At 40.5% G+C, this 72,089-nt stretch overlaps 3 protein-coding genes across 4 annotated transcripts; 2 read left to right on the top strand and 1 right to left on the bottom strand.

The window, feature by feature from the left end:
• Positions 1–31,207: 31,207 nt before the first annotated feature.
• LOC128482999 (uncharacterized) lies at positions 31,208–45,162 on the top strand. Of its 2 annotated transcripts, XM_053459019.1 has the most exons (12): positions 31,208–31,407; positions 32,982–33,090; positions 35,128–35,255; positions 36,119–36,243; positions 37,570–37,645; positions 39,875–39,924; positions 42,082–42,154; positions 42,278–42,411; positions 42,634–42,768; positions 43,288–43,339; positions 43,924–43,987; positions 44,324–45,162. In XM_053459019.1, exons 1-12 carry the CDS (start codon positions 31,315–31,317, stop codon positions 44,575–44,577), a joined length of 1,293 nt encoding a protein of 430 aa, XP_053314994.1. In that variant the 5' UTR covers positions 31,208–31,314; the 3' UTR covers positions 44,578–45,162. The 2 variants fall into 2 exon arrangements, with proteins under 2 accessions (XP_053314994.1, XP_053314995.1); XM_053459020.1 differs by lacking the exon at positions 35,128–35,255 and having other exon boundaries at positions 31,269–31,407.
• A 4,408-nt stretch (positions 45,163–49,570) lies between these two features.
• On the top strand, positions 49,571–62,157 carry HSF2 (heat shock transcription factor 2). Its single transcript, XM_053459016.1, has 12 exons — positions 49,571–49,716; positions 52,741–52,849; positions 52,942–53,069; positions 53,247–53,371; positions 54,354–54,429; positions 54,994–55,055; positions 55,926–56,007; positions 56,947–57,101; positions 57,956–58,210; positions 58,359–58,464; positions 60,432–60,516; positions 61,356–62,157. Exons 1-12 carry the CDS (start codon positions 49,624–49,626, stop codon positions 61,619–61,621), a joined length of 1,542 nt encoding a protein of 513 aa, XP_053314991.1. The 5' UTR covers positions 49,571–49,623; the 3' UTR covers positions 61,622–62,157.
• A 372-nt stretch (positions 62,158–62,529) lies between these two features.
• SERINC1 (serine incorporator 1) lies at positions 62,530–69,275 on the bottom strand. The gene is made up of 10 exons (XM_053459017.1): positions 69,153–69,275; positions 67,959–68,120; positions 67,269–67,462; positions 66,593–66,672; positions 66,174–66,311; positions 65,787–65,956; positions 65,330–65,420; positions 64,213–64,354; positions 63,808–64,038; positions 62,530–63,377 (listed from the first exon to the last, which is right to left on the bottom strand). The coding sequence occupies exons 1-10, from the start codon at positions 69,189–69,191 to the stop codon at positions 63,239–63,241; spliced, it is 1,386 nt and encodes a 461-aa protein (XP_053314992.1). The 5' UTR covers positions 69,192–69,275; the 3' UTR covers positions 62,530–63,238.
• Positions 69,276–72,089: the final 2,814 nt, after the last annotated feature.

Genomic DNA, 72,089 nt, shown 5'->3' with positions numbered 1-72,089 from the left:
AGCAAAATATTAAATTTTTATAGAAACATTTTAAAAAATTTAATTTTTATATATATTATTCCTTAAAGTGCTAAATGTGTGTAAAAAAGTAGACATTTTAACGCATGTACTTGAATGTTTGTATGTGAGCATGAATGTGCATGCATAGGTATATGTGAGCATGAGTGTCTAACTCTATGTGAGCTTGAATATCTAAGTGTGTGAGCATGGATGTCTAAGTGTGTGTGAGCATGGATGTCTAAGTGTGTGTGAGCATGGATGTGAAAGTGCTGTGAGATGGAGTGTGTTTTAGAATTAGTGGTGTGAGAGGGAGTGTGTGTTAGAATGAATGTGTATGTGTGGGGGAAAATGATGGCACAGACAAGCTGTTTGAGGGCAGTGATGGCACAGATAAACTGTTTGGGGGCACTCACAATCATGTTGCATGGCGAAGTTGGGGGACCCCGGGCAATTTTTCACACCAGGGCCCTGTGGTTTGTAGTTATGCCCCTGGCTTATTGAATGATGACGGTATGGGTTATGCCATTCATAGAAGATCATCTTGGCTAACTAAAATATTTCTGAGCCCCTCTCATTGAATATCATTGGATAGTACACTCACCCACTTCAAGTCGCCCTGTCCAAGGTGTTGTATATTCCCTACAGTACATAACCAAATCTATGCAATATGGTAAACCACCTGCTATAAGAACATTTGTGATATCTATAATGGAAACTCAACATTCCTCAGCCATAGTTTCTCTTACCATCTCCGCTAATGATAGATTTAATACTACTAAATATTCAGTTTACGCCTAGGACTAATGATTCTTATGTTCTTTAGATATTCCAGTCCGTCTGAGGTATATTTATATTTTCTAATCACAGTTTTCAAATATCAAACAATGCAGGTTTTCCTTCACATAAGAACCAACTCTCATTACTAACAAACTATAGCATTGGGAGCAGTGGAGGATGAACATTGGGAGCCAAAGCTTTATATTACATACTATCCACATTTTATCTTGTTTAACCACACTGTGAACTACTATTATTATACTACTATCTGCCAAGATTTAAAATCAAATGGGTTTGGGTAAACCATAGTATTCTTAACTGTCCTGCTGGCTAAGGCACAAAAATATGAATATTTTTCATTATTAAACACCACATAGAAATGTTAGGAAATTAAAGTTTAGCCACAGGAAATATGATCTCTTCAAAGTAGCTACATTTCTAGATTAAATAGGATTTTCACATAGCTCAGCTCGGATATATATGTATACATACAGTGTATAAAGTTTATATATATATATATATATATATATATATATATATATATATATATATATATATATTAAATATGTCATTGTAATTTCATGTAATATATTAACTAATAAAAAATATTATATTAATAAGTTATACTCTAAACTTTAACAACTTCAAAACATTAAACTGAACAATATGAAATCAAGTTATATAAACTTTAAATATTTTATTTTTAGCCTAATTTGTTCTGTAAAAATGTCTGGTTCATTCTGGTAAATACAGCAGAATCTATAAACATTTTCTAGTTTCTGCTTGTCAAAGAATCTTAGTTTAAAACACTTTTCTTCAGGGAACATACAAGCAACAAATCAATTTAAAATTTTATAATTCTTTATATTTGAATGTGCTTTTCTGACTGGATATGTGCAGTCTGCGCTAGAAGCCAGTGGAGAATAGAAAAATAAAAGAGCTTAAATCCAACAACAAGGATATAGATCTACAAGTGCACAGATTTAGGACAACTATCTGCTTATTTTCCATCCAAATGGTGATGAAAAACGAGGTGAAAAAAGTCTGTCTCTGACATTAAGTTACTTACAGAGAAGAACTATTAAATACCTTTCAGAGTGAAATTTAGGTATATAAACTACATAGTAGTATAAAATCTGATTAAGCTACTGTATGTCAATAGTTTGTTTAAATATTTCAACAATATTCAGATATTTTTAATACAGACATTTTACCTGCCTTCTCGGAAGTGCTTTAAGCTGCAGTGTTAATAATTTTAGTATCCTAATATACATTTCTATTCATCTAATTAATACATGCGTTATGAAATAGGAGCTGTTGAAAAAGAGGAATTTGTCATTTGTCTTACTCGTGTGCTAACTTCCAAGAGAAACAAAATGAACATACAAATATCTTGCAAACAGAACCTTCTTGTATTAGTGTAAACGTGGTTTTACCTAGCAGAAACCATTATAACAATCTATTTAGACAGTTTTTATTGGTAGGGATGTCTACATTTTAAACATTTTGTATTCACAAATTATTGAAAAACGTCAACTAAATGCCAACATAAGAATGTAAGTGGTTGATATTAGAAAATGTTCCCATAGCAGTTTTTTTTATATGCACAAATACAAAGACCTGATCTCTTATTTTGTGGCCAAAAAACCCATCTAGGCGTTGCCATTTATTAGAAATGATCTGTCAAACAGAAGAATAACTCATTACGATGCGGTCAGATTTCAAATTAAAACTGGGTGGACTTTGCTGGAATATATGAGTACAGTTTTACATTTTCAGACTGACTGTTCTTTCTCGACTACGTCCAAGTTTAATTCCCATTCTCAATTGGAATGTTGATTATGTGCCATTGGCATAACCTAGAATAGGAGAAGCTTTTCTGTATACTGAAGAATATGAACCAGCAATGAGCAAATTGTGGACATTACATGGAAAAATACTGTAGATTCCACAGTAAATTTGTACATTTGTACAATAAAGGTTAGTTTGCAAGTTAGATAATCCCCATATGACAAGAATAGATGACTTTACGTACAAACCTTCACTCTACCTACTAAATGTACATTAATATCAGAATACCAAATAAATACCAAAAAAGTAACACTGGATATTTGTCAGGGTTTCGGCCTACCTGCACTGGCTTTCCTCCTAATGGCTCTCTGTTTGTTAGGCCGCGCCCCCTTCCTCTTCCAACTTTATATCCAGTTAACCCCTCCTCTTCCTGCAGGCTGTGACTATATTAACCAGCTAGTTCAGTTGCTGGTTGCCCTTTCATGGTTCCGGACCTGTGAGTGCGTGCTTCCTTCCAGTGTTTGATTCTTGTGTATGACCCGGCCTGTCTGACTCCCATTCTGGTGCTGACTCCTGCCTGCTTTTGGACTACGTGGATTTCTGGACTCCTGACCTTGGCTCGTATGACTACCCGTTCTGGCTCCTGACCTTGGCTTGTTCTACGACCACCCGCTGTCTTATGTTTTGGATTCTTGTTATTATTTTATTTTAATAAACATTTTGACCAGTACCTTTTTGCCTCCGTCCTGATTCACTGGTACCCTGACAAAATTACAGACAGGTGGCCATTTATAGCGAAGCATACAAGCTAGAACCACACTCGCATCAAGAAAAATTGAGCCAGTAGCTTTGATGCTATCACACCATAGTACTAAAATAGTTGTAGCTAGGGTTTGTTAGGCTTTGTCAGGCTACGCCACATACTAAAATTAATCAAAATTGCTTTAGACTTGCTGAGATATTAACATGAAAACATAAAACAACACACGTTTAACATGAACCATAGCTGTTAATACTTCAATATTTTCATATAACTGTATATGCCTGAACTGTAGAGTTGAATGAGATATCTTTTATTAGACCGAGAAGTCATAGAAAGTCATATTGGCATCAGAGGTCCTTTCTCCACATGGAATCAGATCCCAACTGAAGAAGAGATTACAGGACGCCGGCTTCTCTGGGACTAATACAACAATTTCAATTACTCTCATAAAAATGACTAAAAGCACATCAGTTATTTATGTTTTTTTTAATTGTCCTCTGTTCTATTGAGCAAGTTTCATTGGAACAATCTGATAACAGCAAATGGTTAAAACTTTTAAAGGGGTGCTTGGAGCACATTATGTCAAGATATGGAATTTTTTTTTTGGTTTACATAGTTAAAGAGAATTGATTAACATATATAAAAGCCATTTATTTTAGCTAATATCAGTAATATTCAACATTCACTTCATGATCTAACAGAATTGAGATATAAATAACACTGTGGCATCTGCCTACCGTAGTCAGTTGCCGTCTTCTTTTAAGTCACATGCAAGTGTGTAAGCAGACAGTTACAGTTATAGTCATTAGCCACTGTGGGAACGATTGTTGCCAAGATGGCCCTTGGTGAGTCCCTTTTGCCTGTGTAACTAACCTCTAATCTAATCTTCATTTAAACTGTGAGTTTGTTTTTCAAGCCTTCCAGAATTAGACCACTTCTTATTGGACCCAAAGATGATCCATTCCTTTGACTGTTTTGTTAGTATATGTTTCTGTAAAAAGCATTAATCCTTATTTCTTTTTACTTGGCACTGAATAGAATTTTTTAAAAAAATAACACCGACGGGTGTGTGATCTTTCCGCATCTCAACGTACATTATACTTCGGAGCCTCACTAAATTAAAGTTGTGTAGATTGGCACGTCTATAGTCAAAATACGGGAATCCAATATAGCAAGGGTTACAGACATAGAGAAAATGTTACATGGCATGAATTATATTTCCCCTGCTTCAAACCTGCCAGTTACTTAGCAAGCAACTGATATTTCATGTAGAGTGCATGTAAAATGACCTGTCAAGATGAAAGTAAATGCCAGCTTGTATACAATTGGTTTTGCTGCTGGCATCCGCATAGGAGTCTGTTCAAAGGAAATTTCCATTGGCCTAAATAGAAGATGGATCGGCATAGTCTAATACAATAAGCTGAACTTAATTTCTTGTACATCTTGTACAGCATTTTATAGCTAACAAAATCACACCCGCAAACTAAAGGGAATCTGCCATCCATGAGATTATTAAATCTAAAACATCACAATGCAATTCATTATTATAGAAATCTCACTGCTTTAGTTTATTAAAGAAAACCTTCTCTTTGAAACATACTCTTTGAAACTCGTATATCTCTAATAGTTATTCCAGTTATTATTGACATTTTTGGAATTCTGTTTATAAGAATTCGAGGTTCACTGACATTGTGAATATGATTAAAGTCTAGTTAGAAAACATCTGGATACTTGCTTTTTATATTTTAAACTATTACACTGCAAACACGCTGAGTTTCCTTAAAACCTTGACGATGGTCTATGTGCATGTTGTTCTCAAAGATTTAAAATCTAACTTAACTCCAATAGTTATTTTGTGCATCTGCTAAGTTGTTTTTGTGTATGCCCGAACACAAAGAATACGGAATAGAATGAAATGCTTACATTTAAATGTATACAAAATGTTTACCTGCATACTTTGGCAAAAAAGCAGACCTTTAAGTTACTTAGAAACCATTTTATAAGAGCTTGTTGGAATTTATAGATTTTCCATGCTTAGTCAGTCTTTAAAAAGGTAATAAAGGCTCCTTCAAAGTGTTTAGTTCTAGGTATTTGAAGCTGAAACATGCAATACAGGGTTTGTGTTTATTGCACTTCCCGTCAGTAGGGAAATCAATTAAATGTTTGTTCATTGTGTGTTGATTTGTATTTTGCAATTACTTTGCTATTGTATGGGTTTTATAATTCAAGGGACTGTGTTTTGTTGGCCTTGTTAATAATAGTTACATTTTTAGACCCCTATCCATAACGGGTAGGATTTCCGCATCAGTGGGGATAACGGGTCCTATTAATCCTCAATGTCCAGCCGGGACTTGGAAGCCTGTAGCTCTTTACTGTCTCTTTAAACCACAGCTTTAAATATCCTCGGTTCTGGCTGACTAAGGGTGATAAGTGCTGCAATCTGCCAAATGAAGAGGAAATATTGTTGCTTTTCTTGATTCATCCATGAAACTGATATAAAATATTATTTAAACTAGAAGGATAATTTAAGGCTTGCCAGCTATCTAGGCTTTTGAAACACAGAAAAGATCAATTAGGTCCCCTGTCCTTTAACACTAAAATCATCGGCTGATTTGTGGAATAAAATAAATATTTACTATTGGTTTACTACTTTTATGTTGCAAAACAGTAATCTATACAATTACTAGGAGATGAGATTTCATCATCAGTATCTTTGTAAGGTATTGGTACCTGTAATGTTTAGGTATTACATACATGTACATATTTCTTATATATATAAAATAGCGGGATCATTAGGATGCCTGCACACTCTTTATTAACCCCTTAATGACAAAGCCCGTACATGTACGGGCTCAAAATGCATTGTTTTCAATGGGTTTAGGGACCGCCCATTGTCCTTAAGGGGTTAATAAAAGATGCTTGGAGCAAGTGAGTTATATTGATTAGATGAAGAGTTACAAAAAGTTTCAAGGCCTCAGAAGACCGTATGTCCAATATGGCACAAGCCAAGCAAGAGACGAACCACAACATAACCTGTCAAAGGCAAGTCTGCTCTGTTTCCGTATTCAGAAGCCTTGCCAAGACATACCAACCATTGCCAGGTGAGTTTCTATATTGTTACTTGATGTTTGACTGCCCTTAAGCATTATGATTCTCTTTCTGTCTCTTGATATATGCATAAATCCCTACATACAACATACATACACGTGGAAGGGAATAGCAATCACACAAATGTAATCTGTTTAAAGAGGTATTCATTCTATTTTTTTAAAAAAAAGTTGCTTTTCAATGTCTGAGTGACTTTGCTTTAGCAGAAACTTTAGATTTAAAGGTAGGTAATGCTTTGTTTCCCATCTTATGTGCGCGCTGCTATCTAGTGGTGGATTTATAACAGTGCAACTTCCCTAAAGTTCCATTCTTTGTATGGATTAATAATAGATCATTGGTGCAAACTGTGACAGAGAGGAAGGATGGCACCATATCTGCAGGTAGAATAGTCAGGTGTGGAGGTACTTTTGCAATTAAGAATTCACAAACGGTGGAGTAAAAGCAATATATTTAATGGCTAATTGTGAGGATACATTTAGTCCAAAATCCATAAAAAAATGATGTCCTTTAACATACCGTATGTTCCTATATCGATTAATTATTTCACGGCATTTATAATAAATATCATCCACTATATTTGTAATATTAGTTCACATAAATAAAATAAATAAGGACTCTGTGCTACTGATCAGTTTGTTTCTTGTTATTAATGACCTTGCAGATCAGATATAGAAATAAGTGCAACAGAAAAGAAAGCTTTATCACTACAAGGTAAACCATTGATATGCAGACCATTAATACAAATTAGAAGTTTTAAATGCAGACCATAGTCCAGTAACTATTTAATGACAAGTAGGCTGGTTTCATCGGACAGAATTAGTATTAGGGTGGCACCAATGCATTAAGTTGTGTTGAATTGTGCATCTTTCATACCACTTCCTGTTTTGTATTTCCATTAGTGTTTTCATTCTTTATCACACTATAGTTCATGAAAGGTCTGCAGTTGACATAGTTAGATATTTATATAGCCAGTTGTAAGTGTATTGTTCTGCAACCTTTCCTAACCGCCATAATCCAGAAGAAGGTAAGCAAAAAATCTTACTTACGAAACTGCCCTAATATTCTTCGTAACTTAGAGATTTATTTTTAAAAATATGCCCAATGTATATCATTCCATGCCAGAAATTAGTTTTAACCCATTCTTAAAATCCTGTTTAACGACCAGCCTTTCCAAATCTTGTTTCTTTTCTAAGAACTGGTTTTTGGTTTTATGGTTTTTTTTGTTTTGTTTTGTTTTTTTAGGTATTGCCCCTTATCCTAGGCCAAAGATGAGGACTAGAAGGCATTTATAAGAATTACTGGATTCAAGGTAAGATAAAACCTTTTCTTTCCCAGAGAGCTTTTTTCTTATTTTACAACTTTTTTAACTTTGGTGAAGTTGCAACTTGAAAACAATTCATGAGTTAATGAGTCCCAGAGTTACTTTATGCATGTTGAGTGTGAGTGCAAGTTGGCATTAATGAATATACAAGTTGCACTTTAGTGCAGCTCATGAAAACTTTCACCAATTTGCAAACACTCACTGTTTAGTGAATAGACCTCTCCTCTTTTTAGTAAACCCCCAGTCTCTGGAAAATAACCAACATTCAAGGTATGGCCTACTGTATTTTATTAAATATTTCAAAGACTCTAGTTGGTCACCAACCAATATTAGCATCAATATTTTACCTTCTGGGAGTGAGTTTCCTTCCATAGTTTCTTTAAACATCATATGCACTTGGATTTTCCTGAGAAGTTATTGAAAGTTTTCATATTTTACACATTAGGAAATAAAGATCCAAATTGAATAAGTCATCTATTATCTCAAGAGTTGGCAATTTGGAAAAGTCATATTTGGAAAAATCACATCCTGACATTTAAACTGGTTAACTGGACAGATAAATAAAGGACTTCTCGGAAGCTTCCGTTTCCTTACATCTGCTTTCATGCTTTTATGTGAAGTGGTATTGAAGCACATATGTCTTCTTCATAAAACCATACAACTACTGTCTAGCTTCCAGGAACAATCTTCTGCTTTCAGCATAAATATAAAAGTCCATCTAAATCCTTTTTTGAATGATATCTTCAAAATCGCAATGCTTGGGATACATAATCTTAACAGATGCAGGGGTAGCACTACATTTTATTTACGAGCTGATTAATAAAGGATTTTGAGATAAACTCCTGGTTCACAAAACTTGGAAATGTTTTTACAGAAATAAAAAATAAAAATTAGGTAATAGAGAAAATGTTCTTTTCTTCCAGGAATACAGGGCAAGACTAAAGTAGAATGGTCACATCTGGAAATAAGATAGAGACATTAAAAAACAGCTGTATTAAGGTGTGTGTGTGATGTGGTACGCTTTTTAGGCAAATTTCTGTGCAATGAAATAAGAATTTGTAATGATAATTTCTTATAGAACTATGGGGAGCAATAGGGAGAGCCTAAAGGGGGTTCTTACATAACAATGACTGAGCCGCATATTAATGTTGCCTGACAATTAGCAATACATGAGTATCTATTAGGTCACTGTAACAAAATGTTTTATATTCCACTATCCATCTGTTGCTCCTATGGATCTACATATCAGGACATGATAACAACCATCTGTTCCTTAGCAGGTTTAAAACTTAGGTAAATAAAACATCAGGTAAAAAAATAACACATCCCGTATTACACTGTGTCATGATTTATTCAACAAAAATAAAGCCAAAATGGAGAAGCCATTTGTGAAACGCTAAGTACACCTTATGATTCAATAGCTTGTAGAAGCACCTTTAAGCAGTAATAACTTGAAGTAATCATTTTTTGTATGACTTTATTAGTCACTCACATTGTTGTGGGGGAATTTTGGCCCACTTTACAACGTTGCTGCAGGTCATTAAGGTTTGCAGGAGTTTGTTTATGCACAGCTCTCTTAATGTCCCGACACAGCATTTCAATTGCCTTATACCCCTATATATGACTCTGGCATAAAGGGTGTTAAAAGGCATATGATGGGACAGAGTCGCATATAGAGGGTATAAGGCATTTCTGGAGGCAGAGTGGCATATAGGGGGTTAAAAGGCATTTCTGGAGACAGAGTGGCATAAAGGGGGTTAAAAGGCATATCATGGGGCACTCTTCCTCCAGAAAAGCCTTATGCCCCCCATATAACACTCCCCCCTTGATTTACCACGGCTTCTGACTCCCTGGTGTCTGGTGGGGGCAGCGGCCGGCGTGCACGCACCGTGCCGCCCAATGGCCGTGAATCAGCTCTTCGTCCCACCCCTTTTAAGACGTGGAACGAAGTGCTGAGGTACAGCCATTGGGCGGCACGGTACGGCCCTTGTTGTGTTAACACACACACACACTTGAATCCTCCAGACCACCAACTGCTAAAACTCCAGCTTGTATAGAGGTGGCCACACTTGCTGATGATCAATTAATCCAGGGCATTTGATTAGCAGCACCTGGCTGATACTTAACATCTTAATTCCTATGGAAGCATTTTGGCTTTAGTTTTTGTTGGGGAAAAAAATCATGACATGCTGTTATATGTCATGTGTTGTTGTTCAGCTGAGGTTTACTTACCTTGTTAGACCCACTAAGGAACAAATAATTGTCACTATGTCCTGATATGTGCAACAATAGAATTCAGGGTGTACTTTCTTTTTCAAATGACTGTACATATTCCTTTTTTTAAAAAAAAAATATTGCAGTCTATTTTGCATGGATTCCACTACATCATTTTGCATGCAAACTGGTGCATACATTTTTAAATTACTGGCTGCCTCTACTGGAAGCATGAAGCAGAAATAGGAAGCATACCTAAGTACCTGTGGAAATTAGAGTACTCTAATGAGTGATAGTTGAACATCAATACTACTTATTACTAATCACATTTATTACAAAGGGGGAGCTACAGAATATGTGCAGGAAGTGTACTTAACTCTACTGGGTATTAGCATCTGTTACTTAAACATTATGATGCTATGGATGTTCAGATCATATTTGTTCGTAGGAAGTCTATAAAGTAATTTTGCTCTAAATTATACATTGTATGTGTAATTCTGAACATTAGGTAATAAAGTCATGTTTTCACACTCATTAATATGAGAATTTTATGTTCTGGATTTTGTAGCACATGGAACACAATTTTTGTAATTGAGTGCTATGACTACATAGTACAACATTGTTAAAGATTCCAAAATTTCCCAGCTAATACAACGTGTGTGAAATGTTGGTACGTGATCTCTTGTTGCTGTTTCATAGAGTGAATTCCTTCTCATTATTGTTCATAGTTAACAATGTTTCATATTGCTTTATTTCCAGGATGAAATATTCACTCCTTTCGCTTTAATTTAACCCTAAAATACATCAGGATGCTACACCCTGGACCCAGTTGGAAATTGCATTCATCTCTACAGTGCATCTGTAACTGAGGGAGTCAAAATGCTTGCGTCAGTTTTTCACTTTTTGTGTGTTACCTTATTGATCTGTGCTAAACACAGGGCCGGCCAAAGGCAAAATGCCGCCCCCCCCCCTCCTATCTAGCCTTCCTCTCCCTCCGTCCCTGCCGCCCCCCCCCTGTACTTACTTTTCAGCAGTCCTGCGGCGAGTCTCCCTGTTCGGTCTCGGTGCCGGCTTGTAATGCTGAGCGCTGGAAATCTTTCGGCACTCAGCATTACAAGCCGGCACCGAGACCGAACAGGGAGACTCGCCGCAGAGGAGAGAGGGGCGCCGAGCGTGTACTGACCACTCGGTGCCCCTTTCTCTCTCTTTCGCTTTAAAAAATAAATAAATAAAAAGGGCTTGGGGCGGCGAAGTGCCGCCCCTTCAAAAGTGCCGCCTGGAGCGGTTGCCCCACTCGGCTCCATTGTCGGGCCGGCCCTGGCTCAACAAAACATTGGTGCTTTAGTTACTAATATTTCAGAATACTAGGGAGGCAGATATGGTATAAAGTGGAGAGCAAGACATTTTTCCAGATTACTCCTCTCTGTGTGTTTTATACAATAGATTAATAAGAACACAATGTTCTGTAGCAGCAATTTGCCATTTCGTATGAAGCATGAATCCTGTGGTAATAAGCCATTACAACAAGTCCGTCGGGAGGCTCTGCTTTACATCACATGGTGCCTTTATGCCTTGTAGAATTAATATGTAAGATTACTATTAATTTAAAGTACATTAAATGAAGCTTTAATCTTGTTCTAAATTGCCTTACCTTCTTGGTACACAAAGTGGTCAAAGTGACAAAACATTCTCATCAGTTACCTTCCCTGTGACCAGGGTAATCCCCACCTTATAGGATAACCAGTGTCACTTCCAGGTTTCCCATAAACTTAAAAGCAAATGCATTCAGGAAGGAGCATCATAGTTTTGCTAGGCCACATACAGTTAGCTCTGTTCCCTAAATGTCTTTTTGCTCTATGCAATGTTCGGAGACATGGACTATACAACTGGGCTTGCACATTAACAGTGAGCAGTACTTAAGTTGGGGTGAGAGGAACTTAACTTCTCCACATCGGCAATGCATTGTGCAGAACTACTCAGTCCCTCTTGCAGTAGAAATTTACTAGGTTTGGCCCTTCTTAAAAATGTTTCACCTCACGTCAAATCATCTACAAATCAGGGTTTAGTAAACAAACCGGTAACTATCAGTACTGTAGCCAATTTACCTCATCATTGCAAACTAATCTGGAGTAGATCTAGTGCCAGTGTTGGAGGAATAAACCAGAAATGAGTCAATTGTTTTCTGTAATAATTGCTCTAGTTTTAGATTACACATATGTGACCCTATATGTTTTATTGGGCGTATTCTTGTGCAAAGTTTGGAAATCTGTGTTCTCACTATACTAATTAGTGAGCTGACCCAGCAGGGGCCGCCACCAACATTGCTTATGGTGGACTTTTACTGGGGTCTGTGGTGGACAATTTAATGATGTTCTATGGACCTTCACAAACCTTGCCATGGGCACTGGCATCCTTGTACGGACACTTTGTCTATCTCTGTGACCCAGTCAGGAAAAGTGCTCCTCTTTTTAGGACCCCTTTTTAAAATCATGTTATGTCACGTAAGTCCACATCTACACCCTTGGATCATCTTCCTATTTATTTAAGCGATAAATTAAACCTATGTATTATGTACTATTATTTATGCATCGGCATATATTCTGATCACATTTAATTTACACTCCATAATGACTTACTACCTTTCCTAAGACATAAATATAGTCAGGTAATGCATAGGAGACAAGTATTTTCCCAGAACATTGTTATTTGCCAGATACCAAATGAATACTGTCTTTGTACATGCTGAGCACCAGCAGCCCATATATCAGTTTAATGGGTTTCTCCTGCTGTTAACATTAAATCATACACTTACATCAACACAGAGATCATGCATTTCTTAAAGCTATACAAGTGCATTTCTAACGAATATGTACACTTCTATTTTCTACTAAATTGGATTCGATTATTTGTCCTGTAAAGTTAAAACACCAGTGGAGTCCAGCCTGTGAATTTAACCCTGTTATCTTAAATTGTGTTTTCATTCTAAGCTCTCTTTACTTGGATTTTTAACCCATGGTAGATATAGATAGCTAGGCCTGGACTCTCCATCTGACACGCTGGGTAAATGACTGGTAGGGTACTAGCTGACAGTGCTCCATACACACCCCACTGACAGAAAAGGTGCTTCAGTGTGTAGCCCTCTGGCTGGATAGTCCCCAGTGCATGCTGCGTTGACATAAAAATATAATGTGTGGCCATGTGTATTCAGGGGGTGACTTGTCACGGACTGGGTCCAAGCTGGTGACCGGAAGGACCCAGCGCGCCCGATGGTTGTTTGCAGGAGTCACGATGCAGCAGTGGAGTATGGGGCAGGGCCTGGTTGCAGGGTGACCACACTCGCCCAGGCGTTGAGCACCTAGGTTAGTGCAGCCAAGCACCAGCGCCCTGATATGGCAGCAGATGTAGTCCAAAACAAAACGAATCCTGCAGGCACCCTGGAGCAGGCATGAAGCATATCACACGGATCACGAGCAGGATGCTGCAGGCTGGGAGAATGAAGGCTAAGCAAAGGGTTAATGTAGCAGACACATAAACACAGCAAAGGAAAGGGAGACCAGGTAAGAAACATGATATAGGATATACATGAGAAGTGGCTAGAAACATGACATGAATAGCGTAAAGTATAAACAGGCACAAGACAAGGAATAAACATAACCTGACAAGACATACATGGTACAGGGCACAACAAAGGACAGGGAAGAAGGCAAGGAACACAGGGGAAGGAGTGAGGAGCCGGAACCCTCGGACGCTTCTCCTATAAGCAAGGATAGGACATATTAACAGGGACATGGGGAAAGGAGAGAGGAACCGGAATCCTCAGATGATTCAAGGAAGAAGGGCAAAGGTACATAAAAGACACACAAACATGAATACAGAAACTAGCCTAGGACTACAAGATAACTATTGGAGATTTCGTCACATGATATGGCCATAGTATGCTTAGCCCACCACTACGCCAAAGTACTCCAATGACGGTGGGTCCTAACGCTAATCCCTGCAGACAAGATACAAAACAAACCACACATGTAAACCAAACACAGCACAGAGACATACCATAGACTGCAGACTGCAGACTGAGACAAACAGAACACACAGGTGGGGCACACCTAATAAAGGAAGCAGAGCTGAAGCAAAAGCCGGAGCAGAAGCAAGGAATGGAAAATAGAACAAAGCAAAAGGAAATCCAGGAATGGATCAAAGCAAAGCAGAGAAACTAAAGCAAGACAGAAATGCAGCTCCGCAGCCAGGGCAGAACGTGACATGACTGCATTCCATAATTTAGTGACCACTGGCCTTAAAGTGCCAGGGGTGCCAAGTCATCCTAAATCCAGCCCTGTAAAATGCCCTATTTTTAGCTAAAGACAGAATATAATCAATTTATTGGTTTTTTTACAACTACCTTCAGTGGGTACACTAAATGCAATGTGCACAGTCTTAGCAACAAAATCTTTACTGGGACATTATGAAAACCATATCATATGATACTATATGTAATTATTATACAAATCTGCCATGTTGCAGATGCCTCTACCTTTAAGAATATTGAAATATTATTCATACATTGGACACGGGATGCGGCCAGGACTGCCCACTGACGTCGGGGGGGGGGGCGGTCCCGTGACGTCGGTTGGACCCCCCGTAGACGTCAGTGGGAGGTCCTGCTGATGTTGGGGGCCTTCCTGTTGACAAGGACGCCCCCATTTAAAGTGAAAATGGGCGGGAAGCGAGGCGTGTCATAGGTGTATGATATAGGTATGACTTGCCACAGTAAAAAAAATGTTCTTATGACTTCACAATATCCAGAAATTGGCTCACTCTGCCATTGTAAAATATGGTTTATGTAAAGAAACATATACATTTTAGGATCCCAAAACCAAACTTTAAAGGACCACAGAATTTGCACCCAAAATCTAAGAAGTGCATGGAACATAAATGTTAAAAAACAATTATTTGAAGGCTAAAGTAGAAATAGATGAATAATATGCCATATTATAAATTATCAGTTTAGTACACCACCATTTCAGATCACTTTTCAATTAAAATGACTAAAGTTACGATGTCACACATAGATACTAAGTAAAGGAGATGTGGCTTGGCAATCAATAATCATGAAAAATGTTTTCAAATGAGAATTGCTACAATTTCTTTATCTTCACGTTTACATACATAAAAATAATGAACACAAAAAAGTAACAATTGGATAAAGTTGAAAGCAAGAACAGTAAGCTCTTGCTTGAGATTAATAATTTATTGATCCTTTAAAACATGCAATCAGGAGTTTTCAACAACAAGCTGGAGTGAGAGCATGCCTCAAGCGTTTTGTCACTTCTGGCATAGGCTGTCATGAAATTATTTGTTTTGGATAATTTGGCCCACATCGTCAAAAAAATGATCTATTGTTAGGACTAGGTTGCTTGCGTATACAGAACCATGCCTGTTATGCCACAAAAAGCATACAGACCCCTGTGCTGCTGTTGGCAAAACCCTAGAATTGTTGTTGAATCATTTTTGTAAGCAACTATATGAAAAAAAGTGATTGGCATGCCCTAAACTTCTTCCTGATATGATTTTCGAATGTGTTGTTCAAGAAAAAAGGAAATATAGTTATGTTTTATTGAAGAACCCTTACATTTTAATAAAATAACTATAATCATCTTTATTGATATGTTATTTTAATTATAAAGAAACATCATCTCAAAGTCAGGCAACGTTATTCTCTTCTGAATTTCATCAGGGAGGCAATTAAAGCTAAAAAAAAAACACAGTTTAAATTCTTTACTCAGTTCACACTCATTTAATTTGCTTAGCAATGATTTATCTCCGTCCATATGCTCAACATGCGTCATGGAAACACTATTATAAGGAAGATCTAAACATATCACTTTACTTATTAAACATATTTCAGATTTCCTGCAGATATTGTAGTAGATCCCTAAATATTTGACTTACAGGGAGGTTGTACCAGTCACTTACCAGTCTCTTTATAGAAGGGCTAATCTGGGCAACCTCTATCCTCATGGCACAATCTTATAATATACAAAACAATATATTGTAGCTGGTATGATAGAGAAAAATGTATGGACTTTGAAGCTGTTAATTTTTAATCACACATCCGTATCAGTTCAGTATTTAAAGGCTGGAAGATGATGTGTTAACAGAGGCTAAAACAGAGAGTAGATATTTTACCTAACTCGCAGAACATTGTAATCAGGCTTTCCCAACCAGTTATGAGTCCCAGACCACGTTGACGGCAAAGAAAAGGGCTTTTCAGTATTTTCTTGCGGTAGCTGAGAATAAGTATCTGTCCGTGAACCACCCGGCTCATCTCTTCTGCCCACTTTTCCTGATGTAAAGATTCAAACCTTAATCAGTTCTTGGGTTTGTCTTAGATTTAGGATAGCTTTATGCCTATCAAATGCATATTTGTAGTTCCTCATGGTGTTAACAACTACAACTAACACTGCTAGGTGGTTGTTCCACTTATCTACCACCCCCTCAGTAAAGTACAACTGCCTTACATTACACTAAAATGTTAAGGTGTGAAGTCCATTATGCTGTACCTTAAAATTTTCAGATGTACAGTGAGGTTTTCTTGAACCTTTTTTTAAAATTATTTTTTATACTTGATGTTGATGCTTTTCTGTTTTATGTGTTATTATTATTACGTTTCTGTGCATATCTAAAATAGATAAAATAACAGTGTGGTAATCCTACCACCTAATGGTAAAAATAGTGAACAGCAATATAGAACATTTGGAATAATAATAAAAATAGACAGAGCTTTATGTAGGCATTTAGTTCAGTAATTGAACATTAACTACAAAAAGATTGGCATGTCAAGTAAAAAAAAACCACTACAACTGATATCATATCAGCTACAATGCTTTAAACAATTTGTGTCAGTCAAGAGTTTATATTATCTTTATCATTTCCATTATTGTTAATTTTTTAATGTATCATTTTCTTGGTGTATATTTCATTGTAAAGTATAGCCATATCATAAGAATACATAAAATCAGACAAGGGACCTCCAGATTACATTGTACTAACAGAACAAATGGAAACCGTAAGTAAATCACTGTGTTACGTTGGATGAGCTTTTTAAACTTTTGTTCTATATTGATGCATAGAGTTAAACATATCAGATTACTCTATACTTGGAAACATGTGAAGATAAAGCAGAGTAGACTCACTCTTTTGTGGCTCAAACAGGCAACGTGGTCCCATGGCGGTCCACCTCAACCGAAGTTCACTGATGTGAAGGGAGATAGACAGTGTCCGACCATTTATCCCAAATCTTATGGAATGATGGAATGACCGGGACAGTGAAGTACTTGATATGTTTAATATACTTAATCTCATGTAATATACTGTACGTTATTCACTCAGAGGGCAGAAAGATAAATTCCAAAGTAGGTATTACATAGGGGCATTGTCACCAAATGTCAGAACCAGAGACGGAGCGTAGCGCAGGATCAGGTAACCAAAAGGCTTTAATGAATAAGGTAGATTCAAACACACAGTTCAAAAGACACAAAGCACAGTACCGTAGTCTAGCAAACAATTCCAGGTTCAACAGGTAAGCAGCACAGTTCTCAAAGCCGAAGGCGCAGTTCCAATTAAAGGGGCAAAGGCAGGTAGAGGAATCCAAGAAAGGGTAGCCAAAGTTCAATCACCAGAAAGTCAAGCAGGGAACATTAAAATCTTCAAGCAGAAGGTCGTAGGGTATCCACAAGGAACACGGCTCAACTAGCAAGCAACTAGTGTAGGATTTGCAGGGTCTTTATAGTGTTTCTGATTGGAGATCCCTCCCTTGCGCACCTGATCCCCTTCAGAGCAAACCTGGTCTCCTCCCCTGCACACCTGATCCCCTTCAGAGTAGACCTGGTCTCCTCCCCTGCACACCTGATCCCCTTCCGAGTAGACCTGGTCTCCTCCCCTGCACACCTGATCCCCTTCAGAGCATACCTGGTCTCCTCCCCTGCACACCTGATCCCCTTCAAAGCATACCTGGTCTCCTCCTCTGCACACCTGATTCCCTTCAGAGTATACCCGGTCTCCTCCCCTGCACACCTGATCATCTCTCATGGGCATGGTAATTGGTATGGGAGCGGGAGGCAAGCTCCTCCCCCTCCCTTCCTGATTAGCATCTTCCCTCTGTCCATCTCTCGCCTCCGGGGTGTAACCACGCCCCCCCGCCACGAGGAAAGCGCGCGCTTTGGCTAAGCGCGGTACGCGGCTGAATCGAGGCCGGGGATACGGCCTGCCCCGCGGACGGGCGATCGCGCCGCGAGGCATCTGACGCCCGGGATCCGCTCCCCGCGACGACGACTCCCGCCGCGAGGTAGGTAACGGACCCCGGTCCTGACATACCCCCCTCCTTACAGACGACCTCCGGACGTCTCTAGGACCAGGACGTCCTGGATGTGATTGGTGGAATTTCTTGAGTTTCGCAGGGGCGTGAATGTTGCAGTGAGGTTCCCAAGTACATTCATCTCGGCCATAACCTTTCCACAAGACAAGGTATTCCAAACGCCCCCTACAAATGCGGGAATCCAGAATCCTTTCAACCTCGAACTCCTCAGATCCCTCCACACTAACCGGAGGGGGTGGTTGGCCTTTTCTTGGAGTGGATTCCGGGACCCAGGGTTTAATCAAAGAAACGTGAAAAGTGGGATGGATGCGCCATGATGGAGGAAGTTGTAGACGAACTGCCGCAGGACCCACTAGGGCCGTGATGGGAAAGGGTCCATGAAACCGTGGACTCAATTTCTTTGAAGGACCTGTAGTCTTGATGTGTGCTGAGGAGAGCCACACCTTATCTCCCACTTGATAGGAAGGGGGTTTACTCCTGTGTTTGTCGTAAAACTTCTTATGATCCTGTTGTGCTTTACGAAGCGAAGTCTTTAATATGGGAAGGATCTGTTGCAACAACTGAAGACGGTCACCCACTGGTGGGGTATTACGGGCTGGGGGTAAGTCGATGAGAAAAGACGGATGGTACCCATAATTGGCCCAAAAAGGAGACATGCCTATAGATTTCTGAGTGTGGTTGTTATAGGCAAACTCCGCCATGGGCAACAGCTGTAACCAGTCATCTTGCTGATGTGTCACATAACATCGAAGATATTGTTCCAGTATCTGGTTGATTCTTTCTGTTTGGCCATTGGTGCTGGGATGGTAAGCAGAGGACAGGCGTCTCTTGATTTGTAATCCTTTACAGAAGGCGGACCAGAATTTGGAGGTAAATTGGACCCCTCTATCAGATAAGATCGAATGAGGGATACCATGCAGGCGAAAAATGAAGTTAATAAACAGATCGGCCGTTTCCGCTGAGGTAGGTAATTTGATGGTGGGTACGAAGTGGGCCATCTTGGTCAATCTATCCACCACGACCATGATGGTGTTGTGTCTTTGGGATGGAGGTAAGTCCACTATAAAATTTACGGTTATGTCCTGCCAGGGTCGCTCTGGAACGTGGAGAGGCTGTAAGAGACCGGCGGGTGGAGAGTTACTTCCCTTGGAACAGGCACAGGTTGAACAGGAGCGGACGTATTGTTGTATGTCTCTTCTCATGGTAGGCCACCAAAAGGATCGGGTAGCTAGTTCTAAAGTTTGTCTTTGGCCTCCATGTCCGGCTAAAGGATGATCATGGATGTACTGAAGAACGGTGTTACGTGTTAAAGGGGGAACGTAGATTTGACGCCCTCGGTAAAACAGTCCATTTTCGGCTTGTAAGGAGGAGGTTTCCGAGGTGTCGCCTAGAACTCGACTGTGTTCCCTAAGTTCTTCTACCATCGAAGAGTGAAGCGCCAGAAAGTGAGATGTGGGTAGTATGGTGTCCGCGGTGGGGAGTTTGGCGTCTGATTCGTACAACCGGGATAGGGCATCAGCTTTAGTGTTCTTCGTACCTGGACGATAAGTGATGTGCAATTGAAATCTCGTGAAGAAAAGGGCCCATCGGGCCTGTCGAGGGCATAGTCTCTTGGCTTTCCTGAGGTATTCGAGGTTGCGATGATCCGTGAACACCGTGATTGGATGGATGGCCCCTTCTAGGAGATGTCGCCACTCTTCCAGAGCCATCTTAATAGCTAGGAGTTCTCGGTCCCCCACACTATAATTGGTCTCTGCAGGGGTCAGTCGTTTAGAGAAAAATGAGATAGGATGTAAAGAGTCTTTCTCCCCATCACGCTGTGACAGGATGGCACCCACCGCACCCTCTGACGCATCTACTTCCAAGTAGTAAGCTTTCTGAGGGTCAGGGATCATCAGGATGGGAGCCGTTGTAAAGCGTTGTTTTAAGATTTCAAAGGCTTTTTGGGCTTGGGGGTTCCATGAAAACGAAGTCTTTTTCTTGGTTAAAGCGGTGATGGGTTGAACTATACGGGAGAAACTGTTGATGAATCTGCGGTAGAAGTTAGCAAAGCCTATGAAGCTTTGTTCGGCTTTCACGGAGGTAGGTACTGGCCATTGAAGGATGGTAGTGATCTTCTTAGGATCCATCTCGATCTTTCCGGGAGTGAGGACATACCCCAAGAATTCCACTCTATCAGCCTCAAAAATGCATTTAGACAGTTTAGCATATAGGTGGTGTTGCTGGAGACGTTGTAACACCGCCCGGACGTGTTCTCTGTGCTCTGTGAGAGTAGGAGAATAAATCAAAATGTCGTCTAAATATACTATGACGAAGGTATCCAACATGTCCCGGAAAACATCGTTCAAAAAATGCTGAAAGGTGGCAGGAGAATTGCATAAGCCGAATGGCATGACCCGATACTCATAATGGCCATATCGGGTGCGGAACGCCGTCTTCCATTCGTCCCCCTTGCGGATACGGACCAAATTGTATGCACCTAGAAGGTCGATCTTGGTGTATATCTTAGCGTCTCTGAGTCGATCCATCAGCTCCGGGATTAATGGCAGTGGGTATTTGTTTTTAATAGTTATGTGGTTGAGTTCTCGATAATCCACACAGGGACGTAAGCCTCCATCCTTCTTTTCAATAAAAAATATCCCCGCACCTGCTGGGGAGGTGGAGGGTTGAATGAAGCCCTTCTTCAGGTTTTCGTCTATGTATTCTTTGAGAGTCTTTAGTTCAGGTTCTGAGAGTGGAAATATCTTTCCAAACGGTATGGCGGCTCCTGGAAGAAGGTCGATTGGGCAGTCGTAAGGTCTGTGGGGTGGCAGTCGTTCTGCCTCTTTGGGATCGAACACTTGACTGAACTCTTTGTATGAACTGGGTATCTTAGGTGCTTCTATCCCTTCTTCTCCTTGAACTGTTGCAATAAGGAAAGACGAGAGACAATGTTGTTGACAAAACCTTGACGAGAAAGTGACTTCTCCAGATGACCAACGAATGAGGGGGTCATGTTGCCGAAGCCACGGGAGACCCAAGATCAGGGGAAACAGAGGAGAATGGACGAGGTTAAAGCTGATTACTTCGATATGTCCGGGACCACTGTATAATTTGATAGGAACAGTCTCTAGGGTAACAGGACCTGATGTAATGGCTCTTCCATCTACCAGCTGGACGGTTAGTGGACTGGATCTTGGACGGGTAGGGATCTTGAAGGTCTGGGCCAGCGTGATATCCATAAAGCTCTCGCTGGCTCCTGAGTCAATGATGGCGGTGGTTGAGGTTTCTTTATTTTCCCACTGTAATGAGACCGAAATGGATAAATGCCGGGAGGTACCACTCAGTAAGACAGGAGTAATCAGGGGAGTCGTCTTACCTCGGGCGGCCAACTTGGTACAGTCACGAACAATGTGTCCTGGTTCTCCACAGTACATGCAGAGATTGTTTCTCCTTCTTTGAGCCTTTTCGGACTCAGATAAGGGTCCCCTCGTCAGCCCGATCTGCATGGGTTCGTCTCCCGAGGCGGTTGGTGAAGGGTACCCCGCTGGGGTTGTCTGGGGACGAGTGGGAGTACGAGTAGTCCATCCTGGTACAGGTGTACGTTCCATTCTCCTTTCACGGAGTCTCCTGTCCATTTGGGTTACTGTATGTATCATGGCTTCCAAGGTATCAGGGGCCTCTACTCGGGCTAGTTCATCTTTGAGGGCCTCGGCTAGGCCTAATCGAAACTGATAAAGTAGGGCAGGTTCATTCCAATTTATTTCGACGGATAAGCGGCGAAATTCGGTGATATAATCCTCAACGGGTCGGCGACCTTGACGTAGGTTGTGGATTGCCGCCTCGGCGGTAGCTCTGGTATGGGGGTCCTCGTATAAAATGTCCATGGCTTGGCGGAATTGGACCCAAGTGTCCAGCGCAGGGTGTTGAGTCTGTAGGAGATGTTGGGCCCAGGTTAGGGGGCCTCCGGACAACAGGGAAATAGCGGTTCTCACTCTAACAAAGTCTGTAGCATAGGTTCGGGGTTTGAGTACAAACAACATTTCACATGATGTAATGAAGGCTCGGTATTTGCTGCGGTCTCCATTGAATCTTTCGGGTAACAGTACCTGCGGTTCAGGGGCTGCTGCAGCACCTCCTCCTGGTTGCTCCATGGGTGGAACAGGGGGTGGACCCGCTGGAATAGGAAGCGGCCCCCCCTGTAAGGCTTGTACTTGGTTTTGTAAGTTCAGTTGATGGTCTTGTACCCCTTGCAAAGTTTGGGCAATAACAGCTATTTGCTGGGTCAGAGCTTGGATAGCGTCCATCATTTCTGCAGGCTCCATATGGCTTGCTAGTTTTGTCAGAACCAGAGACGGAGCGTAGCGCAGGATCAGGTAACCAAAAGGCTTTAATGAATAAGGTAGATTCAAACACACAGTTCAAAAGACACAAAGCACAGTACCGTAGTCTAGCAAACAATTCCAGGTTCAACAGGTAAGCAGCACAGTTCTCAAAGCCGAAGGCGCAGTTCCAATTAAAGGGGCAAAGGCAGGTAGAGGAATCCAAGAAAGGGTAGCCAAAGTTCAATCACCAGAAAGTCAAGCAGGGAACATCAAAATCTTCAAGCAGAAGGTCGTAGGGTATCCACAAGGAACACGGCTCAACTAGCAAGCAACTAGTGTAGGATTTGCAGGGTCTTTATAGTGTTTCTGATTGGAGATCCCTCCCTTGCGCACCTGATCCCCTTCAGAGCAAACCTGGTCTCCTCCCCTGCACACCTGATACCCTTCAGAGTAGACCTGGTCTCCTCCCCTGCACACCTGATCCCCTTCAGAGTAGACCTGGTCTCCTCCCCTGCACACCTGATCCCCTTCAGAGTAGACCTGGTCTCCTCCCCTGCACACCTGATCCCCTTCAGAGTAGACCTGGTCTCCTCCCCTGCACACCTGATCCCCTTCAGAGCATACCTGGTCTCCTCCCCTGCACACCTGATCCCCTTCAAAGCATACCTGGTCTCCTCCTCTGCACACCTGATTCCCTTCAGAGTATACCCGGTCTCCTCCCCTGCACACCTGATCATCTCTCATGGGCATGGTAATTGGTATGGGAGCGGGAGGCAAGCTCCTCCCCCTCCCTTCCTGATTAGCATCTTCCCTCTGTCCATCTCTCGCCTCCGGGGTGTAACCACGCCCCCCCCGCCACGAGGAAAGCGCGCGCTTTGGCTAAGCGCGGTACGCGGCTGAATCGAGGCCGGGGATACGGCCTGCCCCGCGGACGGGCGATCGCGCCGCGAGGCATCTGACGCCCGGGATCCGCTCCCCGCGATGACGACTCCCGCCGCGAGGTAGGTAACGGACCCCGGTCCTGACACCAAACATGCATGTATGTGCTTGCTTGTCCACCGCTCCTATAAGGCACAATCGTAAATGCTCTGGGAAAATTGGACAATTAGACTGGGGTCTAGGGACCACCTGCTTAATGTTTTATAAGAGTCCTCCTTGATCATGTTTGGAATTTGAACATGATCTCGAATGTTGGTGGGAATGAACCTTGAGGCCTCAATGATCTTGAATGAGGGGTGGGAAAGACTTTTTGGGATGATGCCTGATCTGTAGATATCTAAACCTCTTCCACTCTCCCACTCCGGAACCACTCCTGAAAGTATTGGAATGATGATGGACTCGCCCCTGAACAAAGTCATCTAATCTCACCAGATAAATCCACCACCTGTAAGGCCCCATAGCCCTTACGTTTCCACTAAGGGAAAAAATATTTATTTTAGATTATAGGTGGGCAAGATGACTGTATGATGGAGCCCAGCTAAGGCAGAGTTACAGGAGATAACAAGTGCATGAACAAGAGCCTTTGTTGCATATTGTGTTTGGAAGAGGTGAATGCAGGCAATAGTTTTTAAGATGGAATGGATATGAGGGGTGAATAAAGGGTGACACCAAGGCAGCGACTGGGTGTGGATGGTATCAGAAGTGTAGCTAAAGGGGGGCGGAAGGTCCACCCCAGACAGGGCCGGCCCAAGACATAATGCCGCCTGGGGCGAAGTTTAAAATGCCGCCGCCCCCCCCTGCCGATGTCGGGGTCATTATCTACCCTTCCTCTCCCTCTCTCCCTCCCTATTATCTACCCTACCCCCCCCCTTTGTACTTCACTTAACTTTCAGCAGTTCTGCCGCGAGTCTCCCTGCTCTGCCACGGTGCGCGCTGCTTCACTGCTGAGCGCAGGAAGTGCCGTCATCTCAGCAATCCGGCAATCCGGCACCGGCTTGTAATGCTGAGCGCCGGAATGCTGAGATGACGGCACTTCCGGCACGAGACCGAGCTAGAGGGCTCGCAGAGGAGAGAGAGGGGCGCTGAGCGAGTATTGACAACTAGGTAAGCGAAAACCACTCTAAAAAAAAAAAAGAAAAAAAGGCGCTTGGGGTGGCAAAGTGCCACCTCTTCAAAAGTGCTGCAGGTCCTGACCCCAGGTGACACCCACCAGGGGGGTGCGGCGACGGCTGCCTAACGCTGGTCCGCAACTTACCGCCGTGGCACCCGCACACTGTGTGAGAAAAAAGACAGTTTCCTCACACAGTGTGCGGGCGCCAAAGCAGTAAGTGGAGGGCCTGTGTTAGGCAGCAGTTGGGCCACATAGATGGCTGCGTGACCTCAGTGAAGCTCGACCGGGCCCCGTACCACTGAAATCTGCAAGAGAGGTAAGGGGGTGCGGCAGAGTGAATGGGTGAATTTATTAGTGAGTGAATGTTTAGCGGCGGAAATGGGACAGGCAGGCTGTTTCAGGAGCAGAGGAGGCACAGTCAGGTTGCTAAAGGGGCAGAGTTGGCACAGGTAGACTGTTTCGGGCAGAATTGGTGCAGGCAGGTTGTTTCAGGGGCAGAGTTGGCACAGGCAGGCTGTTTCAGGGGCAGAGTTGGCACAGGCAGGCTGCTTCAGGGGCAGAGTTGTAACAGGCAGGCAGTTTCAGGGGCAGAGTTGGCACAGGCAGGCTGTTTCAGGGGTATAGGTGGCACAAACAGGCTGCTTCAGTGGCAGAGGTGGCACAGGCAGACTGTTTCGGGGCAGATGTGGCACAGGCAGGTATTTAGGGGCAGAGGCCTACCATGTCAATGTCTGGCTTAGTGTACAGTTATAGGGTTATGCTGCACTACTGTCAGTGTCTGGCTCAGTGTATCAGTTACACTGTACCACCATCAATGTTTGACTCAGTATACAGTGATATGAGTTATGCTGTACCATATCAGTTCAGTAAATGCTATTTATTTAAACTTATTTAATGAATGTATAAGTTAAGAATTTATTTTTTCAGATTCCTAGTTTTTTTTCCAGTTGACATATAGTTTACAGATTTGTGAAATAAATATCCTCCTGCCACATTGTCAGGAACTGGGTCCATAAAGACGACTGTAATGACCCAGAGCGCCCAAAGATTGTGTTCAGGAGTTCAGGATGCAGAAGTGGAGCCACAGGACCTGGTACAGGGTGACTGCACTCACCCGGGTGATGAGCACCTAGGGCTGAAGCAGGCATGAGACATAGCACTAGAATCATGTGCAGGATGCTGCAGGCTGGGATAATGGAAGCTAAGCAGAGTAACAGCTGAAACATAACGTGCAAGGGACAGGGAGACCAAGCAAGAAACATAACCAGACAAGACATACATGATACAGGGCACGACAAAGCACAGGGAAGAAAAGACATGCAGCACCGCAGCCTGGATGGGGCCTGACACACATACAGGATCCACCCCAGGTGCCAAATACTCTAGATACGGACCTGGGTGGTATTAAAGGCCAAAAGTTGAGATTAGTTTGCCAAGAGAGGTAGTCTAAAGGAAGAAAAGAAGGGGTCTTAGAATGGAGCCTTGGGGTACACTAACTGAGAGGGGAAAGAGGAAAAGAATTGTTACTAGAAAGGGATATGAAGGAGTAGGATGTGAACCAGGAGAGAGCAGTGTCAGAGAAACCAAGATTGTGAAGACTTTGAAGGTGTCTCACTGTGACAAAAGCAAAAGTTCCCACTGGATTAGTATAGTGTAGTGACCATTGGATTTGATTGAAATAGAGTAAATGATACAATACCATTACTTTTCCTCTCACTGATTTCTGGGCCTAAAAAGTTTTGTCCTCTGAAGTGACTACAAATTCAGGAGGGCGTTTTATCTCTGGACAAGTAAAAGTTAAATAGTTCAATTTATTCCTACAGTAAGTAAAGTGCCAGGAAACAGATGACGAAATACGCACACAGACAGGCTCTGCCACACCGACAACCAAACACACACACCAGGACAGGCTCTGTCACACCGACACCCAAACACACACACACACACCAGGACAGGCTTTGCCACACTGACACCCAAACACACACGCCAGGACAGGCTCTGCCACGCCGACACCCAAACACACACACCAGGACAGGCTCTGCCACACTGACACCCAAACACACACACCAGGATAGGCTCTGCCACACTGACACCCAACCACACACCAGGACAGGCTTTGCCACACTGACACCCAAACACACACACCAGGATAGGCTCTGCCACACTGACACCCAACCACACACCAGGACAGGCTTTGCCACACTGACACCCAAACACACACACCAGGACAGGCTCTGCCACACTGACACCCAAACACACACACCAGGATAGGCTCTGCCACACTGACACCCAACCACACACCAGGACAGGCTCTGCCACACCGTCACCCAAACGCACACCAGGACAGGCTCTGCCACACCATCACCCAAACGCACACAGGACAGGCTCTGCCACACCGACATCCAAACACACACACCAGGACAGGCTCTGCAATACCGACACCCAAACACACACACCAGGACAGGCTCTGCCATACTGACAGCCGCATCTGGACGGGCTAAGCTAACAATCTCTTTTTTTTCTTGTCTTGTGTTTTTGCTGCCTTGTGTATCGCGCCCAGCCTGCCCCTCCCTTTGGTATTGATTTATGTGATGGCCCCAGCTGCCCCCTTCTGTATTGATGCCGCTAGCCCCCATTTGTGCACTCCAGCAAGCCCTCCATTGTGTATTTATGCCCCCAGCCAGCCTCTTATTGTATATTTATCCCACAAGACAGCCACACCCTTGTGTATTGCCCCCAGCCACCCCCACATATATTTATGCCACCCATCCACAGGACCTGCCTAGCACCCAGATTGGAAGCATGGGACTTGTCATCTTTGCCCTGCCTGCCTGTGCCATCTTTGCCACCAAAACAGCCTCCCTGTGCCATGCCCCCCCTACTTACACATCCATGCTACCACACATATTAATTCACAGATAATCATTAATTTACTCATTCACAGATATTCATTCATAGATACTCATTAATTCCCTCAGATACTTACTTACATATACTCATTCACTTCTTCTCTGATACTCAGTAATTCACTTAATCTCCCATACTCATTTATACAGCCTTCCCCACTCCCTTACCTGAACTGCAGATGTCCCTTTGCCATTTGCAGACGTCCGCAAGGGCCCGCTGCTTCCTTCTGTGTTGTATGTGACGTGAGTTACAGGCAATGCACAGGTAACTAGTGGGCCTCTGCGGAAGGGAGGTTTCGCCCGGGCCCCCGTAGAGTGGCGGGTTGCTTGGGGCTCAAGGGGCAGCTACCCCTTTTGCCCTGCGTTAAAGACGGCCCTGGTGGCCGCATCAGCCTCTCATAGGCCCTGTCAGTCCGGTAATGACTGGCCCTATTTTCAGGTAGGGGCCTGATGCTGCAGCTCCATCAGCCCCTATGTTAATCTGGCCCTGCCAGCGCTGCTTGCCACTTTATATTATAAGCAATAGTAGCAGTATGTAGGTTGCTCTGAAAGTGAGATTTGATTTCTGTGACCATTTTGCTTTCATTTATACAAAAATAATTATTGTAAAGTTAGGGATAGTTACTAGCAGGGAACGGGTTAATATAATAGTGCCAACATGTCTTGGAGAAGAAAGGCTTTATAACTGATAACACAATTTGCAGACACTGGCAGAAATTCCTTTATCCACATGTAACACCTCTGCAGTTCTCCCTTTCTTTGTGAGTGTGAGTGAGGTTGTCTTACACGGGGCTGTAGCAACATCTTAGAGGAGGGGTGTCAGGCTCATCATAACTCAGCCCTTACTGGATGTTGGAGTCCAAGGTGCAGGAGTGTAAGAACACACACAGTGATAGACACAAAGTGAATGTTTGAATATAGGTATATTAAACAAAACAGATACATCTCACCATAATTAGCAGGGTAGGAGGTATATCAAGAATACAGACTGCTGGGGAGTTAGAATAGCCTGTGACAGAATGACCTGTCATACAGGGTAGAGGACTGCATTGGGAGGCGGGTCCCGCTAAAAAACGTGCGGGCGCGGGCGGTCTTGCTGGTGCTGCGGGAGGGAGCGGGCAGTCAGGCACTGTACCTGCGGGTCCCGGTAATCCCGCAAAGGCTGCCTTCTCGCTGCTCCCTTACAGTGTCTCCTCTCTTGCTCCGCCCAGGAACAAAACGGAGTCACGTGATGCGAGAGAGAAGAGACGCTGTGAGGGAGCAGCGAGAAGGCAGCCTTGCGGGGACTGCGCGGGAACTCTGTAGTTCAGGTAAGGAGGTGGACGTGATTGGCCACAAATGTGCAGGAGCCGGCGGGATTGGCCACAAATGGGGCAGGAGCGGGATTAAAAAAGCCGCAGGGCTCTAATACAGGGCCCCAAGGTAGGAACTCCATTGTGTAAACTAATCCCATAACAGGATTGCTGCCAGGGGGAAATTCAGTAGCTAAAGGGGATTAAAGGTTGGGTTGTCTCCATGTACCTGTTTATCAATGTTAATTTATGTTAATGAAGTTCTGTGGCTATATGAGCCTATGTTTTACAACAATAAACGATTCATTCCTGCTGTACTCAATTCAAGGTAGTTGTGTCTACTTATTGGGTACACATAGCAGGGTTCCAAGGTGTGCATGCTGGCTGGTGCTGGAAGTTATTCTGGGGACAACAGGAGGATACATGTGGGTGATGTCTGGGAGTTACTACAGCTCTCTTGGTGAACCCGTTACATAGCCCAGGTAAGGTAGGTAGGTAGGTATGTAGCAAACAAAAGGAATAAACCCAATAGGCAGTCCAGGTCAAAAGGGTAACAGGCTGGCAAAAAGGTAAATCCAATAGGCAAAAGGGTAAATCCAATAGGCGGTGCAGGTCAAAAAGGCAGGCAAAAGGGTAAATCCAAGATACAGGTCTAGAGTCAGGCATGCGCTATAGCTCCAAAGTAACTTAATGAACTCCCACCTTTGGTGCTGAGAGGCAGGGATATAAAGCCTGTTGATAAGGTCAGGTGCGTTAATGACATAGGCTTCAGGTGAGGGAGGCCTGGATATAGCATAACCAACACAGCTGAACATAAATACAAAGAACACGGATTCTAAACATAACCAGACAAGACATAGGTACATGGTACAAAACGCCACAAAGGACAGGGAACAAGGCAAGGAACACAGGAGATGGAGTGAGGAGCCGAGATCCTCAGACGCTTCTCCTTTAAGCAAGGATAGGATATTTTAAACGGGACATGGGGAGAGGAGAGAGGAACTGAGATAAGGGAAAGTGGGCAAAGGTACATAAAATACAGACACACAAGTAAGCTGTGGAGAGTAGTTCAACTCCAGGCAGACCTCTTAAAGGGGTTGCCATGCCTGGCAGTTTGCAGGGCTGAGGCCGAATCCTGACAAGGGGGCTGTTGTTGCAAAACAGGGGTGTAGTGTGTTGGAGTTCATGATGTAGGGAGCAGGAAATGTGCCTTTCTTAATCCTCCGTCTGCCACAAGATGTTTGAGAATTCCTGCAACATGGCATGCCATGACATGTTGTGCTGTGCTTTGCAGAATCACAAGTTTTCCCAGAGGAGCATATTTACTCTGAGGATTGGGGTTTGTGAATGGACATGGAAGATCACTGGGTTTGTGCTGTCCCCAGCCAAGCTTGCGGGTGGCCACAAACTGTGAACATAGTGTGGGTTCCATGGACATCCTGAGGAGTGCTCTACGATAATCAGAAAGCTGCAGCCGAGAAACTTTTCTGGATTAATCCAGGAGGCTTCTCATATGTACCTTGCCCAGGAACCTGTTGGGTTGACTCGGCCTCTGAACCTAGGACTGAATGAGGAAAAGGGACCTTGGAGAGTCCTCCATGAGAGGATGTTTGTGTCAACATTTTAAAAGTGAAAATATATGCCCAGCTCCAGTATCTTGGTAGTTGCGATTGTTCCAAAGCAACTAGAATTTATATGTTATCCGTGTTGATTTGCCTGTGTCTGTTGTCATGCACTTGTATGATGTGTCGTCTCTAATAATTTCATTTTATTACCTATTTGTCATCCTAGCCCTTGTGTTAACTCTGAAAAACACTACTAGGTCACCTAGAAACCCCCCAGTCCCTGTTACCGGGATGCCCTGAGAGGAGTGACTCAGGAATAGGGGGGCATTTAACAGAATAACACATTTTATTTATATAATGTCATTTTCTGTTTTAGCTCCTAATGATAATCGTATAGCATTTATAAGGGGAAAATGTATTTTATTTACGTAATTTGATTTCTAAACATCCTGCTATGCTTATTACTGTGAATTTAGGGCTACAGACCACTCTGATACACTGACACATTACAAGCTATTAGCAATGGCAAAGAGAGGCACCAGGTCTGCGTGTGTTGATGCTACTCTCTGCCATGATCAGAAAGAAAGCCACAAGTTGTCAATATTGTTTAGAAAAGACAGTGTTGATAAAACGTTTTGAAAGAAAAAAAAAAGCAGTGGGTGGCGATCAGTGTTGTGCCCTGTATCCTACACTGAGAGTCAGAGGCTGGAAGTCATGTGATAGGAGGAGCTTTGTGAGCAGCAGTGCTCTGTGTGTGTATACTGTGTGCATGTCATGTAAATGATTTAAAGGCAGGAGAGAGAGAGAGTGCCAGGCAGGAGGAACTGCAAATATTGTCCTCCATCAAGTATGAAGCCCAGCTCCAGTGTCCCTAAATTCCTCACTAAAATCTGGTCTTTGGTGGAGGATCCCAAAACCAACCATTACATCTGCTGGAGCCAGGCAAGGACTAAGTGTAATGGGGGGGTGGGGGGTAGAAGGAAGACAATGCAGGGTTAAATGAGTCATAAACGTGTATTTCTCCAATACCAGTTTTATTTCATTGTCATTCTGTCATCACCTACTTGTGATTGACGGAGGGGGGATTTAAGTGTGTAGTAGTGTTACTACTGGGTGTGCTCTTTATTGTTATTGTTTTTTTCAGGCCTTATGTACTAATAATCAATATTCATCTGGTATTCCATATTCTATTCATTCTCATGTTAATATAAAAGTTATGATGGCAAGTCATTAATGCTAACTTTGCAATTAATCCAGGCTTAGAATTTCCTTATTAGATTGATTGATAGCTAGATCAGGGTGTAAAGCATGTTTTTTCCCCTGTAATCCCATTTCAAATTTCTTGTAGAAATCAAAACCAGCCCTTCGATTTTTATAGAATCGTTATTTAATGTTTTGTTTAGTTTTTTTACAGTGTTGCCGGTGCGGAAATAACCACAAGAATATGTGCAGTGAAATGGTTAATACAGTCAAATTTCTTGCTTTTTTTAAAAAAAAAATAATCACAATAATAATAATAGTATGCAATAATAACACTGTAAATATGGTGCAGATCTTATTGGGAAACCATTTATGGATATAGCCATAGTAGCCTAAGAAAAAATGTATCCTTTAGTCAAATTTGATACATTTTTTTTTTATCTGTCCAGTATAGAAAAAGATGTAAAGTTACATGAGCTTCTCTTCTTCAGTAATAGTAATTATTAAATGGAAAGCATAACATTCGAGCTTGCTTTTGGAAGCTTGCACTTCCAGTTATCTTTAGATTAATTTCTTTAACAAAGATTATGCCTTTATCCTTAATGTTTATGAGATTCATCTAATTATATATATATATATATATATATATATATATATATATAATATCAAACAACTATTAAAATGTTGTAGACTCCTAGTTCTAGAGTTGCATATAAAAATATAATTTTTTTGAAGTTGCAGCCATTTTTCACAACCCCATTCAAAAAAAAAAAAAACTAGCCAGCCGAGTTGGCTTCGGTAGAATAGAAGAATTGTCCTGTGCTTTGGACAGCCAGGTACACACACAAGAGTCTAGATAAGGCGTGTGTTTGCACTGCCTACCCAGACAGGTTTTCAGCGCTAGGGAAGTGTGTTGAAGGTTTTCCTACAGCCCATTCAAACCCAGGTTTAGTAACGGACAAACCAGAAAGCAGGTGATTCTATAGCGGTATATTAAACTACAGTCCAATAAAGATGTGTTTTAATGAAGTTTCCCTTATACGGTGTATTGCGTGTTGATTGTGAGTGTGGTATGGAAATGTAAATGTTATTTGAAGAGCTTTAAATAATAATTCCTCTGTGTCTCTGTTGCATATAAGATATCGGCCTGTAAATGTAGATGTGAAACTATGTCTATATTACCTCTTTCATATGTTTTTTTTTCACTCTTTTTTTTTCTTCGTTTACTTGTTTCGTATTGTTTGATTGCTTGTTCCACCCTTGACTCACCTTTGTTTTTGTACATTTCTATCACTCATATTCTGTGCGTGGTATAGGATGGGAACAGCTTTGTTGTGGTGAATGAAGAACGTTTTGCCAAAGAACTCCTGCCTAGACATTTCAAACATAACAACATGGCCAGCTTTGTCAGGCAGCTCAACTGGTGTAAGTACAGAGTCCTTACAAGATTTTTGAGTACGGGCGCATATCAGTCTTGATTGTATTGTACTGTTGTTATCGATTACTCCATGGGTGTTTATTCACCAAAGGCAGAGTGTGCAGGACAGTAGTAGTTTCAAGCCCCTCGCTTCACCATTCATTATAAAATGCCAACACTGCCAGGTTTCTCCAGCGAGAAGGGCTGAGCTGGCCCTGTATACTGGATAGTTCAGTGGGTGAGAAGACTGAAGAAATCTCACCGCCTTAACTATGCATTATAAAGGGGCAGGCTCTTCCTGCAGCAGAAGCTCAATGTGAGCCTTCAAAATACATAATGGAATCATGACTGTTGCCCATTCTGTCCTGTCAGCTGTCCTTTTAGTGACTAGACTTAGTCTCCTTCATAAGCATTAGTTTAGAGAGACCACTAATCTTTTCTTAACCCCTAGGGCGGTCCCTAAAACCATTGAAAACAATGCATTTCGAGCCCATACATGTACAGGCTTTGTCATGAAGGGGTTAAGGACAATGGGTTGCCCATAAACCCATTAAAAATAATGCATTGTCAGCCCATACATGTACATGCTTTGTCATGAGGGGGTCAAAAGATCTTTGATGCAGAAACATAAAATACAATCCTTGATTTTGTGCAGAGGGTGCATGTTGTGTATAAAGGCCCTTTATTTGGATGTAAATCGCCTGAATGATAAAACACCTCCAGAATCTGATTGACTTCTTTCTAGGGTGTTCTTTAATGTGAATTGACTGGAGTCTGCCAGAAGGCTCCAGGCAGTTTACATTTGTTATTATTATTATTATTATTATTGTTTTATATACCGCCATCAAATTCCGTAGCGCTGTACAATGGGTAGACAGGACATAACAAGTAGTATGTAACATAATAATTTGCCTTACAGAAACTACAGGTTAGGATGGCCCTGCTCAAAGGAGCTTACACATTCATTTTACTGCTACATAGGAAGCCTATAGAAGTTTCCAGCTCTTCCCAACCTCCTATTTTGTGAACACCGCTTACTCTGACAAGATATACACTCTTATATGAGAACATGCTGTTGTGCAAACACAACCATATCTAATCAAACTATAAACTAGCTTTTTTTTTTAAGCCCATTTAATGTCACATGATCACTGAAGCACTTGGCCTATACTACATGACTGAAATGCTAACAATACTTAAACTAAGATCAGTGTGATATGTGGACTCCACAGAAATCTGAACTGCATAACATGTGGCATTAATGTGACAGTGTTGCTGTAAGCTCGCAATAACAGGGTCATCTTCTCCCTTCATACTAGTATGTCTTACTGTGTGGTAGTGTTATTGTTTATTTTGTATATTGTAATTTTCAACGTTACTTCCTATGCTACGGAATCTGTTAGGTCCCCTAAGCATTATATCACATCTGAGGAGTATCTAAACTATTTTATTTTCATTGTTGGGAATAAGAAAACAAAATCAAAAAGTAGAAATAGTTTTAAGAGAATGCTTTACATTGTGTTGTTTGTGTGTGATTTAACCCCAAGAGGAAAAAGTTAAAATGACAAATCTGCCAGTAAGTGGAATAGTACCGTTAACCACTTACTACTTGCTTTAGTACTAGTACATTCTAAGGATTGCGTGATCCACATAACAGTATGTCCTGAAGTCTTTTGCACTGGCGGGGACATACATGGGAGATCATGTATGCTCAAGCCAGAATCACTAGCTCTGTGCTGACAGGTGACAAGTATACTCTGCCAAAGCACCAGTTACACTTAAGTAAAGCTCAACCTCCGTTTGGACATTCTGTACTAACTCTACAGGATACAATCCTCGGGTCTCTGCCTGGACATCTGATGATCCCACTCTCTGCAGGCTGATCACTGGTTCTGTGTTACTGGTTTAGTTTTTGATCATAAACACTAACCGGGATGTTTGATGGCATCTGTTTTCTAGGTAACAGTTGAAATGTATCCATATTCCATGCCAATCACTGGTCATATTTTAAGTAGCTGCTTAAGAAAATATACCTTTTTTCTTAGATGGCTTCCATAAGGTTTTACATGATGAGTCCAGCGCAATGAGACAAGATAAATATTGCTCAGGCAAATACCAGCATGAGTTCTTCAAGCGTGGTCAGGAAGAGCTGCTCACAAAGATTAAAAGAAAGGTATATTGAATGGTTTATGTTTTGTTGTGGTGGTTTTGGGGGGTCGAAAAAGATTTTTATTCTGCAACAGATTTAAACAAATCACCGAACCGTATAACATAGTAGTCCAAAAAACCTGTGGCCCACATCTTTATTATTGGAATAAGTGAAAGATGTTGAGGGGATGCTACTGGGTCACTATATAGCTAAGCGCACTATTATGGACACAGCCGGCTCCTGTACAGTTGGATATTTGATTCTGCAATGAAGACCAGGTACGAGGTGGCAGGCAGAAGTGTGCGTTAGCAGGTAAGTAAACTGTCTTTTTTCATCTAAACACATAAGGAAAAGATTCTACTTTATTTTTATTAGAAATATAAAAATAGTGCCAATTTAATCTTTGTGAGCAACTGATTAAATAATAATTTTGATTGTATTTTGGTAATATGTTGATCATAGCCCAGTTAGCGGTATTATTTAAGAATTAGTGTTGCATATCTATGTTAATTTAAAGCAATGTTTTAAACTGTTACTGTATGTAGCAACAATATAGTATAGAAATGTATAGTATATTTTTATAAAGTTGTGATCAAAATATAGATGCAGTACAAGCAATGCCTGTATATGTATAGCACCATAAAGTTCCGTAGCGCTGTACAATGGGTATTGGGCTGACATTCCATTTCAAGGATGAATTTCTGAGATTATCAACCTCCCTTTTTCAAGTCAAAAGCACTATAATTAATATATACATGTACGATTACATAGTTATAGTTCTGCACAAAGCAAATGAACAAAAATATTGTCATATTTCATGTAAATAAGAATTTCCTCTCACTGGATCTCCCTACAATACATTGATCGCTCCATTCTGTTTATTACAGGTTCCTGTTCCCCGTATTGATGAAAATAAATCGGCCCCGGATGACATGCACAAAATATTGGCATTCCTCCATCAGCTCCAAGGACGTCAGGACATAACAGATTCAACTGTTGAGTCGCTGAAGAGGTATTTACAGGGTTGCATAAGCCACAGTGCTGGTGCTGTATCATAATAACAAGAAAGAGGCATTGGAGTAAATTCACTAAAGTGAGACCCCGTTTCACTATTCGTTATAAAGGACCAACATCTGCAAGTTTCTCCAGTAGGATGGGCTGACTAAGCCCTGCATAATTCAATGTATAAGATGACTGAATAAATCTAAATAGTTTAACTATGCATTATACAGGGCTAGCCGAGCTCTTCTTGCAGCAGAAGCTTACTGTGGTTGGTCTGTCATAATGTATAGTGATGCAAAGGAGCTGAAGCCACAACTGTCCTTCAGAAAGGTCTTATTTTTTATGTTTGTAGTAGCTTTAAGGCCACACATATTGTCTTTCAAAAATGTGTTTCTGCAGTTGCCATTATTATTAATTATTATTATTTGTAATATTCTAGTGCAAACAATGCAGTTGTCTGAGTCACTGGCTATGGGCAGGATTTGCTGATGGCACATCACACATAAATTCTTTTTACTCCTAACTGGATGATGTGTCTCACAGAGAGAGAATAACAGTTACTAATGTATGACGATGCCTTTCTCAGTGTTAATCTTTGAAACAGAGAGGCAGAGAAAGTGTTACAAAGTGGCAGTATTGAAGTGATCCTTTGCAGCATTTTACCGTTAGTAATAATAATTAAAGTGTATTTAGATCTTTATATCCATTACAGTACTCAGGGAATGAGAAACAAAATGTATTTAAAAAACAACCCAAAACATGTGCTATGTTCTACAGTCCCAATTTACCAAATGTGAATTTTTATATTTTATTATTGTACTGAAAAAAATCTAGTTTGGGTGGGTACGTGAGAAAAAGCCGGAAAAATTGTTGTTCTTAAGTGTAATAAAGGAATTGGAATAGCAGTAGTCAATGAAATTGCTAGTTCGATATCAGTGTTGAGCTATCATATATGTGTGATTGGCTGCTGCTATTCCCTTTGATTTTCATGCAAGCTTAATGTGGGTTCTACTGAGCATGTGCAGAAAGTGAACTTAAGTACACTTCCTGCTTTCAGCAGAGGCAGTTGGTAGGAGGAGAAAATAAGACAGGAAGTTTCATTTTCTACCTCCAATAATTTAAAGAATGCATGCACTGATTTGCATGCAGTAAAATGCATTGGTGTCAGTACAAAGTGGATGCATTTTACATGCACATCGATCTGAATTGGCCTTTTAAGTTTAAAAGTAGTTCGTTCTGAGTACCTTTTTTCTTTTTTTGCAAATACTGTATAGAGCTAACCTCTACCGGTCGCTTTTCTATTTTTTAACATTCTTGTGGGTTTTCTTTTCTTTAGAGAAAATGAGGCCCTGTGGAAGGAGGTTATTCACTTACGGCAAAAACAATACCAGTCCCAGCCACGATTTGAACCTGTAAGTGTTGAGTCTTTTATGTATAATCTAGGGAAATGTTGACTGTAAAACAAAGTAGAAAAAAATATATAATCTACAATTAAGGTGAAAGAAAAATTTCCTGACATGTGTGAAAGCACAAAATAATTAGTTTGTTGCTTTTTTGTAACAAACCTAGGGTACCAAAATTGGGTTTTTTTAGGGGTATCAAAGCATCTTATGTGTGATTGGCTGCTGTATTTACCAGTATAATTAATGACACATTTAACAGTTATTAAATACTAAAAGGTTTGTCTCTATTCTAAACGCTAAACTATATGGTTATCTGTATATAACTTGATATTCTACAATTTATATGAAAATAGAGTATGTTAATCTCAACACGTTAAAAAAACAGCTATGTCATTCCAAAATACCAGTGATGCTATTTTTAAACTTGTAGAGAGAAGATGGAGAAGCAACTTTGGTTATATGGTGTGAATCCTGATTTGAGAGGGTCCTTTAGGTAGTGCTGGATTAACATAGGACTGATGGAACACAAGATCTAGGCCCCCATCTTTTTATTAGGCCCATCTGCCCATTAGTAGGCACACAAACTTTTTTCTGTGACCGGCAACGACTAGAAAAGATACAATGCTTGTTTGTCAATGAGCCATGTGAGGTAGACCTGATGCATCTGAAGGCTTCTTCAGAGGTAATAGTCGATAAACACAAAAATAAACCCTTTGCTGTATTTTGCATTTAGTTTTATACACAGCTGTAATGTAAACACCATATTTACTCATTAGATATGTAATATCTTACATGCACACATTCTTATCATTCACATTACCTTATTTTCATTATTTTTTTCATAATCCTTCTTTTTCCCACATTCGTACAATTGATCAGTCCATTTTAGTTTAGTTTTGTTAACATGGCAACCAACTTAAGTGTAACTTAGTCTATGGCCCTTCTCCAAACTAAAAGTACTGCCCCATCACTTCCTCTTGTTTGAAACGTTGGTGACAAATCTGTGGGTTTTTTTCTCCTCTGCATTTTCTACAGCCAATAAATTGGGTGGATACTGTACTAATGTCTAAGCTCTTCAGCTCACAATGGTATTTGATAGAATCATATATAGTGGACATTCTCTACATCAAAAGTTATTCATGTAAGTTTTTAATCCTTAATATTCCATACATGGGTCATTGGGCTATACTGTTCATCTACATAAAAGTGAGTAATGTTAAATACTTACACATACCTTACTTTTAATGTATAGTTAGATATGACAGTAGCCTACATTATTAATGTATACTATTCTGAATTATTCATGTGATTTTTTTTTTTAATTACAATATTTTTTTGTTCTCAATTATTTCCTATATTGTAGGAATACACTAAAATTAATTCCTATTAGCCAGCCCCCCCCCCTCAAAAAAATGTATTGTGTGCCTCAAAGGTCCCCATTTTCTTTCTTATTATTTGATTATGTTGGACTTAATGTTTGTCGACCATTTACCTCTGAAGAAACATTGCACGAAATGCATCAGGTCTTTCTCACAATGGTGTCCTTGACAAACAAGAGTTGTATCTTTGTTTTCTGGTTTGCTGGTCAATTTTATTACATTTGAAATACGTTTTATATATACTTTTATTATATAAGGTGTACCTAGTATACAGAACTGTAACATGTAGGATTTGGAAGAACTGATTCTTTTTAATTTGAGCTTAGAAAAATGGCACAAAAGGTTGAAAAAGCTATGTCTGCAACATTGATTAATAACGCAACAGTAATTATGTTTACAGAAAGTAGGTAAGACAGATTAAATATAGAAACAAAAACTAATTTAAAATCCACTTCTATCAAAAGCAAAAATGCAATAGAAGTTACCGAAGGGCAGATGAAGTTCACAATGCATAATTTAAGGTTATACATTTTGAGGACACACTCAAATGTGGGTTTTTATTACTGATGCTAACTTACATTGGTGCGGTTGTAAATATGCAGAGATTTGCAAGAGGCCTTGGCTCCACTAACAATGTACAATATAAGGTAGCATAAACTAAGTTTAGGGTACACAAAAAAGAACCAATATTACATGTTAAGGACGTTGTTTTGGCCACAAAGTCCCACCGTTATATTTTTAGTGACCCCTACAAAAAATATTAATTTGCTGCATTAAAACCTTGTACATCAATGTACACGGCCACGTGTTAACAATCCAGGTTTCCTACGTATCTCTTAATAAGTAACTTTCATTTTAGGTATCTCCATCTCAGTCCTATGACAGAATGGCAAATGCAGAATCAAACCAGTGAGTATTACTACTGGGGAATAAAAGAGATCATCATCTATGATAAAGCTTTGTAAAGTACCACAGTGTTGTACAATACAATGTGTAGATGTGGGCAATATGGCCTAAACAAGAGTGAATGGACAGGAAATTTGTTGAGCCAAATCCAAGTTGGTAAACAGAGGTTGCTACACAGGAGCAGAAGGACTAAAAAAAAAAAAAAAGGATCATCCCTCAAAAGATCTTGCTTATGGCATGTTCTTGAGTCCTCTTCATGGCTGCCCTGCCGTTCATAAAAATGAACCATATTTGTTCGATTATAAGAGGACCCTGATTATAAGACGACCCCCAAAATTTGAATATTAATTTAGGAAGAAAAGGAAAAAGCCTGAATATAAGACTACCTTATAGGAAAAAAGTTTTATTAGTAAATATTAATTCACACGTAAACTATTTTTTCATATTTAATAAAAACTGAGAATGAATTTGTTTTTATTTCCTTTTATTTGGCAACCTGCCCCCCAGAAATGCCTTATATCCCCCTATATGCCACTCTGCCTTCCTGATATGCCACTCTGCCTCCCAGATATGCCTTTTAACCCATATATATCACTCTTACCCCCTGACTTACCAGTGCATCCCTAGACTTGTCCCCCATGCTTCTGATTCCCTGGTGTCTGGTGGTAGCAGCCGGTTGACGTCTGTGCCACGCGTGCAGACAACCTCCGCTGCAGTTGGACGATACTTCCGCCGAAGCCCTGGCGGAAGTGTCAGGTAGCAGCGGAGGTTGTCTGCGCGCATCCTGCAAACATTCACCAGCTGCCAGAGAGGAGGATCCAGGTCCCCTGCAGCGCTGCGGGGGATCCTCCTCTCTGGCAGCCGGTGAACGTCTGCGCGTAGGCTACCTCCACTGCTGGTTGGTACTTCCGCCGGAGCTTCTATGGTGGAGCACCGGAAGGTCATGTCACACCAGCGCTCTGTCGGAGAAGCCCCAGGCGAAGTGCCGGCAGCGGCGGAGATTGTCCGCGCGCATCGCACAGAGGTCCACCAGCTGTCAGAGAAGGATCCAGGTCTCCTGCAGCTCTGCGGGGGATCTGGATCTTAGTCTTGTAGTCAGACCTCTATGTCTGGCTATAAGATGACCTCGAATATAAGACGAGGGTTATTTTTCAGAGCATTTGCTCTGAAAAAACCTTGTCTTACAATCGAGCAAATACGGTATTTACAAAAAGCATATAGAGGCAAGAAACAAAAATCAATATGGCCCCAGCTCCTACTGGGGAAGATAAGTTTATCTGAAAAATCACATCTGGCAATACGGCTTTATTCAACTCTATAAAGAGAAGGTTAGGACTAATCTGGCTTGAGTGCCTGTGTTGCCAAAGGTAGGCACGGAAATGCTATGTAGAGAGACAGACATTATTGGGATTTAGTAAGATTATAACTGCATGTTACTTTAAGAATGAGAGAATTGACCATATATTGACATAATTGTTAGTAGAACATAAGTTGTTCTGTATACTTTACATCTAGAAGTTTTATTGTCTTGTAGACCAGAAGGTACCAGCCCCCCATGGGGGGAGGTCTCATGCAAGATGAATCAATGCATGTATCTAGTTAGAGAGATGTCAATGTATATGATAGCTGTTTATTTATTTTATGGCCCTTGCAAGTGCATGGAAGGATTCATGCATTTGCTCTCCTTCCAAGACTACAGTTCCTTGGCTTTCAGGAGATGCGTTTGGCAAAACGCATCTCCTGCTTGTCGCTGTGTATGTTCTATATACTCGCCACCAGCCAGCCCCAGCAATGGTTTACACACACATAGAAAGCGCTCCCGTTTACTTCAGTTGGAACGCTTTCCTCCCACTGATTGCTTCAGGTAGCCAAAAGGAGCATGAAATTTGAAATGCGGAGGTGTGCTTTAGCATTTTAGTTTATGTAAGTAATTCGTAACAAGGATTTTTTTTCTCTCAGAATTTACAGATATTACTTTAATATGCATTCTTCATTGGTGGGGCTGTATGGGACAGTATACTGTTCTTGAAACAAATATGAACCAGTTCACTTATGCTATGCAAATGTAATTTGAGTTTTCTCCAGTTCACCCCTAAAATATACATAGCAGACAAATACAGTGTAAAATTCTGTAGATCATTTATTTTCATTCTCATATAGGACACTAATGATTGACAGTACAGGAAACTACAATGAATTTGCAGTGCCCAAAGGATCTAAAAGCATTGACCAGGTAATGCTAGGAAACATGTGAATAATGAAATGTTATGGAATGCTAACCTGTCCAACAATTCTGCAAAGTACAATTACAATACAGTAAATAATATTTGTACTTATGACATTTTCATTTTACTAGGACTATGATAACAGGTCTCAGTGGACAGTTAATGGAAAGGAAACTAGAGGCACAAAAAGAGCCTTTTCCCCTAAAGGAGAACAGTTGGAGAGCTCAACAGAAGAAGCCAGTGAGACTTTCACAAGTATAACTCTGTAAGACAAACTGTATTCCATTTGTAATACGTTATGTGTGGACATCTGTTGGAAATGTAAAAGCTGGACAGACACAGGATCCAGGATCCAAATGAAGAGTTCTTGATAATCATACAGATATTTCTATGTAGTTATGCAAAATGACAGATGGAACACATGAGCGTTTTGGATGCAAATATTATATGTGTAGAAGTGGCTAATGTTGTTTCTCCTCTGCTCTAGACCTCAAATGTTTGAGACCTATCAGCCTGATGACTATGATAACCCCACAGATTCGTCCTCAAGTGACAGCGAGGACTTGACCAATGAAGATACTTTTCATGACCCTAGCCATTCCAGTATGAACATATCTGGCCAGTAAGTACTGAGATTTCAAATCAGCCTGTATAAATTTACGACAACCATCTCTTGTTCAGATCAAGCAACTCAAATAATGAAATAATGAATACAAGATAAATTAAGTTAAACTGTTTTTTTTTCTTATGCTACATCTATTGGAGATATTCCAAAAAATGTAGTATCCAGCATCCGGCCTCCATATGTTGCTGTAGTCTATGGTAGAGGAAGAATCCTGAAAGTTCTTTACTGATAAAACTTTTAGAGCACAACTTTGCAAATACTCGAGGTGTACTGGAGAAACATGAAAGTCATGACTTTAACCACAACCATGGGCTAAGAAATGTGCATAAACCATTCTGTTACTGGGAAGATGTTGTGAATATTAATTGCTTGCCTAGTGACTCCTAGGAAACAAGGGTGCAATATCACTGGTAAGACAAAACACCTTCAGTAATTTCACCAATGCTATGAGGGAAGAGAAAATTAAAATCCTAAACTCTAAAGTCGTTTTTTTTAATTTTTTTTTTATTATTATAGAACACAAGGGACAAATAAACGATTTAAAATCAGCTTGGAAGAACATGATTTTGTAAGTATGCATTTGTCAATAATAAATATTGCAATTTTGGTCTTCACTAGAGTCAGTCCAAATGAAATGAATGGGTAAACACCTGCCTGCCAGGGATCATAGGAAGCCGTGTGACGAAATGTGTTATTTGCTATGTCTGAAGTTGGATCGCTTCAAATTGGAATTTATATGGATAGTGGATATAAAAATACAAATGACCTGGTGTTTGATGTTAATAAAAATAATAATAAATGTAATATTAACACACCAGACATAGGGTATCAAATATTTAAAATGACCTTTATGGCTTATTTTGGGGGTCTTGTTAATACATAGGTAAGAAAGACAACCTGATTTATATATGTAGCATTTACATTGACACAAATGTAAAAAAGGCAAAATACAACATACAAATCATCATTGCAAGAACAATACTGAGACTAATACACCTTTTTTCATGAGATGGGAGAGAGGGCACACAAATTAACAGAGCTATGGAGATTGATCTATATATGCACAGAGATATATTCTGCACCAATACAGTATTCTAATAATACCTAGCAGTGATAATAGTATTTAACTCATGCATCCTATTCCATGTACAGGAAACTGATTATAAAATGGAGTACAGCGGATCTGAAGATGCAGATGAACACAAAAACCATTATGGTAACGCCAATTTATTACTGTGTGTGGTTTCAACGACATGTTTAGTATAACGTTCAGTAATATGCAACTTGATTTTCTGATCTTTAAGGAATAAATAACATGAGGGTATATGCCGGTTGGAGAGCTTTTGCCATGTTTGCCATGCTTCTGATTTAACACTTATCCTCTTTGCAAAGATCTTCAGTTCCTACATTTTTACCTTAATGAGACGATGCCTGATTTTTCTAGCTCTTGAGGAATGTACCTGCAGCTTTAAAAGCCACATTCTTGACACTCCATATCCATAATCAGACTATGAAATACCTTAATTACTGAATGCAGTATATTTTCTCAAAGGGCATGCAAAGAAAAGGCGAAAATCCTGTGCGTCTGCCAAGATGGAACGCATGTTAAAGCATATGCACCGGGAGAATGTGTGCTTGACCAAGAGAGTCCTAGCCTTGGAACAGCAATCCTTTAAGAAACTTTCGGAAATCTCAACAGTACTATCCACCTTAGCCGGTTACGTTATGAACACACAAAACTTTCCAAAACCTTTTCTTTCATCTCTTACTGCAGATGAAAAGAGAGTTCAACCAAAGGAAAGCTAAATTTTGCATCCCCCCCTTGGAACATTGTCCACCAAAAGAAACAAGTCTTAGTCCAGACTGTCCAAATAATGTTCTTTGTTTAATAATTTCAATATATGTACATGTTTTCTTTAGATTTCCATTATCTCTAAACTTTTAACATTTTAGTGAGTTTGGTTTTATTCAGCAGTTCCATTAAATCTGCATTGAATTCCTAAGCAAACGTCTACACTGCATTACATAATTTGGGCGCAAAAGAACATATGCATAAAACAAACTATATTGGCTTTATCAACATCTAGTAGGGTAACAAAGTAAAAAGGAAACACACTGGATATTTGCATAGTAAAATAAATTGAAATTGTGTACTTTTAAGTTTTTCTATTTTGTATTACACAGTTTCATGCAGTAGAAACTGAAATGACATCACCTTAGAACGTTGCATCATACAGGAGGCGAGGAACAGAAGTCCAGCCAACACAGTGTGTAGGACGTCTGGCTCTCCAACCTATGCCAAATAGATGTACAGTCCAAAACTTAGTATGAATAATGTACTGTATTTATGGAAATATAATATAAGTCGACCCTATTGGGAAAGAATCAAAACCACTGTTTTTGCATTTTTTGTTTGTTCTCACACGCATCCACTCCAACAATTTCTCTAACACTCTCACTCATCTGTCAATGTCTCCCTGCCTACTCTGGCGACTGCTTCCATGTCCCTGTCTCCTGTTCTGCAGTTCCGCTTCTTCTCCTGCCTCTTCTTTTTCTTCAGTCTTCTTTCTTCTGTCTTCATCTGCTTCTCCATGAAATCAGCTCCATTATCCAGGTACTTAGGCAAAGGGCCAGAGCCTCTCCCTTGATTGGTGGAACTGGGAAGAAGCTCTCTTGCTTGTTTTGCTGCGCCGTGTGGCCTTTTGTCAAAGTACTCCAAGAGGCCAGAATATTGCAGAATCACTAAGAAAGAGAAGTGTTTCTGCACCTCTCTTTCTGTGCAACTGCATCTGCAATATCATAAGGCAAGGTATTTTTCTAGATGCCGTTTTCTGAAAAAAACTTGTCTTATAATCATGCAAATACGGTATTAAAAAAAAAAAAATTATGATTTACCTATCATAATTGTTACTAAACTATTTGAGTTGACAAAAATGCTTCAAAAGATACAATATATAAATTCTCTTTCTTGAATGCATAGGGCAAATATTACAACCTCTACATCATTTTTTCAAATCCTCAGCAGTTCCCCCAAAGGCAAACAGGCTCGTGCCACTAGGTATGAAACGTGTTGGGTGCTATTTTTTTTCTTCCTTCTTCAGTCTGCTTTTAGATACTGCCAAGATGAAGAAAAAAAGGTTCGAGACCAGCATGCAGTAAATCGTTCCACTTGTGGGAGGGGATCGAGTGCTGCCTTATTACAGATGCTAACCATGATAGTTTTGGTGTAAATTGCACCTGGCATGCACCACCTTCCCAAGGATTTGAGAGGAAACCATTATTAATCCCTTCACGACAACTGACGTACCAGTACCAGCTGTGCTCTTATGGAGAAAAAAACCAGCATGGAATGGCCTGAGAAGTCAAAGGAGTTTCCAAGTCAATTGCTGTGAGTTAAGGCTTTACTGCAGTTCAGTTCAAAAGTTGGCTGGTAACTCGAAATTACCTTTTAAGATATCCACTAACCCCTTGGTATTTTCACTAAGCTGTTAGTTATTTGCATGATAGTTGGTTCTGAGACACTAAAACGCATTCTACGTTTCTACTGCATTTCAGCCCTGCCCCAAAGCTGACATCATGTCAGTGATTCTCTCATTAACACAGGTGAGAGGGTTGACGTGGACAAGGCTGGAGATCACTCTGTTATGCTGATTGTGTTAGAATAACAGACTGGAAGCTTTAACCCCTTAAGTCCCCGATGGACGTACCGGTACATCCATTAAACGGATCTCAAGAAACCCTTATGGACATACCGGTACATCCCTGCTGCTACACAGGAGATCAGGCTGTCCCCCCCCTGTCAGCAAAATCCAGCATCACTGGCTTTCTCCTTCCCGATCTTCTGTAACAGCTGCCGGGGCGATTGGGCATTTCCTTCTGGCATCACCCGGAAGGTCATCAGAGGATAGGATATCCTGCAGGGTCTGTCTAGACCCTGCTGGGATATCTGATCACTCCAATGAGGCACTGATCACACACACTGTGATCTCCATGCAAGACTATGGGGACTTGCATGGAGATCACAGTGTGATTGGTGCAGGGGGATCGCAGGGAGGAGTGTGAGAAACCATGTTTCTCACTCATCTCACAAGCTTAAAAAACTAAATTAAAAAATAAAATAAATAAAAAAAAATAAACTGAGCTAAGTGATGTCATTGTGACATCACTGGCATTAATAACATGTTCAAGAGGACCTCTAACCATACTGCACTGATAACAGTGCAATTTTTTTTAATAAAAAAATAATTAAAAAAGAAAAAACCCTTACATCACATTGCCCTAGCAAAACATCTAAAAGGTATAACCCCCGGCCCCGTTTACAACCCACAAACCTGTTAAGCCATAAGTATGAAAAATACTACCCTATAGGGTTCTATATGCATGGATAGATATTTCCGTAATCAGGGGATGCAGCTAAAAAATGTTGACTGGGTTTCTCTGCCGTAACGCATACCCTGTGAAAAGATCTAAGCAACACAGAAGTGTTGGTGAATAAAAGCGCAGGAAATAAATTCTGCAGCCACCTTTGACAGCGATTGGTGCCCAAATACCCCTGCTTTACAGAAATTTATATTTTTGTGGGTATTTTTTTTTACTACCCTAAATTTTCTGCTAATTATCTAACTATGATCAAAAGAAAGCCCCCTCACCTTGAAAAAAAATCAATATATAGTTTGTATGGGTACACTATTCGCAGGAAAGGGGAATAATCACTGAACCGACATGCAGCAAAAATGGCAAAATTGGTCGGGGCTTGGGGTACCAAAAACCCCTGGGACTGAAGGGTTAAAAGGAGGGTGGTGCTTGAAATCATTATTCTTCCTCTGTTAATCATGGTTACTTGCAAGGAAATATGTGCCACAAGGTTTGACAAAGGCTGGTGGTAGAATTAGTAGAATTATTGACCACACAACATTTGAAAAATATTAAATAACTAATGCATGTGGGCTATTGCGGTACTCGGGGTGTTGCTGAATACAAATCAAGCGTTTTGTGTTTCTTTCTTTCACATATTAACTTAGAAAACCAAGGTGCAACTGCAAAGTGGATGTGAGAAATGTTTTTTTTTGTTACACCAACTTTGGAAGCTGCTGGTGTGGAATTAGCTGCATGGCAAAGGCCAATATGCCCCTAACTGGATTCCCTGTGCAGGCTAGTTTTTGAAAATAAATTGTTTTATGGGGTTAATTTGAAAATTCCATGTTTGAAAATTGTAATGCACGTTCCAATTTTAAACCAGAAGCGCCCCAAAAACATGCCCTACACATGCATATGGGGTATTTCTGTACTCAATCGTTGTTTCTATACAAATCACAAGTTGTTAAAGTAATTTTTTTTTTTTAATGAAAAAACTAAATTTTACTGCAATGCTTGGGGCAGATTAGTGCTAAAATGGTTAAATAAAACATGTTAAAATGAACCTAGTAAAATACTTTGGATTGTCAATGTTCAAAAAAAAAAATCTATACTTTAGAAACAGCAATTCGTGTCATTTATATTTAACCCTATAACTGCCACAATAAATGAAAATACCAGGCATATATTTTGGAGTTTTGTTTTTTCTCCCCATTTGCAATGGTTATCTATAGTTTTTCTAGGTGCAACATGTGCCATTTTTATATTTTCCATACTAAATATATATATATATATATATATATATATATATATATAATTTTTTTTTTTTTTTTAAAGCCCTACTTTGAGTTAGTGGAGGATCACACTTGAGTAAAGACAAACCAAAACACTAAAACCGCTCTGGTCCTTTACTGCAAACAGTTTATAAAAAAAAACAAACAAACAAAAAAAAAAACGTCCTGAAACAGTTAAATAATTTCACTAGTCTAGCTTATTTCACAGAAGTACCAAAGTTCACGAGAGTACTGATGTAACAAAGCTGTGCCCATCTTACATCTGCGCATCCATTGCACCAGTACTGAGCCACCTGAAGATGCTCACATTCAGGCACTAGCGCCCATATTGGTCGTGGAAGATATATCGTGTGCACTTTGGTCCTTCATTTTCCTGTTTCAGTGTCTGTTTTTTGCAGTAGGAACCGAAATGTCATTCTGTAAGCACTGGCTCTGACCTTGGCAAATCAGTGATGTCATACACATCATATTGCATTGGTGATGAGCAGAAGCCCAGGCAGGACTCCTATCCCTATATTTTGGAAATAGCCTCTGCCTTGTTTAATGCCAACGATTCTGGCACTATGGCCCATGCCAAAAATGAAATTGCAGAGAGGAAATAAAAGCAAGTAACTAACACTATGCTTGCGGCTGACATCCCCCGGACATTATTTGAAATTGGGCATGCAAACTGTCACCATTGTGTACCCAGCTGCTAGTAACACCATCCAGCGGCACCTTACAGCGTATTATCGCATTATATTTTAAACGGCAGTGAGATACGCAATGCTCGTTCCCCCTGAGAAATGGTTAACCACGCAGCCCCTGTTTAAGGCTTTATATCATATGGTCTGAAGCTCCCATGAGGAGAACACAGCGCAGCAGACCACTGTTGGCACACGACAACAAGACCCCCAACAGTATCTGATTGGCTGGATACAAACGAGCAACTTCCAATAACGACCACCGGTAGGCGTGCCCCTTTGCTCCCCACCTGTCTCTCCACGTGAGGTCATCCCGATTATGTAAGTCAGAAACCAAGCCTTCGGACCCTTTGCCGGCTGTTGGCCAATGAGCTTAGCTGGCGTCACTGGAAGGCGGTAACACACAGCCGCCGAGTCTGTTAGTGACTTCTAAGTGTGCGCATGCGTGGGCACTTTTCTATACCACCTTGTTGTGTGTGTTTTCGGGGGTTGGTCCTGTTGTTCACCGGAGCTCGATAACGATGAAACAGAACTCTAACGTGCCGGCCTTCCTGAGCAAGCTGTGGACCTTAGTGGAGGACACGGACACCAACGAATTCATCACTTGGAGCCAGGTAGTGGCTGGGGGGAATGCCTGCCAGTCTTGCAGGGCACACGCATGTTGAGACTACCATCTTGTGCCAGTAGGAGATAGGCCCAGGCCCTGCCCTTTAGGTGTGTGGCAGCTTGTTCTCCTCGCTGGCCATGTCCCATCATCATTATCTTCTGTATTTGACACATTATTGCTGGGCACCGTGCGGGCCCACCAGGTCTCCTCAGCTCCTGAGGCGCTGCAATTTGGTAATCTCGGCCTCCATGGCAGAGCAACATGATATATATAATTTAACCGTTTCATGGTTTCTTCTCGCAGACTTCATTGTGTGTTACTACACATGATATCATAGTGTGCCATTGGCACCATCGGTTCATTAGATTCGCATTGTGATCCCTGGCTATCCATTTTCAGTTTGCTGGTATTCGTTCTCGCATGCATTTGTTTGACAGGGTGTTGGTCTGTCATATTTTGGTTATGTAACCTGTGATTTCTTCTGTGATGGGTTTGGGGTAAAGGCAAGCATCCTATAAGACTTTCACCGTCATTTTGTTGTTATACATGTAATCCTTTATAACTGTATATCAGAATAAAAAATGTTCATAAAATGTGGTGGTTTTCATATGTTTACAAAAGAAACATGGGACGAATTAGTGCGTCGTAAATATTGTTTCCCAATGTCATAGTCATTACACCGGGTATATCAACAGAATACAGATCATCCTAAAGAGGTGGAGGCGTCAGTTACTGGGCAGAGATTGAGTTTCTTTTATTTAGTTTTGTCTGTCCTATGTAAGAAGCTTTTTTATGAAAGCATGCCGCGTCAAGCATCAGAAAAACCTTCTTAACTTGCACCAAAGAAACATGGCTATAGCCGTATTGTGATCGCTTTTTCCGAGGAAGAGACTGTGGTCCCTAAAGCTTATGGGACTTTACAGTTTTTTTTTTTCTGTGTTAACCCTCTAAAAGATATCAACGTTGGCTAAAGACCTCAGCTGTTAAAAACTGTTGACAGGGCGGCACTAAAGATGCTCTTTCGCCAAACCTCAACTGCGCTCTTAAGCGAATATGTCGAAGCAGACATGTATTTTTGGGTTTTCCTCTGAAAATTATATCATCTGTATCCAAGTGATCTCCTCCCGCTAGAAGGTCTAAATTGGCCTTGCGTCATTTTTTTTATATATATACTAATTCAAAAATTTCCTACACATCCAGCTGAGCTCTTCTTGCGGTAGAAGATCACTTGGGTTTGCACAGTGACATCAAGGATGTGAAACGTTCATCTCTGTTGCAAACACCTTCTTCAATGTGTAGAACCCAAGTTTTAAGCAGCTAAACCGCTTTTTAATAGTACGTTCCTCAATGTTTTATCAGAATTCAACACAGCCCCTCGATAAGACCGCACCGCTGTCTCTCGTACGTGATGTTTACATGAGTTGAGTGGTTCCCTGGTATCGTAATAACGATGCTGGCTTCTATCTCGTCCATACACTCATGGATTAGTCGTGTTCGTGTCCTTCGGATGGGCTGAGCTTTTGATCGTAAAACTAGATCTTGGTTGAGTGAAACCTCCTGAAAGAAATTCTATTTTTTTTTTTTTATTATTTGGAATGGGCTATATTGCGTTTGCACTAATTGTGTAATTTCATCTTGCCTACTTCTGTTAATAAAACATTGGACACACGCAGGACCCTTGATGCTTTCAAATCAATATAGGGCAACAGTACTTGTATCTTCTCCAAAAATATAGTATAGCAAAAATATATACAGCAGGAAAAAAAGCATGAAGGCATACCCATTCAGATATACCGTATATTCCGGCGTATAAGACGACTTTTTAACCCCCAAAAATCTTCTTAAAAGTGGGGGGTCGTCTTATACGCCGGGTACTTACCAAGCCGGAGGTTCCCACGAAGCCACCAATCTCTCTAATCACTACGCGCCGGCTATTGATGCCGAGCGCAGGGATGCCGTCATGTCCCGGCGCCCGGCATCAATTGCCGGCGCGTAGTGATGAGGGAGCAGGGAAGCCCGAGATTTTGGACTGTAAAAGTTGGGGGTCGTCTTATACGCCCAGTCGTCTTATACGCCGGAATATACGGTATGTATAATACAGCCATGAAAATTCAGATAGAACTCTCCAAACTTGGAAGGCTTTGGCGTAATTGCGAGCTGAGCAATATATAGCCGTGTAGTGTGATGGAATCTCCAATATATATATATATTACTTAGGTGTTTTATGAATGGTATTTGCTGGATAGCTGCTGAGCTCTTGCTTTGCAATGGGTTAACTATGCCCCTCAATATAAGCGAGTTCTATTTTCTGGTTTTACTTCCTTAACCCTCTGCACAATGCTGACACGTTAACGAGCTCTGTGCATATTTCCAACAAATACATCTGCCGTGGTGTAAGTTTCTGTTTCTACATACCGACCCTTAAAATGGGATAGTGTGACATAGGATGCCTAGTTTCACCAATCCATCGTAATAAAAGTGCATAGTGTGGAGATTTAATAGAGGATATACTGCCGAGCGGCTGCAGGATTTTCCAGCAGCTCGTTTGCATCTTGACTCAGAGCGCTGAACCCTGTTTTGCATGATGCTGGTAATGACTTTGGTGTGCCAGCCCGGCCACAAGCCTGGGGTAACTGTTTGCGAACTGCAGAACGTATCCAAACTACAGAACCGTTCCACATGGTGGCTCTCGCAGATCCTGGGCTGCACCTACCATTGTTGCTGTGTCCAAATTGCATTTGCCACCTGAAGACCTTATACAATATTGTTTAACTGGTTTACACTGTCGAAATACAAATGCCCTTAATGTGGGGGCTTTAAACTCTTAGTCCAGTGAACTACATGCAGGTGTCGGGTACGTGGTTCGCATAAGGTAAAAATATACATTCAACTATTCGTTCCAGTGTACTAAACAAAGCGTATTGCTGCTACCGGTAGAATCTCTGCTTTACTAGTAATTGTGTGTCCTCCATAGAGTATTTTTTTGGAAATGTCCAAGTAAATCACGTACATGTGTTTGTCTTTGTTTCAGAATGGGCAGAGTTTTCTGGTTCTGGATGAGCAACGGTTTGCCAAAGAGATACTCCCCAAGTACTTCAAGCACAACAACATGGCCAGTTTTGTAAGGCAGCTAAACATGTGTATGTCTTTCAGATTTCCAATATTCTTTTTGTTTTTATGTATTATAATGTGAATATTATGTTTAATACTTTAACCCTATCTGTCTTCCTAGATGGTTTCCGTAAAGTTGTGCATGTAGACTCTGGGATTGTGAAGCAGGAGAGGGATGGACCAGTTGAGTTTCAGCATCCATTCTTTGTTCAAGGACAAGATGAGTTGTTGGAGAACATAAAAAGAAAGGTTAGTGTTGTTTTTGAAACCGTCACCTCTATTCCTTGCATGCCACATGCTCCTAGTCTAGAAATGTTTAGTGATAAAAAAAATCCTCAAACTTAACAGTGTGCTTAACAAAGTTCCACTAAAAAAACGAGGGATATTCACTTACTTACATCTGATATTCTTGTTGATCGTTACTAGGTTTCATCTACAAGACCCGAAGAAACAAAAGTGAGACAGGAAGATATAACAAAAATTTTAAGCAGTGCTGCTAAAGTACAAATCAAGCAGGAAACAATTGATTCAAGGCTGTTTACCTTGAAAAGGTAATACCATTGAAATCATTATTTGTGTGTGTGTGTGTGTATGTATGTATATATGTATGTATGTATATATAAATATATGTATGTATATATATATGTGTGTGTGTGTGTGTGTGTGTCATGAAAATATAAATGAAGCCATTGGAAATACCAGCATTTATGAATAAATGTGTCTTATGATAATTGTGATCTTGGTTACAGATTGCATTTGTTCATTAATGTTTTAGCTAATTAATGCAAACTTTTTTTTTTCTTTCCACTTTATATAAATAACATAAAAATACCGAAACACAACTGGGGTTATTTATGTAGTATAGTTCAGGTACTTAGTTTAAAAAGTGCTTTTGCAATCATATCAACTTGTAGAATGATCCTTAGCAGGAACATTGGTTGTTGTGGCAATAATGCCAGGTTTCAAACGTTGAACCAAAATCGATATTAATAAACAAACCCAAATGTGTTAAAACTCATATCTTTAGCGTTGATTGATGTCAGTCCGTTGTATTACACGCAAAGGGCGCTTATGTCTTATTCCTCTTTTTGAAGATCAATAAAGCAAATAATTGTTGGAGATGTTGAAGAGTTGTGGCTTTTATTCCACTGTTTATTATGAAGAGCCACAATTTGTAAGTTTCTTGACAAAAAGGTACAAGCTGACCCTGTGTTAATGCACAATTCTGTTGGGGAAGAGACCTGAACAAATCTAGTGCATTTACTACACGTTATACAGGGCCAGCTAAGCTCTTCCTGTAGGACCGACCTTCACAAGAAGTATCTGAAACACAACTCTCCCAAAACCCCCTGAGTGAGTGTGTGCAAACCCTTGTGGATGGGTTTGGGTGCTGAACACACATGTTGCTTTGACAAGTTGTAGCATTACAGAAATGCACCTTTCTCCATGCCATGTAATAAATCACTTACCATGTATGTGTGATCTGTTTCTTATACTATTATTTAGTGTAATCTCTCCTCCTCTTTCTCTCAGGGAGAATGAGGCATTGTGGAGGGAAATTTCTGAACTCCGGACCAAACATAACCATCAGCAACAGGTTATAAGAAAGGTCAGTGGTGTTTCCCTTAAAAAGGGTACTTGCAATGCATTTACCCTGTTCCCACGGCATGATATTTAGCCATATTTAACAAACAAGTACATATTACCAGCAATCAAATCCAGACCTATACATTGAACATACATTGCTTTATTACGTTACTATGTTTTGGCCAAAGTAAACAAGCTCACCTGTCTCATCAAGGCACCCATGGCTTGCATGGTTTTTACCTTCTTACTAACAGCTGGAGGCTCTTGGAAGGGTGCTTTAGGTGAGTCTAACAAGAATAGTAAGTAGTTAAGGATGTTTTATGGAGATACTAGTAAGTTACAATCCATGTATAAATCTGTACATATCTCTTGGGGGAAAAAATTGAAAAGCTCTGAGAATATTCAAATAATATAAATGACTCTAAAAGCCATTTCCCCAGCTGTCACATTTTTACTCTTATTCCGTTGAAATGGTTGTTTATACTATTATGCTGTAACTAATAGGTCTGGTTAAGAAAAAGAAAGCAAAAAAAAAAGCGAACATGCCTTGATGAATTCATTTTAAATTGTTTTTATATCTCTGCAGATTGTACAATTCATTGTGACCTTGGTCCAGAATAACAGATTAGTGAGTCTAAAGAGAAAACAGTAAGTATTTGTATATAAAACACTAACATGATTGATAACTTATTAATAACTAGTTATCGTTCAAAACATTGTTCCTCACTGTTCTAGAAACATAGAGGGCCGATTCGGCCCATCTAGTCTTCTCGATTTCTGAATACTTTCCTTAGTCCCTGGCCTTATCTTTTATCTAGGATAGCCTTATGCTTATCCCATGCGTGCTTAAGCTATTTCACTGTATTAACCTCTACCACTTTGGTAGAAGGCTATTTCATGCATCCAGTACCCTCTCAGTTAAGTAATATTTTCCTGATACTACTTTTAAACCTTTGCCTTAGACTGTCCTCTCGTCCTAACGTTTCTATGGTTTTATACCACTCCAGCCAACGTTTGGTATTGCACATAGTGATCTTTGCAATGTGAGCAGCTGCTTGGCCGTGGAAACCCATTTGGTGAAGCTCCCGACGCACAGCGCTTTTGCTGATTTGTGCGCGGTCTACCGTTTGGTGGCTGAGCTGTTATTACTCTTAGATGCATTCACCTCTCAAAAATAGTAATTAAGGTGGACAAGGCAAAAAGTAGCATTCTATGACAGAGCTATGTGTAAAGATAATCTTTAGTATGTCCACCAATGTAGATGATATCCCCATGTGCTTGATTGTTTTTTTTATTTTTAAAATAAAATTTTAATAATTGAGAGGTTGTCCGCATATTTTTGGTCATATAGTGTAGGAGGTGTCTGCTTTAAGTGAGACACAATAATTCAATGCTCTTCTCACATGACAAATGCTTACTTCAGTAATAGGAACACTGAATTGTTCCAATCTATATAATAAATATATATATAATTTTTTATTTTTTTTTATTATTATTTTTTATTTTATTTTTATCTAGGCCACTGCTACTCAACACCAACGGTTCTCCAAAAGCCACACATTTGCATTCAATTGTAAAAGAATCAAGAGAGGACAAACACGTAAGTTGGTCATCTTAAATTGTGTGTGTGTGTGTGTGTAGTTTTAGATTTATGTACAATGAACTGAATAAAATCACACCTTAGAATTCTTCTTAAGTTATATCTAAACCCTAAATTGATGGACCTACTCTTTCATCATAATCAGATGTGATACATTTTTGTCTCTTAATAACTGTTAGACAAGCCCTTGTGGAAGGTATGAAATAGGACATGTCCCAGTTTAGATATCTTGCATATTGGGTTCTAACAAATCAGAAAAGCAAAAATGCCCTGTCATTGTTTTGGCTTAATAAGAGGTATTAGAGGGGGCAGGACTTGACAAACCCCAGGTCGACAAAGAAATTACTTCCTGAAGCCTAGGGTTTGGCAGGGGAGCCCAATGGTCCTCCTACCTACCCCTGGAAGGGTGTACTGCGCTCCCTAGTATGCATGCTAGGATGGGTATGAAAGTATGTTACTGTGTTATATGTATGTGAATTTCTAGTTGTGTGTAAGTATGTAACTTACTTACTTGTAAACCCCTGGCTCTGGGTAATAGTTTGGAAAGAAAATATTGTTTTAATACACTCCAAACCAAGGAACTCGCCATTAGACAGATATCTTCTGCAAATGGAGGATTTAATATGTAACAGAATATGGAATTTGGCAATGGATAAACATTATTCAGCCCAGCTAGTCTGCCCATTTTTCTTGATTTAATGACTCGAACCTTAAGGAAAAATTGGCAGATTGGATGGGGCAAATGGTTTGTATTTGTTATGAAATTCTTTGTTTCTATATTTGATTTTGCCAAATCGAAGTGGCCGGTATTTATGTGGAAGGGTAATAGACGAAATAACCAGGTAAAATGTGACATTGTGTAATGTTTGTGACATGCGAAATTTAATATTTAGTAACAATTCCACATTTTTATCCGTTTGTATTTCAATTTTTCTTTAGGTTCCGCTTAGAAAAGAAGGGCTGAAAAGGGGAGATGTTACTGAGGATATAGTTATCTATGACATCACTGACAATATGGAGGAAGAGGAGGAAGTGGAAACACGAATTCCAGCCACACCAGAAACATCTGATGACAGCACCTCTGACACATTAAAGTTAGTAACATCATTGCAATAACTTTTATACCAGCAAGGCCTTTAAAAAAAAATAAATAAATAAACTTACAAAGAAAATGTCTGTCCCCAAAGGGCTAAACAGAAACCTTATTGGAGGATAAGACAGTTGCAAACTTTTACTGTTAAATCTTTTAGAATAACTAATTTATTGAAACAACTTGTGCTTTCTGTTGGTAATCAGTGTAATTGTCCTACGTGTATTTAGTTTAACCCCTTAACGACCAATGACGTGCCAGGCATGTCATGGGGTTAAACAAGCTTACAAAGCAATCAACTGTCATTTTCTTTGCTCAAGCGATGTTGCTGCAATTCCTCATCATCGAGGCATTCAGCAACACACAAAAAAAATGCGGGGTCTCGTGTGATCTCTATGCTCTATTAAGATACATATCTTTGAATATGGGGTCAAGGCCCAAAAGTTTCTAATCTCATAGGGGTCAGTGGGATCCTAAAAACATAACCTTTAATTGCCTTATTTGTCTAAAATGCACCAATATAAGGTTAGGTAAGGTTTTTTGTTGTCGGCATCCTTAAAATAAATTGAGTCCTAGTTATGATAACCTTTAGCCAGCAAGGTAAACCGACCTCTACTAAATCTAATCGCCCATATTGAACTTAATGTTTTATCCAAGTAGGCTAGGGGACCTCCTATACACGTCGCATATTGGATCAAAGTAAGGAGTTAAACACTATTACATGGGAGGTTGGTTTCTGTCACCCAGTAAGAAACAAATATGTTGGTTGCCAGGTTTAGTGATTGTTGGGGGGGGGGGGTGAGTGGGTTGGAATTAAACATGAAAAAATGAATATCTCATCTCTTTTCCATTTACTAGTGATGGGCCTTCCCCTGAAGTTGTGATAGTGGAGGATGACAGTGAGAATGAAGATGCTCCAGTTGTGCAAGATAAATATGCAAAGGTCATAGGTCCCCTGAGCCCTGTTGGTGAGGATATTTCCAGCCCCCTAATGTCCAGTGCTGTGCAGCTAAACAGTCAGTCCTCTCTATCATCAGAAGACCCAGTCACTATGATGGACACAATACTCAATGAAAGTGGAGTCATTTCTCAGAACCTTAATCTTCTTGGAAAGTAAGCTTTATGATCACCCTTTGTGTGATCTGCTTTTGATTATTAGGTGAAGTATTATTAATTTAGTAAGAAACATGATTTGCTGTTTTCAGGGTATTATATGCTGTGTTTCCCTTGTGTCTTACTTTACTTATCTATTTCCTTCTAGAGTTGAATTGTTGGATTATTTAGACAGCATCGATTGCACCTTAGAGGATTTCAAAGCTTTACTATCTGGGCGTCAGTTCAGCATAGATCGGGATCTGCTGGTAGATGTATGTATAAAGCTATATATCCTTTGTTGCTAGTAAAGCACTTCACAAATCCTGCATATCAACAGTTCAGTTTTCAAAATAAATATGTCATGGTGATTACAGATTAAAACACTTTATACTCTCCCTGAACTCGGTTTCTAAGTCGTCAATTCAGAATTGGATTGAAGCACATGAATGGGGTTGAGCCTGCCTGAAATATATGATGGCACCTCTTGAAGAAGTAGAATTTTAATTGCACTCTATAGTCTGTGATTCATAATGCTTGTTTAAAATCCCTGAGCATATGACCAAGGAAAAAGGAAATTAAAAGTGGCAGTGGTATGACGTGTTCTTCCAATATAATTATTTTTTATTGGTTTTATATAGCGCCATCGTATTCCGTAGTGCTGTAGCTATTTGTGGCTACAGCGGATGCCCAGTCACTTGGGTATCAGAAGGTTTCTGATATGAGACGTTCCTTCATGCAGAACAACTGGAAACTCAAACTATTTGGAAAGGTGTAGTCCGCTCGCAGCTTTATTTAAGAATTTCTAGCATAAAGCTCCACGCTCAGCGGATTTTTTTTTTTTTTTTTGTGGATTCATACGAGCGACTCAATACCTGGCGTCATGTCAACCTTACGCAGAATAACCCCTGCAAATCTGCCATTCGCTTACAATTCTCACATCTTTCCTTTTCCAGATTTTCAGCAATAATGTCCAAATGAGTTCTACTGACTTTCTTAATGGTCCAAAGGTATGACTCTCTAAACGGGTATAGCCTCTGTCACTTTTATCTGGTGCAGTCAGATTTTACCAAAATTCAACTATACAACGGCACAGAAGTAGACGAGCTAAGATGTCCATTTCAACGTCATTTAAAGATCACCTCAAAGCAAAACTCAGTTGAAAGTTTGCTTCCTGTGTAGCTTTAGATGGGCCTCGCTATGACTGGATGTTAAGCGGCTCTTTTTTTATATGCGTCTCATACTTATATATTTGGAATTGCAGGCTGGAAGACAGGCCTCCATTGCTCTTCTCTGTCCAAAACAGGCTTCCCTTAATTTGTCAAGAAAATTATGACCTAGATATTGTACGTATATCGCTTGACACGGAGAGGCAGATATCAGGCTTTGGCATGGGCATGAAAAAGTCTCCTGAATGTTTTTAGAGCAGTTCTAAACACACTGCAGATCATTTTGCCTTTCTGATAGGCGCTGCAAAATGTGCTGGTGCTCTTTAATTGTAATTCTAATATTGGTCTTCCATTGTCGTAGGTTTTTGAGGCGGGTTCTTACGTTTTAGCGCTTCCAGTCGTCTGCTAGCCCACCAGGTCCCCTTAGACAACCTTTTGATCCTTTTTTCACCACAGCTTCCTCCAAGGTCAATTGCATTCTTCTAAAAGTTATCCCCTCCAAAAATAATGTTTCTTTTATAATGTTTAATATAGCTGGGCAAGGCTTTTCTCTGAGCCAGCTCCGCTGGGCTATCTCAGCTTGTTTTTAGCTTTTGTCAGTTTGCAGGTTCGAGGCTCATTGACTATGCCCACGATCTAGCTTGGCTTGTGCTGCACAGCTGGCTGGCTCTCACACGTCATGTATGTTTAAGTACATATTTAATTATTATTTATATGTTTAAGTACATAACCTTTGTATATGGTTGAATGCAGAAGCTGCCTTCTAGTCTGCAAAAAAAAAAAAAAGAAAAAAGCTTTTCCAATTCTATGTGTTTCCCTCGTTCATGTGATCCAAGACGCATCTTGTCTTCTTTGTACACAAAGGATCTTTTTGTTGTTGAAAAGGCATATGCATATTTTAGGCATATTTTCTGTTAACCTTGCATGCGTTATAATTTGGCTTGTTTACTTTCAAACTCTGTACACACAAAACAGGAAAAATACATTTCCTCTATAAGGAATTTGTACATTGTATGTATTCATCTTTGCTTTTTAAATTAATGGCTGTCTTTTTTTTTTTTTTTTTCTTCAAGCTGGAAACTAAAGGCATTGAGTCTCTGAAAAGCAGCGGAGTCTTGGCTGAACCAGAGAGCTGCAACGGGGACAGCCAGAAATCCGGTTAGTGAGGATATGGTTGCGTCGTTCATATAATTGGCAATATAAATGTTTTAATAAAGAAAAAGACATTCGTTTTGTCCCAGATAAGCTACAATTATAGGTATAGGGAAAAGGCGGTGCTTCCAAAGTAGCTGAGCTAACCGCACATGTACCTTTCACATGAAACCCTTTATTTTGGTTTGAGTAATGCCTAAATGTTACAGTAATCCTGTCAACCCCAGTTTTTTTATGCTGGTTGGATAAAAGCATTTTACTGGATTCACGCTTTTTTTCTGGGTGTTAGTGAATGAGACTTGCTTGCAGAGAATTGCATACATGTCCTGAAGCACTCCCAGAAGTCTCATAAAAATAAATAAATAAAATGTGTTGGAGCCCCCACACGATGTACTCTAGTAGGGCCTTCTTTTAAATGATAGAAATACAAAAACATAATTAGCGATAAATTAAAGAACCATACTCCAATAGAAAAAAAAATTACACCAATCGTGTGTACATTTTCTTCTATACTGCAAGTGACACAGCTGAGAAAAATGACCCAATTTAAGTTAAGTAACATCCCCCTCCTAATTACTCATACCCCACAAACATCTTTTTTATGCTCCAGAGGGCCACATCCATATGACACGTTAACATGCTATTTTCTCTGTTTCCTCCTCCTGATCTGTTGCTGATTGCAAAAATTGCATTCAGCCAGCAGGGGGAGCAATGTGGGAGAGCCCAACAACCATGTCAGGGCATACGTGTATGTTCTTATGGGCTTCTCCCACAGGCTTTAAGGGGATTGAAAGGGTTAAGCAAAAGCATCAGTGTTAATCTATTCTTGTGACATTATGTTGCAGAACAACAACTTGTGCAGTACACCACTTTCCCACTTCTGGCTCTTCTGGATGGGGATTCAGGAGGAATCTCTGGACAAGCACAGACAAACAAGTCACTTGAAATGGACCAGCTTCTGGACTCCAGCTTGGATTCCGAACCAACACAGAGTAAACTGGTGCGCCTGGAACCACTGACGGAGGCAGAGGCCCACGAGGCCACTCTATTCTATTTATGTGAACTGGTCCCAACGCCACTTGACAGCGATATGCCACTCCTGGACAATTAAAGTCTGGGGCAGTAACTGTATATATTCATCAAAATGATGAACTATTTATTGACAGTATCATTTTGGTACTCTGGAGTTTGTCTTTTGGTTTTGTAATTTTAGACAGCGCAAAAAAAAACTGCATAGTTTTAGCGAAATAACACTCTTTAGTAGACCGGGAGTGAAGCTCAGATGAAGGTTTTTTGCATTTGGTAGCGTTTATATGGCTGTCCTATACTGTAAACAGAAATCCTCTCAATCACCAGGAAGGACTACATCCAAAGCAGCTGTCACTTTAGACATGCTGGTAGCATTTTGAGAGTGTTGCCTACATCCAAGTCAATCATCCGCTGGAATTATATCCAACAGGAGGAGCATGTGAGGAGCGTAAGTACCTGTTTATAGTATGATTCGAGGGACCAACAACTATTATTGTCCACTGATGCACTGTTTATAGTTTGTATGTTACTTTTTGTTTTAAACACAAAGCAGTACCTGCTTGAGGCGAGTTATTACAGTAAGCGGTTTTACTTTTATTAAACAAGATCTGTTCAGTGTCCTTAGAGTATTTATTGGGCATATCTGGATTAGACATTGAATTCATTAGAAGAGTCCTGGTGGAACGGATTAGAAAACGTGTACGTGTTGTACCCTACAGGAAAGGGGAGTAAAGCAATTCCTCGTTGCATGTAGACACACTTCCCCCAACCCATGGGGAAAATGTCCATATTAGTGCTATATTTATTTTTTATTTTATTTTTTCTCACCTGTTATAAAAGAGCTAAAGCATCCGATGGCACTTAAAATAAAATGTAGTGTGGTGTTTAGGTGTCTACACATGCACTAGAAATCATCAGTTTATCACTTTACTGTCTACAAGTATAATGTAGTATAGCATGTGCTGAGGGGGAAAAAAAAAGTCCAGAGAGGGGATGTTGCCTTATTTTAATAACTCACAAAACTCAAAATCAGGTAGTGTCTGCAGAACAATGGCTGCAGTCCACCAATGCAAAGCAATACAGAGTAACATGAAATTGCATACAGCTTTATACAATATACGCAGGGTTAATACAATTGTCAAGATTGCACACATTTTAAACTACAATACATTAACACATACACACAATTCTGACCTGCAAATAAACCGAGATTTGATTACATTTCACATTCAGAAGAAAAAGCCCACCCTGTGCTCTCTCCTTATCAGTCAGTATCTGAAAATACCAGCAACAAGGACAGTGAGAAATCAAAAGGTCATGTTATCTGCTAGCATTTGTCCATTCACGATAAGGTTATCGGACACTTACCACGCTACATCAATCTACGACTTTGGCCTTTCTACCACTTAATAGAATGGTGGTGGGGAAAAAAGGCAAGATCTGGACCCACTGCGGTACATGGGAAAAGTGCAAATAATAAAATAGAGAAAACACAAGTAAAATGGGTTAAATTGTTGCACTGCACTAGCAAGTAAAATATTGTTGGAAACCACCACTACAGACTGCTCGTTTATGGATAGTAGCTTCCTACTACAATGTAACACCATGCGCTAAGTGAAATACTATTACAGGGCATGCAGAAACAGTTAATGCTCCCGGCACATTTAAGATACTTAAATAAGACTCATCCGCGTACGACCTAGTCAAAATCACGATTGCTGAGCACCAATGGAGCAACCAGCGTCCAGACGTACAGCACAATGCACACCCAGCTGGAGGAGATCTTCACCCAGACCGATGGCCATTTACTAGTCATCGTTTCATAAGTAGAATCAGGACTGGAAGGAAAAAGAAAAATACGAAACGTTCAATGTACTAAAATAATGCATACAACAGCTGCAAGGTACAATACATTGTTCAGTGGAAACAGCATTATGTATAGTTAGAGGCACTAGGTACTATCGTTCAACAAAACTCCCAACTTCACCAACATGCTTTTTGAAGTTTGCATTAATATATTAGCTCTCCTGTTAGTATGTATTCAGGAGCTAAACAGGTTTATGTGCCAAGTCTCCCTTAATTAAATCTGCTTTATACAGGACCATCCAAACTTTTGGAGTTGAATCTCAGAGTGAAATTTGGAGGAGTGTTGGGGCTCACAAACTCCCTTCATAAAAGAAGCATTAAGGCTGTAGGGCTGAAGATGTACGCGTAGTACAAACCAAACATGGCCTCGGAAAGTATTACAATTATCTGTCAATGACCTACCTGTACCAATTTGTCAGGGTCATCATTATATAGAGAGATGCCAGGAAAAGCATAAAATGGAAAAACGAGTAGCTGTAGGTAACCCCATCCTGCTCATTATCCACTGCACGGCGAGAGCTGTCAGAATCATCCAGGGAGCCATCACTCCTGCTGATCCCATCTTCAATAAGGGTGGTCTCATCACTAGTTAGGGTTAGTTTGTTCACTTGGCTGTTGTTAGACGTACGAATGCTGTTGAAAAGGACATATGAAGTAAATTTTGACTTAAATATATATATACGTCCAGGACTGGATTTATCACTAATGTTTAATCAAAAGGGCCCCAGACACATGCAATATATAACATTGAGGATAGACAGATATAAATAAATGTGGCTTCAAGGAGTCAGTATTAAGCCCTCCTACCTGGAATACAGGACACACAGCAAGAAGACAACAAGTCCCACGATTCCCTGAGCATCCCACCACTGTACAACCTGGCCCTTCCCTGGAGTGCTGGTAGTGTTGTAGCCAATGATATTAAGCAAGCTGGGGTTGCATTTCCTATCTGGAAGCAATAGAGAAAACTGTCATGAGGTACATGAAACTGGAAAAAATGTTTCAATTAATTTGGTACTAATACCACAAATATAATCATGTTACTATTAACACAATTTGCTCGTTCGGCAGAGGTGGGCTGACCCAGTGGGGGGGGGGCTTGGACTGGTCCACTCGCAGAAGCATTACCCCGTGGTGAGGATCCACTGGGAAGGTGGGGGAGGGAATGAGAGAATGAGTAACAAAAAGGGTGAGTGAGTGAGACAGTCAGCAAGAGAATGCCACATGATTGGAGAGCTAGTGTGTAATAGCACAAGCGTGCATGGTTAAGGGTTTATTAGAGCGTGTGTCTTAATGTGTATTAGTGTATGCATGTTTCTAGAATGAGTGAGTATGTATGGGTGTTAATGTGAGAGTGTGTAAAATGTGTGCATGTTAGTAAGGTGGGGTGGGTCACAAGGGGCCACTTGGCTTTTCCTGGTACCAGCCCTTCCCTGTAGTTCTGCCATCTCTGATCACAGATACCATCCCTTACTGTCACATTAAGTCTCTAGCACACGTACACTGATTGACAAACTCTCTCCAGTTCAACACTTTTAGTTCATAAGTAAACGGCCAGATTTACAAGACAAATACTGTAATTTGCATTTACCAATGTGATTCCCAGTAGCCATATTTAAATACCAGTACACAAATGTGTGTGGCGGTTAGGAGCCAGAGATCAATATAAAATGGCAAAAAAAGGATACTGGCTAGACTTTCTGCCATTTTTTTTTTTTTTTTTTAGCAATCACCATTCCAGGGAAAACTACTCCATAAGCGCTCCCTCCGACATCAATTTCTTTTTCAATTTTATTGTGTTGAGAAAGTATATTCGTTCTTTAGGTCTCTGCCCACAAAACTCAAAACCCACTATTCCTCTTCTCGTTTATTTGTGGCTAGGGCCTGGACATAATTCACCCTGAATTATTAAGATTCAGCATACCTGGCTCATTAGTCATTGCAGACCACGTCAGATACATGGTGTAAATGGTAATCACCGAAGACTGAAGTAATCCCGATCTAGGTTGAGATTCCTTTTAAACGATAAAACAAAAGTTGTCAGATACATGTACTGTGCCGTGAAATGTTTTTTGCACTCTTCTATATCTAGGATACATATATCCTGATGAAAGTCAGCAATGACTGAAACATCGACTTGACTTTGAATAAAGAAAAGTTGTTAATTTGAAGACCTGGAGTGCTGACCATCCTTTGAGAGTGCTATAATATATATAGTATTTACTGAATGAAGGTGCATTGGGGTCGATACATTTAAAATTCTGTTTTTGGACCTTTAGACAGGTTTAGCAATAAGAAACACACATGTATCTGTAGAATATGGGACCTCTCCCCAAAAAACATAGATGCTTTGCATATTCATTTTTCTTTTTTTAACATACCTGGATTTTAGGCAAAACAGACATTATGGAGGCCCCAACGCACAGAAGCATGTTCACACTGATAAAAGCCTTGTTTTCAGTGCAGCCTTCAGGGTGGGTGTAATATATGTAAAAAAGCACTACAGCAACGAGGGACAAGGCATAGTTTATTCCAGTAGCAGACAGTAAAGCTGTGGGAACAAAATCAGAAGTCAATAAGTAACATATCCAAGGATTTATGTGAAAACTATTTCTTAACATATCCTGTACAATGTTTGCATATCATCTAAAGCACTTGATTTTATCAAGATATGTTTGGCTGCAAAAGATTGAGTCACCTCACTCCCTACATGTCATACCATAAATTACAGTAAACAACAACAAAAAAAAAAGTAGCATGGGGCCTACCTGCATACCAACACCTTGAGTTTCCTTCCTCCATTTTCTCAACCCAAGATTCATTCCAAGAATGAGCAAAGTCGATGAGCAACACCAGCTGAATGAGGATGAAGCAGAAGGCGCCACCCATGCCAACGTAAAACCAAACTATAAACAAAACAATAGAGACATTACGTTAGAGTATCCATACCATGAACGGGGACATTTACAGGACTGAATGAATAATAAATACCAGTTACCAGACTGCCTAACCATAATTTGGAGATCTAAACAAGAGGTACAGTCACAGTTCAAAGCAATACCTTCTAAATACTAATTTTAATAGATAAGAAAATCCTGGTGCAAACATTATGCAATATTAAAAGGCCAACATAAACATTATTATATGACAATCACAACTCATCACTACACAAAAAAAGCATTCTTACCTGTTGTGAAGGGCCCCTCGGGGATGAAAAATGCACCAACTGTAATTGCAATAGCTGCACCAAACTTAAAGAACCAAAATCTGGAAAAGGAGATTGTATATTCCCATGTCATTGTCATATAGTATCCATTGAACAAAAAACCCTGTGTGTTGATTGCTTTATTACACAGGTACTTAGGTTGTAACACAAAATGCTCTCCTGTGATATACAAGAGTCGTTGCTATACCATTCCTGTACAAGATAGGGCTAGGAAACTCCAACAAGCTTTCCACTGAAAATACGGCTTTTCTATAAATAGAATTCATACTTTAGAGCGCCTTGATCCAAGAAGAAATCCGATTGCCTCTTGGAGTCAAGAAGGAATTTTTTCCCCCTGATGGCAGAATTCGAAGTAGCTTAATTAGGGGTTTTTTGCCTTCTTTTGGATGAAGAGTAGGAAGGTTAGGTAGAAGGGTTGAGCTTGATGGACTTATGTCTTTTTTCAACCTTATGTACTATGTACTGGATGAGGTTCCAAGTCACCAACAGGCATATTAACACCACATTGTAAAAAGCCTGCCCTGTAGCCCCGGCTGCCCCACTGCTTACTTTTGAATGTTGGGCAATTTCTGCACATTCTACAAAATCACCCATCATTATTGCCCTAACAAACGTATTTTGTATATTAATGTCTTACCCGTTGTGCACCGAGGCTCGGGGATCCTGGCTGCTCTTCACTTTAATCATTAGGAGCGAAAAGAGAAGGAAGAACATGGCCATGCCAAAGCACACACGATACACAGCCTTGTACCCAACCAGAACATCACAGTTCACATGACCGCTCACTCCTGGGATTGATGATCCAATCCCTCCGTCACAAAAACCCGGAATCTGCAATGGAACAATCATGGTAACAAGACACGTGTGGAGACGCCAACTAAGTGTTAACACCATCAGATAAGGGTCTTCTGCCCGCTTTTTTGTCAATTACGGCACAATGGAACACAAGATTGCTTAAGTGAGTCCACCTCAAGGCCCAACAGTCAAACTAACAAGGTACTATGAATAATTCCTATTTGTTGAGATCTAAGAAAATTGTATAAAACTACACAACATGATGCCCATCTCATAATAAATACCATTTCAGTAACTCGTGAACCACAAAATTCATGAGGCTCACTGGCATCATGGAATTCATATTTCACCAACAAGAATGAGGACCACATTTAACCCATCCCGAGTAAAAGCCCATAACTGTTTCCACAGCCACTCATCCACCCTACCTAGAGAGCAGTTACATTTCAAAGTGCTTAAAGTCTGTGAAGGATTCTGTACTGATCTTTCTGATTCATGATGTCATTTCAAAAGTACTTTGGAAACCGCAAACCTTTTTGAGCTGCTCCTCCATCCCCGGCGCCAACATCACGCAAGCCACCACTACTCCAAGCAGTAAGAAGAAGGCATAGATAAGGCGAGTTACTGTGGAATTGTTTCCACTTGGGCAGCATCGGCACAGCAGGCATGGCGCGCTACCACACAGGCAGGGAATCTACAGGAGAAAGATGACAATGACGCGGTATTCCATCCCTACATCAGAACTTTTCAACCTTGGTAACAATACATGGAATTTCTAAGTTATTACAGTTGAACTATTTGATGTCGACATAGTTTTGCTCCTATTATACATCTTTTTGTAACCTTTTCTACAAGCCATACATGTTGACACCTTTAGAACAGGTATGGACTGGCCTGGTCTTGATCATCGTGCACAGCCCCGTGCTACCCTGTCGCTCTAGATGAGCCCTTCGAGGTCTAGCAGCAGGGAGGGTGATGCCCCGCTTTAGCCCTTCCTGATAACTGTTAATCTAGAACCCACATAGCATTTTGGTGGCTTTTCTTTTGCACTCGTCCCAAAATAACTATTCTATTGTCACAAAGAGAACCCTTAACACGCCCTTTTTCTATAGTGGTCCAATGTAAGGGATCAACCGAAGACTCAGACTATACTGCGTATCGATTTTTCTTATAAAGACCTTCCTACAGAGATTAGATGGTGTTACTGTCCATAGACAATGTACTGGAGAAAATGCAGTTTATATGAACCTGCTTTTATGCTGCTGGTACCGAATAGGTTGTGTGGCACGACAGGGGTTAAAGAACAATATATATATATATATATATATATATATATATATATATATATATATATATATATATATATATATATATATATATATATATATATATAACCGCAGGGCATAAATAGGGGGGGAGAAAAGAAGGCCAGGCCAAGAGCCCTTATCTATTGACTCCATGAATATAAAGATCAATTCGATTTGTTTTCTTATAGTAATTGCTTTTTTTAGGTAATAAAATAATCTTGATATCAAACGTCACACCATTATACTAATTTTACGTAGAACTATATATTGTGGCTGTGACTACGCCAGCATACGTAAAGGTCTATGTGCTACGGGAGGCCTCGGAAAATGCGTTATCATGTTACAGAATATACGCAATACGCGTTCGTTTCCCCTTTAAAACCTGCCCCACCGCCACGCTCCATATCCCCGCTTATTACCCAGCTCGCTGCCGTGCACAGCCCGAGAACTCCCCCCATGTTGATCTCGGTGTCGCACAAGAAAAATGGAACCTCTAGCCAGGACCTTGTTTACAAATCAAGCTAGCACAGCCTAAACAGCAGAAGCCGAAAACATCATTTCCGCTTCCGGATTGTAATTTTCGCTCGGGAGCATTTTCAGAGTGAGGGATACTACCTTAGAGTGCTAATCACAAGAGGCACAATACAGTATTACTGGCAGGTCGAACGGACCCATTTTGTTGGAAGTAAACGTTTCGGCAACAATACAGCATTGGAAAACACTCATGGAAGGGCGTCGCTACTCAGGCTGGGTGCAAATTACATCCAAATGGCTCACCAATATATTACAATACACTGAGCACATTTGGCAGATAACACACAATGAACGGTATTCAGCAGTCACATTTACCAAATGGAATAGTTATGGAAACCAGTTTATAGTGTCAAGGTTCTAATCAGGCCTGCACTGGTCATCTAGTACAGATTGGTATAGATTGGTACTGCGGTGTAAAAAAATTTAATCTGGTGGATACACGCATCTTATGTGGTGTCAGCAGCCTTAAAGCGCCAGAGCCGCCAAACATCCTGCCTGTGCCATTTTGGTCCCCAAGGCTTGAGCTTGTGCCATCTTTGCCTTTCCACAAATTAATTATACATCTATGATACACACAATCACTTTTTACAGTCGCTCACTAATTCACATTTTCACAATCATTTATTCTCTTACTCATTCACACAAATTGACACAAATTCAATAATTCTCTCACTCATTCAGACAATTCATCCACACATGAATTCATACTCTCACTCATTCAGACAATTCATCCACACATTACTTCTATCATTCTCTCACTCATTTATACAATTCATATACACATTAATTCATACTCTCACTCATTCTCACTCACCCTCTCCCCTTCTCATTATCTACCCCTCTCCCCTTCTCACTATCTACCCCCTTCCTCTCTCTCTATGTACCCCCTCTCCTCACTATCTACCCTCTTCCCCCTTCTCATTATCTACCCTTTCCCCCCTTTGTAGTTCACTTACTTTGCAGAAGTCATGAGGTGGGAGCGCAAGGCCTCTGCCTCGCTGCTCTGCCATGCTGCGTGCTGCTTCCCTGCTGAGCACCGGAATATGACATCATATTTTGGCGCTCAGCAAGAAGTGCCGGCACCACGACCGAGCTAGAGGCCTCGCGGAGGAGACTGAGGGGCACCGAGGGGTTGCTGAAACCGTATTCATGAGCGACCGATTGGCGCCCCTCTCTCTCCTCTGTGTCAAAAAAAAAAAAAGACGGCGTGTCATTTTTGGAGGCCACTGATTCCGGGACAATGCTGCCCTGGACCTGGGACTTAAAGTCCAATTTCGGGACTGTCCCGGGCAATCCGGGACATGTGGCCACCCTACCGCCAAGTCATCCTCGGTCCAGCCCTGGTTCTAAAACTGCCTAAATTCCAGGTATAACAATCTACAAAACACATAACTTACTACTAATCAATCAGTAGCTTGGGGTCCTAAAATCACTAGCCCCCGCCTGCTCACACACCGCACTCTTGTTCACGTTTGTGGACATTACAACCTGTAAATCACTTATCCATACTTGCCAACAGTCCTGAATTTCCAGGGACAGCGTTTTTTTTTAGGGTCCTGTTCCATCAAATGCAGGTCTGTCGTGGCAAAAAAAATAATCCCTAAGCACAGCACATTACACTGTGCACGGGACACATTGCGTTTTAACTGTGTATATCTAAGACACACACAGACTAAACACTTTGAGTTTGAGTTCCAAACTGTCCAGTATCTGTACTGGGTAGCCTAGAGCTCAATGCTGCAGGGTCACAGGGTGTGGCACCGCCTCCTTTATCCCGGGATCCAGTAAGGAAATGGAAAGCATGCATACAAGAGTACTTCATGGCATCTCTTCACATTTTCATCGATCATGTGGCTGGTGTTTTTTCCGTAATGGTGAATATTATCTCATATGGAAATCACAAATGTGTACAGAAACAATGGAAAACATGTTTATAAAATGTTTATTAAATCGTGTAAATTCATCATTTTGTTAAATGTATTCAGTTATATAAATATCAAACAGGTCTTTTTCTAAAATCCCACCTGGATTACTCTCTACTAACTGGTCTCTGCCTCTGCCCTTTTCCACTCCAATTCATCCTGAACACAGATCTCGTTGTTCTTCATCTACTTCCCCACTGTGCCAATCACTACACAGGTTCCATCTACTCTCCAGAATGAAATTCAAACTCCTGCCCCTGACTTATAGACTCCACAACAACTCTGCACCCCTATTTCTCTGCTCTCATATGCAAACCACCCTCTTCGTTCCTCCAATGACTTGCGTCTCTTTTCTACTATCACCTCTTCCCACTCCTGTATTCAGGATTTCACACGCGCTCTTCCCTTTGTGTACGAGTATGTTTTAACACCGGTAATCATGTGTTTCTCTCTATAAATAAAATATAATATTAAACAGCTGGATGTTAGCTCATTGGACTGCAGGTATGTGCTAAGTTCTAATTGACTCACAAGCGTATAAATGTACTACGTTTTAATAAATAACATTTGATGTACTTTTGTTTTCATAAACAAGATCAGTTTACACTTGTCATTACTATCTTTGCAATCATGTTTACTAAAAAAGAATGTGGCTTGTAGTAGATTTTACCATGCAATTTGCTTTTTTGTACTCTTTTTTTCCAGCAGAGGGCAGGCTTTTCATTAACTGGGTTAATATAGGCTATTTAAGGACCTTTGGATCTTTTACCTAGACTTACAAAACATCTAGATTTCAATTATTCTCAATCATTACACCGTTACCTGTTAATTGATATCTGTGTAATTTGTATAGTTATGAAATCAAATACTCTACACATCATTTTAAATAATAATGTAAAC

The sequence above is a fragment of the Spea bombifrons genome, chromosome 3 (assembly GCF_027358695.1).
Source record: "Spea bombifrons isolate aSpeBom1 chromosome 3, aSpeBom1.2.pri, whole genome shotgun sequence".
NCBI lineage: Eukaryota > Metazoa > Chordata > Amphibia > Anura > Pelobatidae > Spea > Spea bombifrons.
The sequence above is the reverse complement of the archived record's forward strand: the minus strand, read 5'-3'. Positions and strand labels throughout refer to the sequence as shown.

What these genes read in the sequence shown, in the direction of transcription:
- LOC128482999 (XM_053459019.1), top strand. Translation starts at nt 31,315, where the DNA reads ATGAAGCCCAGCTCCAGTGTCCCTAAATTCCTCACTAAAATCTGGTCT. An exon ending in CCCAGCCACGATTTGAACCT is followed by an intron (nt 37,646 to 39,874) that starts GTAAGTGTTGAG and finishes CTTTCATTTTAG; the next exon opens with GTATCTCCATCTCAGTCCTA. An exon ending in ACTTTCACAAGTATAACTCT is followed by an intron (nt 42,412 to 42,633) that starts GTAAGACAAACT and finishes CCTCTGCTCTAG; the next exon opens with ACCTCAAATGTTTGAGACCT.
- HSF2 (XM_053459016.1), top strand. Translation starts at nt 49,624, where the DNA reads ATGAAACAGAACTCTAACGTGCCGGCCTTCCTGAGCAAGCTGTGGACC. An exon ending in AATCAAGAGAGGACAAACAC is followed by an intron (nt 56,008 to 56,946) that starts GTAAGTTGGTCA and finishes ATTTTTCTTTAG; the next exon opens with GTTCCGCTTAGAAAAGAAGG. An exon ending in CGGGGACAGCCAGAAATCCG is followed by an intron (nt 60,517 to 61,355) that starts GTTAGTGAGGAT and finishes ATTATGTTGCAG; the next exon opens with AACAACAACTTGTGCAGTAC.
- SERINC1 (XM_053459017.1), bottom strand. Translation starts at nt 69,191, where the DNA reads ATGGGGGGAGTTCTCGGGCTGTGCACGGCAGCGAGCTGG. An exon ending in CGAGGGGCCCTTCACAACAG is followed by an intron (nt 66,312 to 66,592) that starts GTAAGAATGCTT and finishes TTTTGTTTATAG; the next exon opens with TTTGGTTTTACGTTGGCATG. An exon ending in ACCCTGACAAATTGGTACAG is followed by an intron (nt 63,378 to 63,807) that starts GTAGGTCATTGA and finishes TTTTCCTTCCAG; the next exon opens with TCCTGATTCTACTTATGAAA.